Raw genomic sequence first — 72,089 nt, 5'->3', positions numbered from 1 at the left:
GATCCAAATAGAAATCCTGCACGGAAAAACTTACCGTTTCCAAGAATAACCATCTAATTTCCAATTAAAAAAAGAAAAATATAAGCCCTCCAACAATTACCACCAAAGAAATAGCAACTTCATGACCTCAAAAACCATTTTACGTACACACATGCATATATATATACGCAATAGAAAAATAATATAAAACATGACAGATTACCCTTAGAAGCCAAACAAAGATTGGGGAGAACTGCCCAAGTTCAGAGGCTGTAGTCCTTCCTCCAGCTGCTCTAACACGAATATGTTTTGTCATTCGAGTGACAAGAGAGAGACAATCAAGTGCAGCTTCATCATACCAACCATCTAAATAAGAGGAATAACATCAATAGACAGATGCAGTAATAAATCCAGTCCAAAAAATGATACCAAAAATCAGAAAAATAAATAAATAAATAAATAAAAAGTATTTTTTGTTTTTCATAGGTAAACAAGAAGTTTTATTCATAGAAGTAGACAAAGTCCAAGTACACATGGAGCATACATGAGATAAAAATGCTTTAATACCAATGCCCAGGTTGCTTTATTTACGGCATGAATTAAATGTTTTTATTGAATGATGCCCAAGTCATTTTGATGTACGAAACTGTGACATAACCATTTTTTGAAGCTGAGGTTTTAATATGCCAAGCAATGCATTCATATGCATGAGACACATTATTCATATGTATGATTATGGTTATTTCATGATGCATGATAAATGAAATGCTGATGAATAACAAAGAGTCTCAAGGAATGAATGAATGTGTGCCCAAACTTAAGGATGTTTACATGAAGCCGTGGTATATTTAAGAAAATGATGCACTGAGTGTACTTGAGTTAGGACGTTCAATGAAGCCCTAGGTACTCAAAGGAGTCAAGGTCACACTAAAAGATGCTCGTGTCAAGGTTTGATAAAGACCTGAATGAAAGGACTTTATATGCTAATGGTGAAGGACATTTACGTACATCTTAGCTACCAAGAGAATTAATCTTCGGGGTACTCTATTATGGGCTAGGTGTTCTCTTTTGTATACACCCAGTGTACTTGGTTACACCTGTTGATATTAATAAATTTTTACATATAAAAAAAAAAAATCTTTGGCCTGCACAACCCTGTCAGTGGTGCTAGAACACATGGCAACTCTAAACCTATGGAATGAAGAAAAGAATGCAACTAAGCTATACTCATGTATGTTTTTTCTTACAAGTGATTGAAGATTTTATAGGGGGGAAAAAAAGACAGCCAATTACACGAGTATCATACAAAAGAAACACCTAAAATTAAAACATAAAAGGAACTATTATTGGTAGTATTTTAAGTGATAAACTTCAGCTGTTATTGATATCCTATCACGCTAAGTTATGAATTTGATGTTACCTTAACCTTTTGGGTTTGGGGCATTACATAAAAGGAGCTTCAGAAGCAATGCAGTAAGAAATAGTTACGCAGTTCAATATCACTGCATTACTACTAGACAAAATAGATATGCAGTAATATAGAACCTCAGAGTCATTCAAATTAACATAAAAGATCTCACAATAAGTTAAAAGCAACAACATCAAGCAAAATAATCATTATTGGCCTTTGTACCATAAAATTGGAACAAGAAATAAAATTATCATAAACTAGTGTGTGTGAAGTAATGAAAGCTGACCGTTTGATCATAAGCATTTATTCCTTCACTATCTAACAGTAAGAGATTATACTCAGTTTCATCTCGAGCAATTCTCTTCAAGGGTGCACTCCACAACCAAAGCCCCTTTTTGCAGGGTCAACGAGTTGATGCTAATTGAAATCCACTACTCCTACCAAGAAGCTACAACGCTGAAAGTTGAAGCAAAAAACTTGGTTAAATTGTGACTCATAACATTTGATCAATGACAATAGAAATACACAAACAAAAATAGTTGTAACCAGCAAAAACTATGCGATCTGGATTGCAGCACTTAACATTTCAAATTATGGTTTGAGTTCCATATAGTTTCCCAGTCAGCACAATACGAGCAACAAGGAAAAAAAATGAAAACAAAAAGGGCATGGCAACAAAAAGAACATGACAAAACATATTAATTAATTGAAAGGAGAAATCCTTCTTGCTCATAATGAATCCAAAGACCTCTAGTTGTAACAGTGACTAGTTATAAACATCAAGGTCTGCAAGGTCTTCTCCCTCGGGGAAATGAAACATTCAATTCACCAGGTAATGTAAGCCTTTGGCAGCAGGGTGGCTGCAAAATATAAATTATAACAGCATTCGACTCTACAAGTTCGCTAGAAGCTACAGAGTAGTATAGTAATCTTCTCCTCCTAGAACTTTTACATTCTTAATGCAGCGTTACTCTTTCCCATTGAAAGTACTTGCTGGAAATGATAACTAACGAGTGCATTATCAAATTAGCATGCTGTAATCCCTTGCTTTGAAATGCAAGTCTCGACATCCCTAGAGAGGCAATGCTCTTTCAAATGCTTATGAAAATTGATCCCGAGTGGAATGATAGTAGGTCCACAAGGGGTGAGACTTACTTGAAATTTTAGTAAGTTAAACAATTAATGTGCACAAAGATAATATATGCATAATTAATGATAAACATGAGATGCATGCAATGTAGAAAATTAGTATTTCTCTCCCATCCAGATTCTTCAGTTTTTTTTCAGAAAAGCTTTGATGCACATTTTCTTACAAAAAATATTTTTCAATTCAACTTTCAAAAACATAACATTTCGTCGTTGTTAAGTATCATTAACAATCACATTAACATTAACATCATAATGTATAGTATCATCACAGTTCTCCATATTCACTGTGAGTACCTGTTGGTAACTGTAGCACAACTCATGTTGAAACTACATTGTCTGTAGATTCGTTCTCAATGCATTGGTAATATAACATAACATTATCATAACATCATAACATATACACCCACCAGCCTTAGGTGTCGTAAGATTTTGACTTCAATTTGGCGTTCTTTAGAAAGAACCCATTCGAAACTTGTTGACTGTTTTTCATTAACCCAGAGGTTACAGCTACATTTTAACTCACCCTAGAGTGGACAGAGGAGTTCCACTAGGATAAATATTGATGCTAGCCTTTGGGGTCGTGACAAAAATTAAGTTTCCAAAATTACCACCAAGGCCTTAAATTTTCACTATTTACAAATGAGCCCCAAAATTAACCAAATGTCATAAACCCCATATTTTCTATGTTATAAAACCATCTATGCCTTTAGAATTTTAAGAATCAAAGTGAAACTATGCTAATCACACCCAACCCGTGGCATGCATACCATAAATGCGTAAATGTGATTTTAACTAAGTAACCCCTATGGACACTTGTGTACCTCATTTCATTAAGTGCCATGAATACTAATAACCTTAATTCCAAATTAAAAACTTAAGTTCAGGTCATACAAGTTCATCTCAACACTTAAATATGGCTCAAGACCTTAATCACTATTAAATCATTCATTAAGCATGCATAATGTTTCTAGCTTTATCCACCAAGACATTTTTCAAAACTTAATCAAATCATGCATTTTCATTCTTATCCCAATCTAAAGATTTTTCTAAATGCACATTATTCAAGCCTAGGTAAATTAATCAAAACTTCCACAAGTTAAGCATAAACTAGTCAAAACCGATGCATGCTTAGATGATCAACACAAGATAAATTTAAAGCCTATCATGGCATGCTTCTAACTTCTAAATTAAACCTTCAAGATTAATTCTAAGACATTATTGAATCATATAAAATTATTCTAAGACATTCCATAGCTAAAATTCAAGTTAAAAACAATTCATGAAATCAATGATCCCAATTGACCAAATTTTGAACTAAACATGGTAATTCCTCAAATAAATCGAATCAAACCTCATTCTAATGCCATAATTGAAACTTAACATATCATTTTAACACTTAACAAAAGGATAAGCAAGAATACTTACAAAAGCCGTGGCCCTTAAAGCTCCCAAACACACTCACTTCAAGAACACTCAAATTCTCACTCGATTTCACTCTCATGCACACTAAGGGGAGCAATGCTCTCAAGACTCAAGAGAAGGCTTGGAGGAGAGGTGTGGAGAATTAAGGAAGTGAGGGAGGTATTTATAGGCTTCAAGAGGGGAGGGACGTTGGCCTTGTATGAAGAAAGGCTTGGTGATTGGTTGAGTGGGCGGTGGAGTGTGGAGTGTGGTGAGGGAAAATCAGCTTGTGTCATCACTTGTGCAGGTGAATAGTATTCAAATCTCCATCCTTTCTTCATTTTAAGGTGCTGCATTGAGTTATGTGGGTGAAGGTGCTGCCATGGTGCAGAAAATAAATAAATAAACAAAAAGTGAGGAAGTGAGGTCATGCTACATTGCTGTCGAGTAGGGTCTTCAAAATCTGTCCAGCTTTCATCACTTGCTTGCCTACCTTCTTGTCCTTTCTCCATGGTTGTGTTGTGCATGTATAGTGACACCTCTTGATGGTCTTTTCAAGTGGAGGAAGGTGGAGGGATTGGCTGCCAATTGATGATGTATGTGCAGCTCATGGAAGAGAGTGAAGTGAGGTGGTCGCCAAGTGACACCTAGTGCCAATGCCAATTGGTTTTGGCATTTCCTTGGGGAAAACATTGGTCAATATGCTTATGAGTGCTTGAGGGAACTCTTAGGGATTGGAGGGAAGGGGTGGTGGCATGTGGGAATGGCTCAAGGAAGAGTAGAAATTCGAACAAAAATACCATGCCACTTGGTTTAGCTTCAACTAGATTTTTACGGGAATCGGTTGGGTTTTGCGTTTGGTTACTTGGAGCCAATTCTTCCATCAATAGAACTAAACTATGAGGGATGAAATTTCCTTCGAAAAAATGGTGCAATTGGCGTGGGCTAGGGGCTGAATTGGTGAAATTCACATGAAGGGCATATGTGTGCCGATTGTAGTGATTTGGGCATTGACATGTCTATGCTTCTATTGACATGTGTTGGGTCAAGTCTAAAATTCTAATTTGATCTAAGAATGATGCCATTCAATACTAGAATCAACAAATTTTAGATAAAAAAATGTGGGAAATAACTAAAAGGAAAATTAAACTCAAAACATGGTTTAGAGGTCACTAATCATGTGTAAGTTGATTAATGCCCTTAACTCTAGCTAGAAGCTTAATTATGGTCAAGTGGGGACCTTAGGGACGTGGGGTGCTTCTTGAGTTTGAAGGAAACCAAAGGTATGGTGTATGTGAGATTCAATTAGAAGTGTACAAAATGACATTTTTGTAAGGTCTCAAAGGTCTACCAAGATTGTGTCAAAATGGCATTTTTTTCTAAGGTTGGGCTAAGGGCCTCTATTATCACCAAGTTAGGCCCAAAGGCCTCATGCCTTCCTCATGTTTGGGCCTAATTTCTAAGGCTTTTTAAGAAAGGCCTAAGCTTCTTAAATCCACATGGATCTTGGCTTATAGCATCTATCATTGGCCCATCACATCCTTAGTGATTGAGGGCCCTAAATAAAATACTATTGGGCTCACACCTAAATCCACCTATACTTAGCCCTTTTTACTTAGCCCACTAAGGATGCCAAGTGTCATTCCCCTATTGGCTTCTTGACAATTAATCCAAAATAAAACACTAGAGATCTTCCAACCATAAAAACTTACACTAACTAAGATTAAGGGAGCTAATGATTATGTCTTAATGGGCCTTTTAGGTGGGGTGTTACATTACGTCCCTCCTTGCCTTTGGCACTTAAAAAACTTCTTCTAATGGAAGAGTGTTTCTAGATGTTAGTTTGAGTTCAATTTTTCCTACGCTAAATACTTTTGCAGAAGTGGAGTTACCCATCATCACTTTCATGCCGCTTGTATCTTGTTACGTTGAAAAAATATTGCGGTTAGAAGTGACATGTACGTTGGTTATTGTGTCTACTATCCAATCAGTAACATTACAAGTTCGATAAACTTGGGGACTTATAGTTTACATATTGTTCATCCGTGATGACCCGAGCTTGACTAAGCATGGTTCATAGAATTAATTCTTAGTTGCCATAGCATTTTAAGGGCTTTAGTTTTTTTTTTTTTTTTTGCTTAGTTAAAGGAAAGGCCTTAGAATTTTTGGTTTAGCAACTCGAGCCCAAGAAAGGCGTAACCCTAGAATGCCATATATAATTTTGGCCTTATTTAGAAACCCAGGCCCAATGGCTTTAAGCCCATGACCCAAACCCTAGTCACTAGTGCCATGTGTCATGCATGTGTTGCACTATGAATCTGGACTTGATAGTGGACTAAGGGGAAGAGAGGAGTGTAGGAAAAACCAAAAGATGGCTTGCACGCCTACCCTAGAGGAATTGCCACTTGTCAAGCATGCTAGAAGCCTTCTAGAAGAAATAAGGGGCAAAATGAACCTAGGAAGACTAAGGGATTTTCAGCCAACCCTTTCCCACATGCCTAGGCCCATTGTTTTGGCCCAGTTTCAAGTTCCAAAGTAGATATTCTTGGAAAGGGGAGCCTAGGGAAGAGAAAGGTGGTCTTTTCTAGGAGATCTGCATGGGAAACCGAAGGGGGCACAAGGGATTTCGACATTGTCAGATTTTGCCATGTGTCAAACATGCAATAAGCTTCTAGAAAATTAGATGAAGGGACTTTTGCATCAAAGGACCAATATACCCTTAGGATTTTAACCACCACACTCCCAAGCACCCTTCACTTGCAACTTGTGACTTTGATTACAAAATAGACTAATGGGCACATTAGGAGTCACCTTGAGAAGGAGCAATGGAAGATGAAGCAACAAGAGGGAAGGAGAGGGCAGCAATGGACAAGGCACACGCCCATGCCACTTGTCACTCATGCCAAAGGCTATTTGTTGGGAAAAAGAATAGGCAAGAGATGTTTTACAAAAGTACCATTGAGGAAATATTCACTTGCTTAAGAAAAAGGAAGGGCATAAAGGGAAAAAATGAGGGGTTTCGGCCAAGGGAGAGGAAACCCTACATGCCACCCAAGTTGTCCCTTCCCAATGCAATCCCAAGTGGGATTCTAAGAGTCTTTTTGGCAAAAGAGAAGGGGGAAGAAGAAACACTTGCCACTTGTCCCCCATGCAAGAGTTTTGGTGGCAACCAAAGAGGAAAGTGATGAGACCACTATAAAAAGGAGGGAGTACACGCCTATGGGCTTTTTCCCTTGCCATTTTTCAGAATTTGCATGAACTCTCACTCTCTCCACACAACTCTCACATGCTCAATTGAAGATTCTCATACTTTGCATTTTCTTTCCAACCAAACAAGGAAGAGTCACTTTCAAGAGAAGATGTCGTTACCTTCAAGGATAGACAAGGTAAGGCTCAATTTTCTCTTAGTTCCTGCACACACATGTCACTTTTCCAACTCAAAATGAGATTTAAATCTCAAAGGATTTTGAGAGTGGTGAAACACACATGTTTTTTTACTTGTTTTTATGAAAAATGATTTAGGGTTTTCAAGAAACCCTTGAAGCCGAATATTGAGAGATTTTCATCCTCCATGTTTTCGATCACCACGTGTTCTTACCTTACTTTGAGTTTTGTATAATAACACGAGTGAAATGAAGGGGTTTTTGATTTAAAACCCTAAAAGCCAAATAGTTTAAGATCAAGTGATGCCCTAGAAACCCACACGCACCCAAGAACATGAAATAGGATTTTTAGACACTTTTTAATGTAATACATTTCCGATTATAGCTTGCTAGCTTTTCATTATGTGGATTTTTGTAAGTATACACTTAACTTGCTCTCGGTTAATACTTGTATATATTTGTGTAAATCTTTTTATTGTTATGGTTATTTTGATTACTATTTCTTGTTTGTTTGCTTGAATATGCTTATATGATCTTGGAATATGAATATGATATAAATTGTATGATTCGGTTTAAGATGAAAATGGCAAGAATGTCATTTGCATATTTCGGTTCTAAAGAAAACATTGTTGTTAATTTGTGATACTTGATGATTCGGTTATACCATGTCTTAGGAGTTTCAAATCTCAGCCATGCTTTGATTTCTAAGCAATATGTTTGAAGTTTGAAGCATGTTTAAGTGATGATTCTTCATGTTTTTGCACTTATATCTTTCGGCCAACGCACTTTTTCATAGTTCCAAGTATATGTTTTGATAGTTCATGTGATCTATGTTATCATGCCATGAATTGAACATATTATGCTTGGTTATTTCATATGTCATATGTCAAGTACAAGAACGTATGTATTAAGTCTCATGTCACATGCATTTGGGGAGAAGTGTTTTCAAAAGTGTTTTCCAAGGAAAGAGTTTAAAAATTTTATCACGACCCCAAGTGTTAGGGTGGGGGAATGTCCTAGTGGAACTCGTTTATCCACTCTGGAGTGCTTAAGAATGGAGTGGTAACCCCTGGGTCAATAAAGAACCGTCGACGAGCCTCAAATAGATTCTTTTTAAATAATGCCGGAGCGAGGAAGTGCCTAATGCTAGTGGGTGCATAGGCATATAACCGAAGAAGTATTGTCGAGTTAATATGAAATCTCTGTATATGACATATTCATCATGGTGCATGAACTGTTGATGGTGTTGTAACTAACACAAACATGCGGTGTAAAGGGGAACCATGTTGTGTCCACCTTCTGAACAAGAATAAGAGCTCACATGTTATGGATCACTTGATGAAAATCTCGTGATATGATAAGGATCACTCGATGAAAATCTTGTGATATATTTTGATAAGGCAAGTTCTGATTAAGATCAACATGAAAAAGAAAGTCAAAGAAGATTTTCTGAAAAGTTAAAGTCTCTGTTACAAGTCTTTTGAAAATGGTCAAATGCATAAGTTAAGTTCTAGTCAAGTACATGTCCATGCATACATTTCATGATATGTCTCTCGTATGCTTGTGTTAACTATTGTATGTTGCGTGTTTACTTGCTGAGATTTCTCGAAATCTCATTATGGTAGTTTCTACTACCATTCTCCAATCGAAATGGTAGAAGTTGTGACAGGTACCCCGAATTCCCGAGAACCATGAACCTAGATGGTTCCATGATAGAGAACGAGCTTACTATACATGCTCATCATAACTATATTAAGGACGCATTAAAACACACGGCCAAGCTTCTCAGGGAAATTCTAGCTAGTATTAGTGAGATCGAGATTGATGCTACGATCTACCAACCATCCAAGAATCTAAAGTTTTGGTAGAACATGGACCAGTTGCCTACTTTTCTTGAGTAAGCCTCGAAGGTCTCAGCTAACGCAAAGGCAACAGCAAAAGACTTAGGACTGACACCACCCGAGCCTCAGCAATCTCATGGGGTCTTCTGGTGTCTGACTCTTGATGGGATAGTAGTGATGAAGAAAACGGGAACTTAAGATTTTTTGTTGAAAGAAGAAAATAAAAGAAAAAGAAACTTATGACTTTAGGTCTCAACTTTTTGAGGATCTATATTTTGAAAAGATCCCGTGTTTTGGGAGTTTAAAAATATACTCTATGCTTTTGGGATACTATATCTTTTATGATGCATGCTTATGGAAATTGAGAATGTTCGGGTATTTTGTTAGTAACGGTACCATGTGCTTTGCAATTGCTTATTGCATTGCTTAGATTATCCGACTTTTATTATTATTCCGCTGCTATTTTATTGCATACTACTAGTATACTTAGGTGCATAACATATTATCTATCATGTATGAGGAGTGTGTAGCCATATGTTACATGTCCTGGCGTTTTAGTCATCGTCCAATCCCAAGCAGGGACTGGAGGCGCCACATTATCGGTTCCAACAGAATTAGTCTTGGAAGGCACCATATGAGCATGTGGGTTAGGCGATATTGGTTGTTCGTTGTCTTGGCTTTTTTTCTTCTTATAGGGACATTTTTTGGCCAAGTGACCCGATTTGTTATAGTTAAAACAAATAGGTCTCTTATCATCCTTGTTGATATAGGACTTTGATTTCAAATTGTGCTTTTATCATCCTAGTTTTACCTTTATTGAATTTTGACTTCTGGTGTAATGAATTCCTATGTGTTCTATAGCCTTCTACAATATTTGCTTTAAATTGAAAATTAGAAACCATTAGTGGGATATGATCATTTTCCAAGTGTTGTTCTTGAATCCTAATAGCGAAATCAAGGTTTCCATGGTCATATCTTCATTCTTATGTTTAAGAGATAGGCCAAAATTCTTCCATGAATGAGGTAACTTGTCTATTGTATAAGCAACTTGGAGATGCTCGGTAATACCCATTCCTTGTTGCCCCAATTCATGGTAAAGGATAGTTAACTCATGAGCTTGCTCTATCACATATTTGGAATCATCTCAAGCTAAGAGATTGACTTGCAGTGTACTTATCCATTCCGACAGCTTGTATACTATATATCTTATCAGGAGCATTCCAAATCTCTTTGGCAGATTTAATGTGTAGGTAAACATGAAAAAGTATATCACTTAAATTATTTAGAATCCTACATCTACACAAATTATCCTTTTCTTTGTAGGTTTGCAATTCAACAGTACATACACGCTCATGTAAATCATCAGAAGGAGGATCATTTTTAATAACAAAATATAATCCAAACATTGTAAGAGAGATTTTCATCATTTCTTGCCAGCACTTAATCGATTCCTCCAAGTTTCTTGGGTACAATAGGTTCATTAGAAGTCATGGCGGCAATCAATGAATTAAAACACACATTTAGTTTAACAAAACTACTCTAAGATTGATGGGAAAATTTGGATAATAAAACATATATGTGTAAATGCTTTGTAATTTAGAGAACATGTAGAAATAACAAGAACAAATTAGAAAGAGAGAACACAGTGGTGTTGAGACCATGTTGTGAAGGACACTTTCCTTAGAGTAGATTCCACCGCCTCCAAATTTAAACATGCACTACTCCCAAAAATATAACAACGTCGGTTCCCTTTAATCTTATTTTTGGTACACACCAAAGGAAATCCTCAAACCCAATATAGACTAGCCAAAGCCCAAAGAAAGAAAAAAAAAAAGGGAGTGTTTCTCTAATTTTGTAGAGAATTGGAGTGAGTAAATTTTTGGGTGGGGTTCCCTATTTATAGAGAATGAAAATATACTTGTGAAAAATCACAACTTATATAAATGAAAAAGTACTTTTAAAAATTCACAACTTATATAAATGAAATGGTACTTGTGAACAGTCATAACTTATATAAATGAAATGATACTTGTGAAAAGTTACAACTTATATGAAAGAGCACTTATGAGAAGTCACAAATTTTCAAATTGTAGAGAATACATTTAAAAGGTTTCTAATTCACCAAAGGGAACAACTTCTCCTTTGGTGGCCAAGCAATTAAGGTTCCTATCTCCAAGAGCCATGCATTGGTTCAAGTTACCATGACACATTTTCATTTAAATCTTGACAACCGAACTGACACATTGAACAATAACAATGGTTCACATTATTTTTTCCTTAATGGTAAATATTTTAATCATTTCTAAGTCTAAAAACCAACATGAACATCAGGTCAGGCAAGCTTGGCGAGTTATAAACACCAGGCCGAGTTGATATAAAGCAAACTAAAATTTAGGGGCAAGATACCAAGTTTGATAAATGGGGGCCAAAAGCTGATATATGTGATCTCAAGAGGTCATCTAGGGAGGATTTGTATAAAATTAATGATGAGATGATCATTGGAGTGAGTAGCATTAATTATTGAGAGGCCAACCAAATCCATCTAGGGTGTGCACGTCTTGATGGGAGTGTGGACAACACATAAAGGGTCAGTTGAACAAGAGAACACACCAGAGTCTTCTCCAGCAAACCACCAGGCATTAAATGTATAGGTATGGTACTCTCTATCCAGAGTCTTTCCTCACTCTCCAACAAACCCCCGCTCCTCTATGGAGTCTTCTCTTTATTGTTAAATACCAACATAGAACTCAATTGCAATCTACACCTAAATGGAAATGGACTCCCTCATATAAAAACTAAAGCTCTCTCATGGCAAGATCTCAAGTTAGAACCTGCAATGGAGGAAGAAAAGAAAAAACATCAGAGCAAGCATTAGTAGAGCGTCTAGTTGTTGCATGCCCCTTGAACAAATTTGCAATTCATGCAAGTATCAAAACTGCATGGAGTTTCATACAAAAATACTTGATAGCAGATCTGGAAGCAAATTTGTTCTTATTCATTTTCCAATCCCCTCAAGACAAACACAAAATCCTTAACCAAGCCCCATGGAACTTCAAAGGACACATGCTCATCCTTAAATAGTGGCCACCTGGTTCCACGTTGCAAGAAATTCGTCTGAACCACTTAGCTTTTTATGTGTAGATACATGGCCTCCCCCTGGACCACATGACTCATGACAATGTTACATACATTATAAAAGCTTTGGACAACTTACTAGAGGTAGAAGAAGATACTCAATTTGGAATTACATGTAGGAAATTTATCAGGATAAAAGTTGAGATCGACATCATCTTTCCACTGAAACAAGGGTTCACTCTCCCAAGAGCCTACAACTTAAACACTTGGGTGGGTTTCGTTCAAATACAAAAGATTGTTAGATTTTTGTTATGCTTGTGGAAGATTGGGTCATTCTCAAATTTTCTACACTTTCCTAAAATCTATTCCCATACATCTTTCATTTGGTCCATGGCTACGAGCTAAGAACCCCAATCCGCACTATCTCGGACAAACCTACAAATTCCAAGCCAAGCAGAAGAACCAGATCCGACCTTCTCCACTAACAATTCCTAGCAAACCTTCTTCAAAGCATTTCCCTTCCACATCATCACTCAGTCCCCTTAGCAAACTTCTCTAACCAGAAAAACCCAACAACTAGATCCAACAATTCTCAACACAAAATGCAAAGGAGAAAGGGAAAATGGTGGAAAACACACAAGGAATACTCGAAAAACATTTTTAGAGCTTCATTATGTGGAACTAACCAGCAGAACAAGCCAAGACAAAATCGGTTTGGACTTCATTAACCTCTCGCTGATCTAGCAATCAGAAAACTCTCAGCACTTGGCATTTCTGATGAACTTTCTAGCCATCCAAGGCAAGGAGCTACTATTGCTCATCATTTACTCATATGGATTTAATCCACTAGCCCCAACCATCTCCAACCCGATCTGAGAGGGGTTTGATTTTTTCATTGTACTCTCTAAGCAGCAGTCAAGGCAACCTCAAACCTCCCATCACAAGGGGCTATATGCCTTCCAAGCTCTAAGCAAATCAGTGCCTCAAGAAAGGATTTCATCTCCCTCAACTGTTATGAAGAAGCCTCCTTGGTGTTTATAATGGAGACAACTGCAGTTGGCAGTACAAGGCTATCAAGCACAGCAAGCAAGCACAAGGCCCACCTCATCTCAGTCCTTCAAAGTGAGCCCATTCTTGCTCTCTCAAATTTTATTCTACAGGGCCTTTACCTTAACAAGAAAGCCTAGTCAGCTAACCCGTCTAAATCAAGCAATCCAAATAAGTCAATCCCACGGGTTATTTCAGTAGTCACTACCACCAAAATTTCATTTGCTGTAATAGCCCAGTTACATCCACAAAGGTCTCACGCTCGTCCTCACTCAACTCTGAGAAAATTACAAAAAGGCAGAGCGCCCACCCCCCTACCCCCGCGGGCACCTCAGGTCACACTCAACTATGTTTGGAAAATCCAAAAAAATCTCCCTATCACTCTTGGCTTGTTACATTTGTATATGCTCTTGCTTAGTGTCACTTTAACACTATTTTTTGTAATTTGTTGGACTCAATATATAAAGTACTCTCGGGACCATGGTGTTGTATAGGCGATTTAAATGACTTTCTAAACCAATATGAAAATTCTTGGGGGTGCCCTTTCTTAACATGGTTAAAAGGCTTAGAACACCCCAAGCCCATCTCAAGGTCCAACCCACTAACAAGTACAATGAACTAACCAAACTCAAGCACTTCAGTTGACACTTAGGGTTCGTTTGGATACTTACAATCTCAATATATTTGTGAATAGTAGTGAAATAATTTTAATTAATATGTTTCATTGGATTTTAGAAAATGAAAAAGAAAAAGTTGAATAAAAATATTATAAAATTAAAAAATTGTTTGAATATTATTTTTGTTTTGAATTTTGAAAAAGTAGTATTGGTTTTTGTGTTTTGTTTGGGAGTTTGGAAAAGTTGTAATATTTAGATGAAAAAGTTGAAGATTTGAAATATTTAAAGTATTTTGTGTTTGTGTGATGTTTGGGAATGAAATATCTGAGAATATATGAGAATACTTGAGAAAGTTGTATTGCCAAATGGAGCCTTAAACATTTAAACAAAACAAAATATCCTCCACTTGCACTTAGGGTTTCATCACTTCTATCCCTTTTCAAACCATGATCTCCACAGCCACTCTCTTTCTCCAAACCCTAATGCTCATGGTAGGCTTGTTATAGGTCCTCTCCCTTCAAAACACCTTGCCTGCAAGGTGTGTAAGATCTTATTTAAACTTAGAATAGACCACCCACGTGGCGTCATCCACTCCTTGGCCCTGCCAACGTATGAATAACTCCACCATAGCTCGATTTTCAGCCTTCATCATACAGTGGCTCAATAGCTCCTCTGGCTCAAGTTGCATGATCCCTTGGTCATTGATCGGGGGCTAGAATCACTATCACTTTAGCCCTAATCTTTTGCTTAAGATGAGACATGTGGAAGGTGGGGTGGATCCATGAGGAAAAAGGTAGATCCAGCTTGTATGCAACCTTTCCAACCTTCTGTAATGCCTAAAATGGACCAAAAAAATATGGGGCTAGCTTGAGGTTGCATCGGGTTTTAGGTACATCATTGGGCGTAACCTGAATATGGTGTTAGCCGGATCTTAAATCCAACTTAGAAAAAATAACTAACCCTTATAACTCGTCCACCAACTCCTCTACCACGGGTATGGAAAATTTATCCTTGATGGTCACACTATTCAGCCCACTATAATCCACACAAAACCACCATGTTCCATCAGAATTTCAAGCCAACAACACCGAAGATGAATTTGGGCTTTAGCTAGGTTATGTAACTCCAATAGCTAGCAGCTCTTGCACTATCCTCTCAATTTCATCTTTTTCATAATACGGCATCTATAGGGCCTTATAGTTATGGTTTTTGTGTTGGGTATCAAGTTAATGGCATGGTCATGGGTTCGTGGTGGTGGTAGCCCCTTACATTTAGAAAATACATCTTCAAACTGCTCTAAAAGGATCTGTATAGCTGCTGGGATTTCCCTTCTAGCTTGTTGTTTAGTGTCAAGTTTGCTTTCCAATAATTGTAGAATTACCCCATTTTTCTCTAGTTTGTTGAACTTATCTAGGGAGCCTTCCTCAATCATCTGGGCAGCAACCAAGCCTTGCATTTTCATTTCTTTTTTCCATAGCAAACATGCATTGCCAGCCTTTCAAAGTTCCACAAGACTGATCCCAACTTCTAGAGCCACTTAATGCCCAACATTATATCACATCCAGCCAATACAAGCAGTTGCACCTCCGCAATGAAGGTAGTCCCTTGAATTAGGACCCTAGCCCCACTACAGTTTTCTTCACTAGGAATGAGTTTCCCACTAGCAATCCTCATCTTAACCCTTTTTGTGTTATCCAAGGGTAGTTTGGTTCTTTTCATTATGGCAGGCTACAAAAAATTGTGAGTAGACCCTGTGTCAATTAAGATGGTGACCCACTGTGTCCAATTCTCCTTTTTATCCTCATAGATCTCTAGTTGTCTGATCCTGTCAGAGCATGAAGGGAAATATGTGGGTTTCCTTGGTTTGTACACAACTCTAGGGTTGATAGCTCCTCTCCTTTGTCACAAACTTCTTCTTCCACCACCTCACCAAGTTCCTTTTCTAATAGCGCCTCTTCTAGCAAATAAAGTTTGGGGTTTTGACACTTATGCCCAGGGCTCTATTTTGCATCACAATAGTAACACAACCCTTTATCTCTCATCTCTTCCATTTGGTGTTGATTGATTTTCTGTATGGCTAAATTTGGTTTCTGGTTGGTTTTGCTAGATTCGATTTGGTCATTGTTGGATGTTTTAAGGATGCCTGGGTTAGGTAGGTAAGGCTAGATTTTTTGTAATAGCATGCTAGAAATTCAGTGATGGAATTTCTATTGACTTTAGGAACCTCGTGAAAATCCCATAAGTTTTTACGAATCGACCAATCGCATAGGTTTTAGTTTGTCAATATAATCAGTATTATCACTCACTATGTTGTCGAAGGTGAGATTTTAATTATTTGAGGTAGTTAGAAGTGTCAGAATGCGTTATGGTCTGCGCCATTAGACTCGGTTGATTATTTAGGATTTTATGGCGCAATAACTCATTTTCATATTTTCAAACGAAACGCTTGTTCGAAACTGTGTTTTTATTTTTAGGGGCACGTCGAAGTTGAATTTTGATAAATGATTTTTACTATAGGTTAATAAGAATATTTATGATTTTTTAGTACTAAATTTATTATTCACTTTTTTCGGAGTGAGTGGTAACCTCGATAAGTGCACCAAGTGCAGTGTTTTCTAAATCACAGTGTGGAATGTCCAAATTAGATGGGCTTTCTGTTTGTAAAACGTTTCTTCCGTCAGTGCCTTCATTTCTTAAAGTGCATCATGCATTCATGTGTTCATTCATTCATACATACATTCTTTCTTATCACTTTCATAGGCCGGTACACACTATTACGCCTCGTGTGTTGGGGTTAGCGGTCTTCCTTAGGACCCGAACTCCGCCCGTGGCCACAGGTTGGAAATCCCTTTTCAGTCAGGGGGCAGCACTGGGTGCACTACCAGTACTACTTACCCGGCATTGCAATCTGCCCATTCATTGGTACCATTTTCATTCATTAAAGCATTCATTCATTTAGTCCTTTCTTTGATTCATGTCAGTCCTTTCATTTTCAGTCCAGTCCATTTAACAGTTCGTTCATGGAAAACCATCTTTTAAGAGCATGGGCTTAAACGTCATCTTCCATGGCATCCATAAGCATCACCTCATTGCATCCATAAAAGTGTCGGTTCGTAGTATCCATAAAACCATCGGTTCACAGGGACATTTTAACACCAGTTCATAGCGACCATTTTAAAACACTTTATTTGCATCATTAGCGTAAAGCTCGAGGCACACGCCTCAACATTGATTTTCTTGAAAAATACGTACAATAGATATAACGTATAGTCATCCATTCATATGCGTACAATTAATAACTTTGGGTGCGTAAAAAGGGGCTGTCGAGGAAGGGCCGTACATACTTATATTTTTGAACGCTTAGCATTTTCTTTCGTAAGGCGTCTTAAAGAAAGAGTGTTTCCTTTTCATTTCATTATTTCTGGAAAACTCTAGAAGGGCATGAACATAATACTTACAGGGACTCCATGCTACTTTCATACCATGCAGTCCATTCATGCGCGTGTCAGATGGCAACCTACATGCATGCACATAACCTTAACGTCATTCTCTATCTAATGCATAAGTAGCTTAAACTATAAATAGTGCTACACTTCACTTGGACACTCTCCTTCTATCCCATGCTCTTACGTGCTCTTTACTATGTTAAAACTTTCAGGGACCACTTACGGTCACTATCTCTTCCAAACTCGACGTTTTACTTCGAGTGCTCATCCACTAAAGCGAACCCATGATTCGCCTTAGGATTAAGACACTAAGACTTTCGTCTTACTCTCCTTTTTGAACTCATCTCAATGTATGACTCAGACCGACTAAGTCACGCATCCCAATCCTAGACAGTACACCTGTCACTACCTCCATGCATCTTAGCCCATACTAAATCCTCATTCCCATCCATACAAGTCATACGGCTCTAACCCAACTCTGAGGCTTAAGCACCGTGTAATAATGCTTAGGACAAATTACCCATTACATATGGTGAATCCGTCCGGTATACATGTCTCACCAGATTACACATGTACCTTACCCCTTATCACCTAAGGTCAACATATGACACGTTGATCATTTGCTTATGTAAACAAGCACTAAACTCCGATACCAACCTTCTCTTAACCCGACTAGCATGACTCTTCATGCTACCCGTCCTTTCTTACAGTTCATTCCAACACTTAGCACGACAAGACTTCATTCACAACTACGTCTTATGTCACGTCATATAGCTCGAGACTACTCCCAAGCTACACCGTGACCTTGTCATGTCACCTAACATCCTGCTACGCTACTTCTACGCCAATTCCTAACTCATCACAAGTATGGTTCCTCACGTACTCCCGTCTCATCATGACATCTCGTTATGTTCCTACTAAGCCATTTCTACACTAACTCCTCACCCATCACAAGCACGACTGTCAATAGTCACGTCACTTGGTGACATTCCCCAGTCACGCTTCCGCTGCGCACTCTTACACTTGTTCTACTACTACACCCATACTGCCAGCCATAAGTCAATTACGGTGATACTTGTCACCTCAGACTACAGGCCACATCACAACTACTTCGGGACATTGTTCCACAGTTCCTAACACTACTCATCACGCTCTACGCCCATCAATCACACAACCGTCCTTATCTTTGTGACACGCCACACGATGTATCGCTGCACTTCTTGGAGTACACTCAGCGTATACTCCCTCAATCACATAACCGTCCTTATCTCTACGACACACCACATGATGTATCGCTGCACTTCTTGGAGTACACTCAGCGTATACTCCCTCTACATACGTCACGCCACATCACCACTACGGCATACCGGTCGTATGGTGCATCACTCCACTACATGGAGTACACTCCGCATGTACTCCCTTCATACACACTACGCCACACAGAGTACACTCAGCATATACTCTTCCCGTTCCACACAACGCCACGCCATCATTACAGTACATACTCCACAACCACACTACACAGCACACTTCCCAACTACGCCCAACACTTCTTTACATAGCACATCACAACACAACAAACTCCACAAATACTGACAACACACTCCACAACCTAATCAACTAATTAACATCTAACATAAATAACGAGGGATAGAGAGTTATACCATCAGCAGAATAACCCACACGTTAACCCACGTACGTCACGGTTGATGACGTCGAAAGGGTTGTATGTGGCGGCTAACCCATGTACGGTGGTTGTTTGGGCATTTGGATAGCTAAGTGTAGTTTTGGAAAGGCTCATGATGGCCCTGTGATGGCGGTAAGGACGTAGCACGGCGGATCTGGCCGTGTGCAGTGGCTGTCCATCACGTGTAGTGGTTACCCACTACACAAAGTGGTGGTTTGGACCTAGGGTTCGGCTAAGGGAGGTACGGTGGAACTCGTGGTGGCGTCGAGGTGGCACCACTGTGGCTCATGGCGGTGGATCTGGCCGCACGGTGGAGGAGAAGCCGTGGGAGAGTGAGAGAGAGTGTGCATGCATGGGTGGCAGATCGGCGCCATGGGTGGTTGGGATGGGACGGTGGTGGCTCGAGAATGCAGGAGAGGGTGGTCCCACGCCGTGGGTGGCGGCGTACGATGGTGGAGGGTGTGAAACCCGTGCGTGTGAGGGGGAAGAAGCCGTGGTGGAGGAAGGGGCTACTGGCCGTGGGTCACATGAAGGAGGAAGGGGGAGGGAAGGGGAGACTCATGGTGGTGCCTAGTGGCTGTGGAACCCGCGTACGGTGGCTTTAGAGGCTGCGCACGACGAAGCCGTGTGTGGGTCTCTTCATGGGTGCGACGAGAAAGGTGGCTACATGGAGGGGGCCAGCTTCAGTGGAGGATGATGGCCGGTGGGAGGGGAAGCTGCCGTGGAGGTGGTGGCGCCGTTGGGTGGCGCACTGCGGTGCAATGAGAACCAAGCCCATTCGGGCTTTGCAAGGCCAGTGGGGAGAGAGAGGGAGCGTGGGAGACAGAGGCTGGGATGGGAAAGCTCACCGGAGGGAGGTGGAGCTAGTGGTGGCAGTGGTGAGGTCTGTCAGCTCACGGCGATGCCGGGCTATGAGATGGAAGCATCGGCGAAAGGGAGAGAAGCAGCGTGCAACGTAAGGGAGAGGGAGGAGAGAGAGAGAGAGAGGGCTGGGGGAAAAGTGAGGGAGAAAGAGAGAGGGCACTAGGTTTTAATCAAGCCCTTTGTCTTGGGGTCTACGCAACGATATATCGACGGACCTCAAACACTGATTTAAAATGCATAAACATTAATCCAATTAAAAGCACTTAGAGGAATTAAAATAGAATATTATTTAAACTAAACTTTAGCTTATAAAATAATATTTCTACATCATTAATAAATGATGAAGTCTTATTTAATATGTTTAAGAGAATAAAACCATTAAATTAATTAAAGCTTTCAACATAATTTAAATCTCATAATATTTTAAATAACTGAAATCATTTTAATAATTAATATTAAAATGATTTCCGACAATTATAGTATTTTGGAGCTCTTCAAAATATTATAATTGTCTTATTTAAAAACAAGCTTAACTCAATAATACTGAAAATACCTCATATAAATATTTCCAGTACATTTAAAACAAGGGGCGTACTTAAAAATCACATAATATCTCAAGAGACACGCCATCGTGGTTCGGCACGCATGACGAGGCTCGCAGTCGCTAGAAAGGAGGGGCAGACTGTTGCACAATTTCGTCCCAGAATTTGCTTACGTTAGAAAGAAGGAATGTACGTCAGAAAGAAGCGTATGTCAGAAGAAAGGAGCGGGGTGTTACAGAATAGTATTAGACACTTGGCACCATGAGGAACGTTTGATAGATTTGAAGGAACAAAGGTGTGAGATCATGCCACCTAAGCAAAAACCCTGTTCCATCTGACCAATTAAATGGTGCCAAACCAAAGTGGATTTACACCCTAGTAAAATCCTATATGGGTGGAATCCAACTAAGAACCCAAAAGCATGGTGGAAACTGAAATCCTAAACGGTTTTATCCCAACCATAAAGTTGACCTCCAAAATCTAACTGAATCGGTTTCTAGCATTATGTTTAATCACTGGATTAAATTGCTTTCACATGCTATTAATCCTTCAAATTTATGTTAGAACATCATTATCCAACCTTGTTAATCTTGGATAATTGATTGAGCCAAGAGAAATTGGATTTGGGCTTGATAGCAACTCAAACCTTCTTAAAATCTGAAATTGAGGCCCATTCGGTTAAGGCCCATTAAAGCCCACGAATTTGGCCACATTAGCATTACTTCTTGGCTAAGTTTTGCACCCCCACTTGGCTGACCAGATCTTTCCAAAAGAGGGCCTAGAAGGTTCTTGAAGTAAAAAGCTAAAAGGTCACCTCACTCTTTCAATTCTACACTCCAACTAGAGGAAATATCTTGGGCTAATTTTTTTATATTGTATTGGGTAAGAAGGACCAACACTCAAGTTTTATTTCAGCCTTATCATCTTCCATAATTTGTGCAAGAAGCCCTCCAGCCCACTTCCCACAAAAATATCTCTTATTTACACTTTTCTTTAAAAGAACACAAAAGACACTCTCGAACAGCTTTTCTGAGCTCTTTTGCACGTCTAATTCTAAGTTTTTATAAGTGTTTTCTCACAAAGTTTCCTTCATGAAAGTTGTTCCTATTTTATTCTAGTTTACATGGATACCTTATTTGTTCCATTTGAAGATCTTTGGTCGGTCAAATGTTGTTTAAAACCTAGAAAGGTCATTTTGGGCGATAAACTAGAGAGTGTCATATTTTGGAGTTTTTGACCAAGCTAATGGACAGATCTTGGTTCAAAATTTTTATGGAGTATTTTTAACTTGTGTATATGATTATTGGTTGAGGATTTTTTGCATGATTAAAAGTTTTTGTGAAAGATCTTCTTAGATTTAGAAACTTAGAAATTGGAAGAGGAAAAACTGTTTCTGTTTTGAGAAAGTTTAAATCTTTTATGGTCTAATCTTATTCCAATGGATTTGATATTTTTGTTTCAGGATCCTAGGCCTCTTATTTACATGTTAGGATGTTGGTTTGAAAATATTTGATGTTAGTTTCAAATATATGAAATTTTATGCAAGGAGATATTCGGATAGGCCAAGTGTTTCATGTTTTGGTTGATTTTTAACCATGTGATCTTGAGTTTAAAGCTTAGATCTGTTTTAGGATACCTTTTTAAATCATGTGATGTTTTGGTTTGAAGATCACATCTTTTTGAGCCGTGGATCAAGAGGTTGGATCAAAAGGTTGATCAAAATAAGCTAGAAACAAAAATTTGTTTTTGAACTTGGAAGAAAAACGGAAAAGTTCAAGTATGGTTTTAGTGATTTTGATGACTTTTGTTCATGATTCAAAACATGATTATTCTTAGGAATATATTATGAGTATATTAGAAGAAAAATTTTGGTCTAATCATGAGTTTTAAAATTTGAAAAAATTGCAACAAGAATCAAGGGAAATACCCAAAGTAAATTTTGAGTTTAGGACAAAATTTACATTAGGTATGTAAATTTTGGTGATTTTTGGAGTTATGATGCAAAATCGTTTGGAGTAAAATGGTCATTTTCCCATATGTAGAGGGTAAAATGGTAATTTTGCTCTAAGTTAGTATTTTCCATGTTTATAATTATTAGTGATTAAGTTCTAACGTTTAGAATCACTATTTTCAATTCCTCGTGATTGCGCTTGAGTTTTCATAAGAAATACGGAGATGGAGGTAAGTTAGCTTTTAACTTACTATCAGTTTAATGTGTATGTGATGAGTAAAGGAACTATAGTTTATATATGTATGTTATCATATGTGCCATACCAAGTCATTACATAGTCATCTGTTACATAGAATTTATTCTGTCATGAATTACTCATTTGTTATGCAAGATATTCTGTCACGTATTGCTATACATTGCAAGTATGACATGTTATGTATGCCATCTGTTATATGTATGTCATGTCATGTAGTATTCACTGTTGCAAGTATGTCATGTTAAGTATGTTACCTGTTACATGTTATGCTATGTTACAAAATATTGTTTGTTACATATTATGCCATGTTACGAAATGTTTCTTCTCAAGTAAGTCATGTCTTTCGAGTTATGTTCAAGTCATGTTATGTTAGGTCAGGACTTCTGTCATTTCGTATTCCAATGACGTTTCGTCTCGAATACAGTTTGTGTATTTCGAGAACAGTCATGTCAAGTTCTTCATGTCAATCACGACCCTAAGTGCTAGGATGAGATAATATCCTAGTGAAACTTCTTTGTTTACACTGGAGTGTCTAAATAGGTGTGAAATTTCCTGAATTGACGAAATATTTTCAACGGATAGTGGGCAAGGCCTAACTAGCTAGTCACCGGAGTGTGCCAGGCACTAACGCCGATGGAGCCACATTTCAGTTCTCGTGGGGTCCACATTGAGTGTGGCACATGAGGTATGGGATTCACAGTAAGTGTGGCACATACAACACACTCACAGCTGATGTAGATACATGTGTTGTGATGCGGTAATCGGCAAGGACACATCGCTCTAGGGGACCCATGTAGCACCCACATGGTCACTTTATTAATCAGGCTTACTGAACAAGATTTCAAGTTCATGTATTTCACGTTCATGTCATGTTTCAAGTCATGTTATATTCAAGTTAAGTTCATGTTAACAGTGAAGTTGTACTACGGTCAAGGATGATACACGCTGCTTGGTATTGCGATCAAGGCTTTTGCGCTGCCGAGTACTACGGTGAAGGTGTATAATTTACCGTACTACAGAAAGATATATCAGTTAAATTATACTACGGTCAAGGGTGATACGCACTGCCTGGTAATGTGGTCAAGACCATGTGCTGCCGAGTACTATGGTGAAGGAGTAAAATCTCCCGTACTATAATCTTCATGTTAAGTAAAGAAGTCACTTCAAGTTCATGTTAAGTAAAGAATTTAAGTTCAAGTTCATGTTAAGTAAATAAGTTAGTTCAAGTTCATGTAAAGTTAAGTTTCGGTTCAAGTTCAAGTTCATATCAAGTTAAGTTTCAATTCAAGTTCAAGTTCATGTCAAGTTAAGTTTCAGTTCATGTGAACAAGTTTGTAAATTTCGATTGGGTTTCGGGCTTGTTCATCTTTGTTTGAACTATTGTGTTAATCCATAATGTTGATAATACTCTGAACCCGTGGCTTGTTCGATTGGATTTCTGGCTTGTTCAAGTTTATTCCTAATCAGTGCCCCCATGTAAAGAATAATCAGCTTCTTCCTAATTGATCAACCCTATCGGCCCTAAAGTGAACAATAATCAATCGATTAGTTTCTTCCCCAAAAATTATTTTCAAGTTTCTTCCCTTCGTGGGTGACGGAACTTTCAATGGGTTGGAACTTTCAACAGCGTTGTGCGGCGGTGCTAGAAGGGGTTCTGTGTAGAATTTTGGAGTCTTGATTTTATTCAAGATTCTTGATTTTATCAAATGTGCAGCATCTTACTATATCTGCATAGAATTTGCTGACGTGGTGTATTTTATTGGTGGCTGTTAAAGCCCCCGGAACAGACGACCATTCCGAAGGGGTTCTGTACATAATAATGACCTCAAGTTAGACATCCATCAAGATGAAGCTTGACCAATAAAAATAAACTTTTTATAAAATGGGTACGATAATATTACATTTCCAATTATAAACACAAACTGAATCACAAAATAGACGGACAATTATACGCTGAGTTTAAAGCATGGAACACAAACAATGAAGAGAAATTGCCGGGTGGAGTCCAAACGCATCAATGGTTACCTCGTACATTTATACAGTAAGGAGACGGATGAGCAGCTAAGCTCCCTTGTTGCTATTCCAAGGCTTGATCACGGCTACAACAATGATTGCAACAATGATAAGAAGGATGATAATTGCAATGCACATCCATTTCCTGGAGTTCTTCTGAACCGACTTGGCCTTTTGGAGGGCAGTATTCCCTTGATTCACATGATCTACCGCACTTGAAATCTGGAAAGAAGAGAGTGAAGACACATTGTTCAAGGGGTTATCTACCCAAACAAGGCTACTCAGGGATTGATAATCTACGTTATTTCATTCAATTATTCCCTAACAATGTCTAACTCTTCGAAGAAATTCAGAAGGTCAACCTTCAAGAGCGCAGTTCAATTACCTGTGATTCTATGTTGTTGAGCATGTCCCCCTGTGCATCCACCAAAACCGCCATATCCAAAAATATCTGAAATAGACATGGGATTTAATCAAAATACCATCCAAATGTGTCTCCCTCTCTCTCTCTCTCTCTCTCTAGACACATGCACACTCCTAGCATTCCTCCATTCGATTCATTTGTCTGTCGCATGTTCAATATAAATAGATATGTTAAAAGGAATAGAATGCAATTAGTCATTTTTGGTTTACATGTTCGTGTGTTTGCATAAAAGAAAGTATGAAAACAAAATGAATATGTTTTTTACAACTAAAACAAAATGAATATTTTCAAGCAAAATAGCTGCTCTTGTGTCCAAGACTTGCAATCTGTATTAAGTTCACATTGTCCAAGCATCAAACCCTGTTGATATAATGTTCCTTAAGTTACCCATGGTCAGGATCTTCCCTTAGGCTGTTGAAACAGAGAAAGCCACACTCAAGGGGGCCTTAGTCTGCCAAATACTCCTCCAAGGGAAGGAGTTACTATCCCAAAGTATAAGGAACGTGTAGAAAGACCGAATCATTAACTTCCCTTTCTTGAAAAAGGCCCAAAGAATCTTATCTATACCTCCAAAGCATACTCTAGTAGGTCAAGAGATTGAAGAACTCCGTGAAGGCATTACTCTCCTAGTCCTGAGCCACTTTAGAAAAGCTAATATTCCACTGAGGGGAGCCATTGGATAACTAACTAGATCAGCCATTAAGTTTGTTGTGCGCATTGCTATACACCATTGGGAAAGCTTCCTTGGGGGCTCTATCACCACACCAAAAGTCATGCTACAATCAAGTCCCAAAGCCATCACCCGCATCAAGTCTGTTATAAGTAGAAAATATCCGCCAATATTTTTTTTATATATATTTCTCCATATTTCCACCCCATGGGGGCCATGTACCACATTAGAAAACCATTCACACCAAGCACAACAAAATTTAGAATCCACTAGAACTTTCCAAAAAGTCTCCCTCTCACATTGGTGACACCAAAGCTACTTCTCTAGTAGAGCCTGATTGAACAAAAGCAAGTTGAAAACTCCTGATCAACCCTCAACATTTGAAGAGCACACCTCGGCTCAATTTACTAGGTGAAATTTGAACTATTCAACAAACCCACTCCATAAAAGTCTCCCGTTGCTCTGCAATTTGGTTGGCCATGCTATTGGGAAGCGGGAATAGGACAAAAAATATCAGAAATGATGCTCTTACTCAAATTGATCCTACAGTTACATCCTCATCCAACTAGCCAATCAGTGCTCAATCTTCTCAATCACTCCATCTCAAAGGAAGGTTAAGATATTTCATAGGCAAAGAGAATACCTTGCACTCCAATATGCTAACTAGACTATCCAGATTAGAAACATTACCCACAGCAACCAACTCTAACTTAACCAAATTCACTTTCAACCCGAAAAGAGCTTGAAAGTATTAAAAAGGAGCCCTCAAAGAGCGGAGGTTGTCCGGGTTCACTCCTAAATATACAGGTATCATTAGCAAACAAAAGGGAGGAAATGATAAGCACACCTTCATCAATAGTAGCTGAAAACATTTTATTGAAAGCCTCTATGACAACTTGAAAGAAGATTGAGAAGTGTAAAAAAAGGATGACAACTCCTAGACAAAGACAAAAGCTCTCAATCTATTACAGTGCAGAGTTCATCGCCAAAAAAACCCATGAAAGGAAGCAAGGCCTCAACCTCTACAATATGACTTTTGATGCCAAAACATGAATTAACTAGAGACCTTTTGTACTAATAAAAAAACTAAAGACCTTTAGCGCTATTGTTATGATCATTTTCCAACTGACCACTAAAGGCTTTCATGTATTGACACTTTGATACATTAACGGCATTCCTACATGTGCATTAATAGCCGTGAACTCCTAAAACCTTCCTTTTCAATGAGTGTAAATGAACTTCTCTTCCTCTTCCAATGGAGCTGTCTGGCTGGCACTTCCCTAAGAAGACTATATAACTGCTTTTCCCATCATGTTGGACTCTCAATGACACTATGGCAAGAAAAATGATCAAACACAGCTAATGAGCCATTTGACTAGACTCGGGCTTTTTTTTTTTTTTTTTTTTTTTTTTTTTTTTTTTATGTCGGGGGAACCACCCCACGGCAGAGCTCATAGGACTCACCCATGGAACCTAAACCCCCGGAGAGACCAGTACAGCAACTCACCGCCATGGCCTCCCACTTAAATCGCAGTTTGATCCCAGGAGGAATCGAACCTGTGACATGGGGCTCAAGCACACAAGTTCGCCCTTACCACTTGGGCTACCCACGGGTGGGTAAACTAAACTTGGCCTTGCATTAGCATAAGCCAAACTAATCATCAAATAAACTGTTTATATTTGATGAGCTGTTTCTACCTGTCGAGAAACCCATGAAGCAAAATTCAGAAAGCAGATTGCTATTTAGGTTAAAAAGTCTTCCCATTTAACTGTATAAGCATTGAAAATAGGGAGAAGCTTTCAGGAAAGTCCAGAAATCTAGGTTGCATAGGTTCATTGTACTATAAACTAACATCTTGATGCACATCAATGCAACCAACCAATAATAGTACCTGCTGTAAATCAAGAAGCTTCCTCTCTACTGCTCTAACCGCATCAAGGCGCTCGTGAATTTCTGCCACAGTGGCCATTATCTGCAAATACAACCAAAGAATAAATGATGTGAGCAATTTGAGCGAATGACTTTTATCTTCATGTAAATGTTGATGTAGCGACCTCTGACCCAGAACATCTTGAACCCCCCCTGCAACACCCCAACTATCCATACCTATAATTGGTAAAGTTAGAGTTCCCATTTTTGGAAGGTGCCCAATTAGGAAACCTTCGGTTTCCCATTTTGGAAAGCTACAATTTATATGCATAATGTGTTCTTAAGCCTAAAAATAGTGTAGATAAATGTTAGACATTGAAGTTTACAATAAGATAGAGGTTGGAATCGAGGATTTGATAAATAGGGTTAGAACTTGGTTTTCAAGGTGCACGGGATCAAGCACATATTTTTATTGCGCATAGAGTTGAATTTTCACAAATGACCTAGCAAGCCTCAATCATGGTAAGGAATCATGTATTTTAAAAGAAAGGATTTTGGCCACGCAGTTAAAGAATTTTGGCTAAAATGGAGAAGAGAAGAAACATAAAATTCAAGGAAGGAAATGTGGTTTAGTTTTATCAAGTTTTTCAGATCATAATAAAACATGAATTCTCGGGTTGATTCAGGGTAAAGTATAGGTTTTAGAGGGATTGAATTTGTACGAATATTTAATTTTTTTGTCAAAGAGATTAATAGGCCTTGTTATTTAATATGTTAGTTTGCTCTGTCACAATTTCGTCATTTGGAGGTGTCATTGAGATAGGTTTTCTATTTTTCACAGATATGGGGTCTCAGGTATGTTTCTCTAGAAATTATGGGTTTAATTACACCCAAGTTACGTTTTAATTTTTATAAAAAAAAACTACATGATCCGAAATTCTAATTTTCAGTTATGTTCTACTGAACATCCATATTGCATCATTGCTTTTTTTTTTATATTTTGATAAGTAAAAATCTATATTCGTATCATTGTTAAAATTTCAGCTTTATGTAAATTGAGACTCCAGTCTGCCAAATTTACTGTAAAATCTAGAAAAGTAATTTTGGTTTCTGTCTTGCCAAAATATTTGTATGTTGAATATGAGTCTAGAATAAATTTCATGGTTTTTTAATAAGTTTTCAATAGGATTTCACCATCATGATTTGTGGGTGTAACGCCCCAAACCCAGGTGGCTTGGAGAATTACTACCTGTGACTTATAAACACAAATTCCGACACAACTAAAATAAATCTCCATCAAAACTTTATTATCAAAACTCAAACTCAAGTCTTCCAAATAAACACCTTGAAAACTCCATAAAACGAATATTGCAACAGAACAAAAAAATAAACTAAGGAGTCCACAATCTCCCGGTAGTCATAACAAACCAAACTGATAACTTAACGAGTCTTACTAACCCAAGATAAAATTAAATCTAAGAGACATTAAATCTGAAGGACATCAGAATTCCTTCTCTTAACATCCCCTCCTCGGCATAATCATGCTCACCAAACTAAATCCGATCCTCAATTGGACTATCCACATCATCTGAAAATATTATGAAGATAGGGGTGAGTTATCAACAACTCAGTAAGCAAGAGACATATGCTAGCGTGCAAACATGAGCATTTACCAAGTGCAATATGTAGAACAAAATATTTTACAGAGTTATCTTGCAGAACAAAAAAAAAACATATTTTTCGAATGTAACAGAGCGATGGTTTTAAGACAAGTAAAATCGTAATACTTTGGCATAACATAAATTGAGTATCATTATTACATCAAAACAGAGGATCACACAGAGCAGAGACCATGTTTCACCCCCGTGGTAGGGTTGTGCTAACCCCGGTGGCCAAACCAGGCAGAGACAGAGGTGAATCTTTCCTTTATTCTTCTTGGAGCCTCGAGTGTGCACACAGGAAAAACCACAATAAAACCACTTTGTTTCCAAAGTGGGTGCACTCAGAGACAGAGAAGTTGGTACCAACCCAAAACAGAGTAGAGCATAACAGAGCAGAGCAGAGACAGAGTCAGATACAAAATCTAGTACACCATGCCAAAGGTTTTCAGATATTATATCAAAATAATACAGAATACCAAAACAGAATCAGCCAGTTTACACACACTGAAAACAAAAGCCAGAACATCTTTCTAAATAAATGCACAATTTTTCAGATTCTCAATATCGCTCATTTTTCAGATTTCCGAAACCACATGACAGAATTTAGCTCATGTCTACACAATGCATGTCAGAAAGTATTTTTCCTTTTTCACACAGATTTTTCATGAATAATGCAAATAAGCGACCGAGGTTGATCTTTGTTTTTCCAAGTTCTCATCTCATCACAAAATATGCAAGTTTTCAGAAGGTCAACCTCAGTCTTATTAACTTGTATAAAACCTAGCATAGGAACCCCGCTTACCTGACTCCTGCAGCGTATTATGTAAGCCTTGAAAACAATCTCTATCAATCTCGTCACCTATTCATAAAAAAATAATATAAATACACTGAGTATTAAACGACCATTGGCATAACTTCCATCTAATAATTAAAACATATAATCCAACCCATATTATAGCAAAAACAACTCACTAAGACAACCATATAGTAAATTGGATAGCCCGCATTTCAACCCAAAGTACTATATACTAATCTTTGATATTATCCTAAACACCCACCAAAGTCGACGTCAAACACAAAAAATAAAATATCAATCCCACTTTAATGGCCCCTAACTCCAAGCAATCACCTACAACTCAACCAAAACAACCATAATATTGCTCCAAATAATTTAACCTCCACTCCAACGGTCGTAAAAAAAAAAAAAAAAAAAAACCCGAACAGTACAAAAACAGCACCTACTCAACTCCGAGTATCCATTTGGTTTACTGCACATCCAACCCAAACACTTCAAAACTCAAAACATTCCAACACATGGTGTTCGCTTATACAAAAAAAATGCCCAAAGAAAAACCCACGGACTACACTAAATGAAAACATGACCCAGAAATTTCATTGGAGTGAAATAAATTAATTGAGGTGAATGTGTGTGTGCGGGCGAGAGAAACAGAGAAAAAGAATGGGTTACCGGCGAATAAAAGTGTCTCCAGTGGTGGCTTCGATGGTTACAAGGCTTCAGGGATTAACGAACAAGCAGCACAACAGTTACACAGCAAACAAAAGAAAAACTGCACTGGAGAGAAAGAGAGAATGCCGACAATGAGGGCCCCGAGTTTCGGAAACAAGGTGTAAAATGAGAGAGAGAGAGAGAGAGAGAGAGAGAGAGAGATATACCTGAAGACGAAACACTGCGCAAGATGGACAGAAGAGCCGAGTCTGAAGAGAGAACACCAACTGCAGAAATAGCAGAACGCGAGAGAGAGACGTCGACTATGGGAGAAAAACCGAAAGTGAGGGAAAAGGAAAATGGAGGAAATTTAGGGCATGGGATTCGGAACCACAAAACAAACTCAACAAAGAAAAGAGAGGGATTTGGGAAGGTGAGTGGGTTACGGGAAAGAGAGGGACACGGGGGCAAAATAGAGGAAAAAGAAACCGATAGAAGGGGGAAGAAGGGATCGGGGGAGGGAAAGGAAAAGGAAGAAGAAACTTACCCCTCCCAAAACGGCGTCGTTTCGCACTCCTCCAAAGAAAGGGGTCGGGCCCTTGTGCACGATCCGGGCTTCACAAAGAAGAGAAAAAAAAACTGGGCCTTACAGTGGTTATGGTATGGAACATAGCAAAATTCACAGAAACTAGGGCTCAAATGTGTTAAGGTTTTGAACGAACAAATGATCATCGACTTCCAGCAATTTCTAGATTCTACAGTTACGTCCCTGAGTTAAGAAAACTTTAGGACTGATGTTACATGATTTGGGAGTTATAATGAATTAGAACTGCTTTAATCCATTAGGATATAAACTTTAGTACTGATTTTACTTCACTTGGAGGTACGAATACTATGGGTAGATGTAAAAGCCACACTGAAGGAGGATAAGAAGGATTAACCAGTTAGGATGCTTACATACAGCCTGATGCAGTACCTACCCCCTGTGGCCAAGGTGCACAACCTTGCACACACAAGGGTTAATATATGCGTGGACCACTACGAATGTAAATTTTAAAGATTAATGTTTTATGATGTGTGCACAATGCTTAAATGTATTGAAGTGTGATTTCGTATGAAACCTGATTAAAAATATTTTACTCTATGATGTACTATTTACTGAGTATTCGAATCATTTTTATTTTTATGTTTTATATGTCCCAGATCATTGTGATGGGGATAAGTTGGCAGGCCAAAACCAGCTAGTAGTTGCGACCATGACTTAGTCAAGCATATAATAAGTTTTTCACACAGTTTGCTAGGATTTGGTTGGTGTTGACATGGTGACATTGAGTATATTTATTTAGTTTCAGTTTGTTTGATTTTGGTGCATTCAATACTATACTTTAATAGAATTTTCAGTTATGTTTTAAGGTAATAAATTTTTGGATTTTTATATCTAGTGGTATGACATGACATTCTTAACCCTATGAGGAGTGTTACGCCCACTCAAAAAAAAAAAAAAAAAAAAGAAGATAATCTAAAGAGATTTTCTGGTCCAGCCTAGCGTTTCAAGGGTAGAATGTAGGTTAGCCGAAATTGTTTCTAAAAATTATAGCTCCTTAAGTAGTTCGTGAGAAAATTACTGTCAAATTTGAACTAAAAAAAGGGAAATGACAAACCTGTCCTCGCCCTTGTTCCTGTATTGCCTTTTGGAAAATTTGTTCGCTATCTCCAGTGTCAATTAATCCCTCAATTGTCTGCGCATTGTTCACATAATCAGAACAATATCTTGAAAGTTACGTATTTACTCGGAAATTTTAAGAATGGAACAAACTTTACCTGTAACGCCCCGATCCCGCACGGGTCGGAGAGTTATTTCCTATCACTTACTCTCACATTTCAATAATATAATTGTAGACTCCAAATTCTCAATATCATAAAGAAATTTCGATTCAAACTAATTTTCTCGATATAACCAATTTTCCAAAATGCCAAGTCATCATAACACAATAAACTTTCTTAATAAAAATCACCAATTCTCAACGAAAACTTTTTATACTTAATCCACTACTCTTAAATCATCTCACCCAAATCTTCAAAATCTTGATCCCCAGCTGAAATATCCAAAATCATCTGAAAAAAATATTGTGGAGATAAAGAGTGAGTTATCAACAACCCAGCAAGCAGAGAGCATATACTAGCATGTAAACATGAGCAGTTATAAAGTCCGGTATGCAGAACAAAACATTTGCTTTTAGAATGCAGAAACAACATAGTTACTTTCGAAATGCATAAACAAACTTGGTACAAAGCAACAGAGCGAAATTTTCAGAAAAATAAACTTGTTCCTAAAAAGAAAATCCTTTGACATATCCAAACTGAAACATTATATTCATTTCATCTCATAGCATCACATCGGGACAAATACCATGTTTAACCCCCGTGGTAGGGTTATAAACCACCATTATACCCGTGGTTGGGCCGTATACCATGTTTCACCCCGTGGTAGAGTTATAAACCACCATATACCCGTGGCTGGGCCGTATACCATAACAGAACGAAGCATTATCGGAAACAGGTCACATTCAGATACAGAATCAGAACTTCATGCCAAAGTTTTCAGATGATACATCATATCAAAACAAAATACTGAATAGTTTCAGATCATTTTACATGTTTGAAATAAACAGAATCAAAACATCTTCATTTATTCATAGCAAAAACTTTTAGGTTTTCATATTCGCTCTTTTTGCATAGTTCAGAAACAGAATGCACAAATTTAGCTCATGTCTATACCAGTCATGACAGAAAATACATTCTCTTATACAGAATTTATGCATATGCAGAATAAACATCTGAGGTTGTTTTTAGAGTTCTTTTAAAAAACAAACAAGCTTATTTTCAAAATCAACCTCATTTCATTTCTTTTATACAAAACTAGTATATGAACTCCGCTTACCTGAACTTCTTAAGTATTATTCTGAAACTTTCCACAATCATGCTGAATGAATGTCAATCGTCACCTATACAAAGCATTAAGCGTTACTAAACTTCTAAAAGGACCTGCTAAAACTCTTCGTTTACTTAAATTCATTTTGAAAAAAATTAACTTAATTATATTTAAAACTCATCTTTCTATAAATTATTAAAACAATAATTTAATACTGCCAACAAACAAAGTATTAGGACATCATAAGCTTCTTAAGCAATAGTAATACATAAAATTAAGTTCCTTAAAAAATCATTAACGTAAAATACAACAAATCTAATTTAAACATCAAACTCATCAGAAGTAAGCTCATTTAAACAAATTTCAACAGTTTCTAAAATATAAAAGCCAATTTACACTTACAATTTACAACTTATTAAAATATTTACATGACTTACAAAAAAAACATCTAAAATAAATCAAACTCAATATCAATATAAACATCAAACGCCAAGAAAGCATACTAACTTATAAATTAGATGCAGTAATATAAATATACTTAAAACAATTTCTTTATAAATATCATGAAATCTTCTAAATGAGAAGGGCATTTTGGGAAAAACCATGAATAGAGCAAGGAAACAAAAGAAATCTGAGATTTCAACACATCCAGACTAAAACCGTGTGACAGACTGTAGAGGAGAGTCTCTACTCACCGAGAGAGAGGGAGAGGCACGACGGGCAGTGTGGTGGGCGGAGGTCGAAGTTGGTCGGCGCGGCAGCATGGCACTGAGAGAGAGAGAGAGAGAGCAGCGTGTGTGTGAGATAGAGAGAGGGTGATAAGCGAGAGAGCACGGGGAGTGAGAGAGAGCAACCGTGAGGGAACAAATATGGAGGAGAGTCAGTGGGCTCACCGATCGGCATGGGGTGACGAGGGTGCCACCGCCGGCGATTTCTGTTGCTATTACTGTGGTTTCCGACCCGCAAGATGGCGGTTTGCAGTGGCTCGCGGTGGAATAATGCTGAGAGAGAGAGAGAGTTGTACGCATCACGTGGCCTGCATGGGGCTTCAGACGGTGGCGTTGTACATCACTGGGCGATGGAGGCTTAAACTCCGACATTATCTGTTGCTGTTGACTGCGACGTCGTTGCCCAATTATGGCTAGGCATGGCTCTCGGTTTGGACGAGGATGCTCTGTCTCCATGACTTCAAACAGAGCAACTGCAGTTTCCACTTCCCACGGAAGTTGGTGATGGTGGCAACAGTTTGGGTTGTTTCCGAGAGTGGAGAGGTTGCTTCAGGTGTCGCAGCAAGGTTACCTCCGGTATAGTCTTGCAGTGGTGCGGGTCTGGGTAGAAGTCTACGTGGGGGTGGAGGCTGTGGAACACAGTTCTGGTGGCTGGTCTAGGCGGATGTTTACGACGGGTGGATGAACTGGACGGCAACTATGTGGAGGTACTAGGGTGACGCGGCAGTGCACGGTGAGGTCTTCGTGCAAGCATGGGTTGCGTCGATTCTGTATGGGGAGGCGGCACTCTAGTCTAGGTTAGAGATCACTTCCGTCTTTTACGTACGAGTTCTATCTATATATGGGGACGGTTGGCGTGAAAATAGAAATGAAAAATAGAAATGAAACATGCGTGAACTGAAGTTAACGTGTGAATACGTGGGTGACTGGAAACACAAAATATATATATATATATACATACTCATAATCCAACCATACAAATTTTGGATCCCAGTGCTACATTACCTCTTCATCAGCTCTTGTGCCAATTACTAACAAACATGATTCCAAATGATTCAAACAGGTTAACTCCTTTTCATGAAAAATCTAGCAAATCATAGTGCAGATATATACTCATTGATCAGTAACAAATGTCCAAACCTGTAAAGACACGCCTCTCAACAATCTCTCGATATTCTTGGTGGATGACTTCCCGTAGAGTCTGCAAAATTTTTTAACAAATTGTAGATGACATAAGAACAAATGAGAAAAATGAGATACTGTCATCCAAATACAAAGAAAATATTCATCTGACCACCAACCTGAAATTCAGCCATCTTGTCCTTTAACTTCTTTTTCAAGGAACTGCAACAAAATATCACAGGCAAGTAGTTATATTTGGTTGACTCTGAATAAAATCCATTGATATACGGAAATATTTCAAAGATGGCGATAAATAGATCTGATTCCATGAGTAAATCATAGAGGATTTAAACAATCAGGGAATTTAAACATTCAGTAAGTTCTCCTTGCAGGACAAAGGCAGGTTCAGAAACCTCAGAAGAGGACACTCATTTAGCCAAAAAAAAAACTTTGCAAAGAATCATGCAGACAGTTCCAATGGTACGATAAATCAACCGATCAAACGAAAAACAGCATAGCAAACAGATCAACAATGTATAATACTTATATACCAACTGCATTATACTTAATTGACAATTGCAACTATTTATTAATTAATAAATTCTAATGTAGAAAGTATATCTTTAATTAGTCCATATAGAGTAATAACTTAAGCTGTAACACCCCAAACCCGGGTGGCTTGGACAATTACTATCTGTCACTCATAAACACGTCTCCCAACACATCCAAAGAATAATCTCCAAAAACTTCATAAATGAAATCAATCTCATATCTTCTCGATAATCTCATTACAAACTCCACACAATCTTAAATGCAATAAATAAATAAAAAATATATCAAAGGGTCCACAATCTCTCGGTAATAGTAACATACCAAACTGATAAAACCATAGGTCCTACTAAACCTGAAAATATAATTAAAACTCAAAGACATTAAAAATTAAGAATATTAGAAGTCCTTCTTCTAACCACATTTCCTCAACTTAAACACGTTCACCAATCTAATCCAGGTCCTCATTTGGATTCTCCATATCATCTGAAAAATATTATCATGATAGGGGGTGAGTTATCACAACTCAGTAAGCAGAAATCATATGCTAGCGTGCAAACATGAGCATTTACAAAGAATAGCGTGCAGAACAAAATATTTTTCCAGAGTTATCATGCAGAACAGAATATATTTTTCAAGAGTAACAGAGCGATGGTTTTAAGACAAGTAAAAACCCATAGTGCTTTGGCATAACATAAACTGACTATCATCATTAGATCAAAACAGTGCATCAAACAGAGCAGAGACCATGTTTCACCCCCGTGGTAGGGTTGTGCTAACCCCGGTGGCCAAACCAGGCAGAGACAGAGGTGAAATATTTCCTTTATTCTTCTCGGAGTCCCGAGTGTGCACACAAGAAAGACCACAATAAAACCACTTTGTTTCCAAAGTGGGTGCACTCAGAGACAGAGAAGTTGGTACCAACCCAAACAGAGCAGAGCATAACAGAGCAGAGTAGAGCAAAGCAGAGACATAGTCAGATACGAAAACCAGTACACCATGCCAAAGGTTTTCAGATGTTATATCAAAATAATACAGAGTATCAAAACAGAATCAGACAGTTTACACACACTGAATACAAAAGCCAGAATATCTTTTCAAATAAATGCACAACTTTTCATATTCTCAATATCGCTCATTTTTCAGATTTCAGAAATCACATGACAGAATTTAGCTCATGTCTACACAATGGATGTCAGAACATATTTTTCTCTTTTTCGTACAGATTTCATGAGTATGCAAATAAACGACCGAGGTTGGTTTTTGTTTTTTTTTCCCAAGTTCTCATTTCACCACAAAAATATGCAAAGTTTTCAGAAAATCAACCTCAGTCTCAAATAATTCATGTAAGGCCTAGCATAGGAACTCCGCTTACCTGACTCCTGCAGCGTATTATCTATACCTTGAAATTGACCTCTATCAATCTCGTCGCCTATTCATAAAAAAAAAATATATAAACTAAGTATTAAAAGAAAATAACACAACCTCCATCTAAATAATTAAAACCCACAATTCCAAACCATATTATAGCAAAAAAATAGCTTACTAAGTCAACCAAGTAGTAATCTGGACAGCCCTAAATTCAATCCAAAATATCATATTCTAATCTTAATATTTACTAAAACACCCTCCAAAGTCAACGTCCAACATCAATAATCAAAAATTCTAAGACCATTCTAATACAAAGTGTTGGCTTACTCACTTAAAAGACCAAGAACTAGGAATCACAAGCCACGGAAGCCCAAGAACTGACGAAATGCAAACTCAACTCACGGCAACAACAAGCTGCAGAAATGAGGATAAAATCAAAATAAATTCAAAGAAGAAACTGCATGAGTACGCTACAGCAATAAGAAATTCCAGCAAAGGCTTCAATGCCTACCCGAAACACACCAACTCGAAATACTCCCACGCACAGCAACCAGAAACTCACAAAATGCTACTCAAACTCACGGCAAGGACCAAAAATTGCATAAACAAAATGGAGAGAGGATCGGCTGAGAGGATGCATTAAAATAGAGTCTTGTTGCAGAACAAAAAAAAAAATGGAAGGAGAAGAGGTTAAACCTGAAGACGAAATCTTGAACAAGAGGAAGAGAACCAAAGGAAAAGCTGGAGAGAAGCGAGAGGGAACCCCGTGCTCTGCTGCAAAGTGAGGGATTGATTTAAGTGAAAACTGAAATGGGGAGTTATGGGTATGAGTTTCGGAAGCCACAAAATAACGCCAACAACAAGGAATAAAAATGAAACCGAAAAAAAAAGAATGGAGAGACGTGCAAGAGAGAGAGGTGTGGAAGAAACTGAAATTGAAGCAGAGAAATGCGGAAAGAAAGGAGAGAAAGAAACGGAAGTTGAAGAAGAAACACTCACCTCCAAAAACGACGTCGTTCGGGACTCTTACTAAACACTAAAATGGCTGGGCCATTTTCACGCCATGATCCGGGCCTCGCAACGCCTGGGCTTTACATAAGGCATGTGGTAATGATGTTTTTAAGTATATTCATTGACAAAAACTTATGTACAAGTATGAAGACCGACAAAAAGAATGTTGCCCATGAAAAATAAATTGTAGAGAATTTAAACAATCAGTGAATTTTCCATTGACTTCTACAAATCGCAAATTCTATTATTTATATGATCTATAGGTTGTCCATATCAGGTTTAATCTAGTGATTTCAAACACTTTCTCTCCTATCTCCCTTGCATCCTAACTACAGAAAGTAAAATCAATACTTATCAAATTGACTGATCTAACTCTCATAATCTTCTTGTAACGGTTTCTTCTATTGATTCCTTACAAGAAAAAAAAATTATTTCCTGAAGAAAACTAAAGATTTTAACAAAAACATAAACCATCCACAAAAGAACAGGCAAAACCTACATTGCCTCACAGAAAGAATAGAAACTTGTATCGAAATTCAGATTGAGATCCCAGTAGGAAAAGGCATTCCAACGTCATGCATTGTTAAAGTGGGTGACCTTCAAGGGCTGGTTTATTTCTGACCCATTCCAGTCTCGGCAGGGACGAGAGTAGGATAGCCAAATGAGATGAGGCTGCTTGTGACATACCAGTTTTGGTTTTAGGGTATATAAGTAATTTTTCCTAGTAAACTTATATTTTTAGAATTTATATTTTTATGATTATAGTTTTATCAGAATTTATATGTACTTTATCTTTATATTTTCTATTATAGTTGCGATTTATGATTTGTTAGAGTTTTGTTTTAATAAGGATTTCTAAAGTGTATCAGATTTTGTTACTACGGTTTTGTTTTGAAATTTAAAGTTTAAATTTTTTCTTCTAGTCACCGAACCTCATCACTTTGTTAGCCTCTGTTGAGAACTTCAAACCACCCAACCCGTATGTTTCTCTTGGTGATTTTGTTTGTTTTGCTAACGTCCTAGTGGAACACCAACTCTATTGCCGTGTATTCCTCTACTCATGCACGTCTACACTCTTAGTCTCTGCACGTCTCTACTCCTCTAAGATTTTTCCTTTTTCATTTTCTCTATCTTCTACGCTTATAAATATTCGCTTACCTCGTACGAGAGGAGTATCTCATGAGCCACTCCAAAGCATCTGCTTCTGAAACACCCAGAGTACCAAAACACTGCCGTTTAAGCCTTAGATTCTTCCAACCGCCGCCGACCACCATAGGATGTCAGAGTACCACCCGTGGAACCAGAAACTGTCGACCAGCTCAGCCCCAGCACACCCACTCCATTCCGGTAAGATCTCGACCGCCGCAGCCTTTGTTTTTTATTTCGGTAGTTCTCGGCTCAGTATCTCTCTCTCTAAACTCTCTCTCTCTTTCTCTCACTCGGTGCCGCACCACCATAGGAACCCTCAGTCGTGCCGCCAGTCACTCCCAGCCACCAGCGCCGCCATCGCCTCAGCCCTCCCTCGGTGAGCCACCATCGCAGACCCTCTCTCTCTCTCTCAGCTCTCTGTTTTTTTTTCCTTTGTTGCCGTGTTTTCGGATTCTTGAATGAATCCGAATGAATCCGTAGGTCTTATTGGGCCATTGGGCCCTAAGCCCTTGTGCGTACATGTGTGAGCCTGTTCTTTTGTTTGGGCCCTTGTAGTATTATTATTATGGGCCAGAGTCCTTGACCTTTTTACAGACTATAATGATGTTTAATTGAATTTGATCTTATTTTATTTCAATAATTATTTTAGTGAATTTTATTGAGTTTAATATTACTAGTTGAGTTATTAAATAAATATAGTTAATTAAAGGTTCATTTTTTTAATAAAAATGTTTAAAGAATTAGAAATATGTTTTTAAAGAATAATGTTAAGTCTAATATTTGAGTTAAATTTCCTTTGTCAATTTAGTAAGATTTTAATAAAATTTCTATGTTAAGAAGTTAATGGAATTTATTAAGTTTCTTATAAGATTTAATAATTATGTTGAGAAATGAAACTTAGTTTAAGAATTTAAGTTTTTTTGTGAATTATTTTAAAATAGCTCGAGTATTTCTACTAAATTATAAATTAGTATTTTAAGTAATTTAAATACTATGAATTATTGATTTTAGTGTTAAACAAATATTGGTTTGACTATATTTTAGAATTTCGAAATTAGTTAAGTAAGATATTAGCATTTATTTATTTTCCAAACAATTTAGTGATAGTTATTTATTGAATATAGGTCTCAAGTTACGAAGTATTATTCAAGAAGACACGCAGCGAGGTAAGTAAATTTGATCATAAATTAGGTCATCACAGTTAGCTTATATGTATGTATTATTCAAGACAGTTCATTGATAGCCACTTTTTATGAACCGCTCATGTCATATGCAAGCATGTCATCTAGCATAGCATACGATCATGTCATTCCGCATCATGTTTAAATTCAGAATTTATGATTATGTATGTAGTATGTCATGCATCTCATGTGTATAAGACACGTAAGCCATCTTAAATTCAAGTGTAAGATAATATCATATCAGTTAATAAGATGGCCATTCAGATGCATGGTACCAATGCAGTTCAGTTCAGTTCAGGGTGGTGTGCAAGCCATGAACTTAGTCGTGGTCCACCATAGTATGCTAGAATACTATCAGCGGTTCCCCTTGCTGCAGCGGGATGTGGGGCCGGTGCACAATCTTGCACACAGGGTTAAGTGTGTTGGCCAGTCAGATAAATCAGTTAAATCAGATAAATCAGTCAGATCAGTCAGTTAAAACAGTCATACATAGCATAAGCATCAGTATGAACAGTCATGAATTTTTTTAAGCTCAGCATGAAAGTTGTTATGAAAATCTTATGTTTAATACGTTTACGTTGTGATAGATTTCTTACTGAGTCATCGACTCATTTTAGTTTGTTTTCATATTTTTAACCACCCAGGTGAAGATGATGATTACGAGCAGGCAGGCCAGGAGTAGAAGGAACATTTTTTTTTTTAGTTCAGACTTTCTAGAATAAACATGTTTTTATAACATGAATTTATTTCAGTTTATTTCATTTAATGTTTTGGAAGAAAATTTTATTAGACATTTTTCCGCATAATACAAGTTCAGTTTTTTTTTAAAATTATGAAATTATGGGATCTATTACCGGATTATTTTTATGGAAAATACGTGGCACTCCTAGCCTACGGGAAGGGGGTGTTACACTGCTTCAGCTCAAGAGAAAGAGAGGCCCTGAGTGTGCTCTGATTCAAACCGGCCAAGTGGATTGTCAAACCGGCAACTCAGCTTCTCATGCCAAGATTGAATCCTGGGCCGGCACTGTGCACAGTAAGTCTATCAATCCCAAACCCAATTCCAATTTTGAATATCAAAAGGGTACTAGGGAGACATCTTCTGATCATGAGCATGTGCCTTTTGATGAGGGCTTATGTCAGAGTGGATCAAAAAGGGTCTTGCATCAAAACCCAGCAACTTGTCTAGGTCGGGATGTTAACAAGGCCACTTTGATGACTGGGCTCACACTCTGTTTGCTACTCAGCCTTGGCCTGCTCAGGCTGGCCCATCGCAACATAAACCTAGGGCCATGCCTCTCTTTTCTGGTAGGTGCAAGCAATAGAAGGAATATCATTTCAATAATATCATTCCAATCACTAAAGGAATAATTTGTCCGTTAGCTAGGTGCGGCTCTTTCTAGCAATCAATCAATCTGCTTATCACTTCAAAATAAGTCATGTCCTGCTAAAAGTGGAGCTCTTTTGGGGGTGGACTACACGAGTCCTATGAAAGATAGCTGAGGACTCTTTAATAGCACTTAAATATAAGAATATAAATTTGTATTGTTTATCTGTGGAGATTTCACAGACCCCCAAGAGTAACCTACTAATTAGATGGTTTCAACAACCTTTGGGTGCTATATGGTTTCAAGACTTGGACGAAGCATAATACAATGACAAACAGAGAGCAAATTACATATAATCTGTCTCTAGCATGCATGTTTTGAAGCAAATTATTGATATGATCTCATACTAACACAACTCGTTTTTCCTTTTTGAAAATTCTCATCACAGCATAACTCAAAAACATAAAAAAACAAAAAAAACAAAAAAAGGTAAAAAGGGAGGGTAAGTATAACTAACATAGTTGTTGCCGTTCTAGTTCGGTCTACAGCTGTTCCTTTTCCACACCCAGGCTTCTGCCTATTTGCTAAATTCTGGACTACAGAGAAAAGAGGAGGTATGAGAGGGACTTTGCATGAGGAACCAAATTACCACGAAAAAAATGAGAAGCAGCAAAAAGGTCTAACCTCTTTGTCAAGTTCTTCCACTTTTGACTTAATCTATCGAGAAGTTAACTTTTCCAACTTCATCAATATCTTTCTCCATTCGCTGCTTGATTGCTGGAGATAATGACAGGATCCATCGCAATTATTGATTAAATATAAGGCTCTTTTGCCTTAGCGAATTGGAGATTGCATAAAAATGAGCAAAAAGTAGCTAAGACAAGTAACTTCAAGTATATATGAGTCCTTGGGCTATGCCTACTCTCATTCATAAAATGTCTTCTGTATTGATAAAAAATATATATGAATCCTCCATCAATTGGAATATATATGTTTACAGGATCTAGAACAATATGCAGTTATACTATAAGTTCTTTACAGTCTCACTGTTATATCTAATGCCATAAGAAAACATTAAAGCAATAATTTCAGATTTCGTTAAGAACTAAGAATCACTATCTTCATATAATGTTCTTTACCATCCAAATAAAACCGAATATATCAATCATTTGGTTCTACTAATTAACGCAAAATGTAAAATTAGATTCTCATCCGGATAATTTTGTAGATCTATTGAACGAGATGAATCGCTAAATTATCCTACCAAAATATGAGAAACATTGCCCTAACAATCTTAATGGGCAGCTCTATATCATAGTTTGTCCATGTGTGCACGAAATAAAGACTTAGATTGACACATGTAGCTAAATCTTATGTAATATTGTTAGATTAACACCCGCTATATGATCTTTTTTTTTTTTTTTTTTTATGTCCGGAAACCTCTTTAAGACAGAGCCCTTCGGACTCAGCCCTACAGAATAAACTCCAGTCCCGTGCACCGTACCCTTAAAAATTTCCTTACATAGAACTAGTTAAACACTGGCCATATGATCTAATTTGATCATATCTGGTGTTACAAATCTATTTTTATCCAATATACTTTCTGAATCATTTATTATTCTAGTTATTTCTTCACATACATTGTCACCCTCAAACATTGGATTCTAAGTTTGGGTTGAACTTCAACTAGACCTATGGGCCAGATTTGTCTTCACTGGATTGAGATTCTATGATTTAATTTTTATGTAATGTTCTTGTTTGATTATTTGAATTTTGGGCTCTTCATTTTACATGGTAGTGAGTGGATTATGATAGTGGGCTTGCTGTCCAGTCCACTGGACAGCTTGTGGAGTTAACTTGGTGCCCAATTTAATTTAGAACAGTTGACTTTTAGATATGGAATGTTTTCCCCACACAATAGTCGTGCGTTTGTGCATATCATAGTGCTGCTAACAGCCATAAGCTTCCAAGAATTTTTTTTTATTGAAATAGGGAAGTTTTTATGTGGTTTTATTACCGAAAAAGAACTTGGGACAGATTAGGAAGTTTTCCCAAACTGCGGGCAGCAGAATTTCGAGTTTTCTAAGCTTATTAGGCAAGTATTTGACTTATTAACCCACAGGAATAAATTAGGGAAGTTTGACTGATCTGGGAGTCGGAATCTGGAAATTTTCCTTTATATGAGGGTTACAAGATCGTAGGATTAAATTAGTAAAATATTCCTTTTATGGAAGAGTTTGACTAGGGTTTTCAAGCCGTCACAACAGTGTTAGTCTGGGAGAGACCCTATATGTTTTAGGAAAGTTGTTAAACAAAATCAAGGAGGAACCTTCCTAGAATCATGTTGAAAATCCAATATTTTGTTAAAAACCCAACCATTGGTCCAAAAGCTCTAGGAGATACTAATTTGGTTAAACCTTTAACCAGAATCATAACTTATTCTTCTCCCACAAGAGCTGCCGCCCATCAGCTTTAACTCCCATTAAAATTTCAAGATTTCCTCCTAACTTCAAATCTGTGTCTCCTCTATCAAAATCATGGGATTATTTGACTCTCTATAATGCAAATCAAGGCTGCCACCTGTGTGCCTGAGAGACTCGAGTATATTTCTAATAAAATTCCAAAATAAGGTGCTACCAGGATTATACCAGCAGTCCCTATGCTCATATGTCAACCCTTAGGTCCAGAAACCCTAAAGTTCTTTTCTACCCAAGTGAAACCCAAGCTGCCACCCTATAGATGAGCCCTAGCTGCCTTTTAAGCCCATCAACCTACAAGGCAGCAAGCAATAGAGAAACCACATGCCCTAACTGTGTTACCCGGTAGCCAAGAACGACCCCTACACCTTGATTCTCATAAGTCGCCAAGAGAAGAGACCACAACCCCTCCTCCATTGTGCTGCCTCTCTCTTCATGTCTACACAAAGATTTCTGCTGCAAACCATTCACTGCCACCCTAGGTAAAATGCAGCCCCACGAGCACTTAGAATCTATTGTAGGCTGCTTGAAACTTGCACAAAGTACAACCAAGTCTAATCAACTTTGCCACTGTGAAAGCAGCTCCAAGTGAGTTCTCTACTCTCTCTATATGTGCTTCGAATCATGTCCTGCCATCCTACAACCCTCTTCCTTGAGTTCTATCCACCAAAACCACTAGATGGAATCTCCTAAACTCTGCTGCAATAGTAAAGCCCAGGCCCATGGCCCAGCCAGCAGAAGCCCAGCCCGAAGACTCTCGAAACGGTACCGTTTTAGTAGGTTAGTCATCCCCTTTTTGTTCCCCCCCCCGACGGTTTCCCCCCATTTTCTTTTCCCCTCCTCTGTTTTTACCGAAAACTGCTCCTCTAATCTCATTCTCTCAACTTGACAGTTCTGTTTTTCCCTTGTTGGTTGTTCCTCAAAGCTTTAGCTCTCTCAACAGACCCATCTCCTCTTCCTCTCTCGCTTGGTGATCTTTTTATCTTCAGGTATCTCTCTCTCTCTCTCATGTTACACCTTGATGCTAAAACACGAGGCCTTCATTGTCGGCACTCTCTCTTTCTCTCCAGTGCAGATTATTTTTGTTGGTTGTGTGATTTTTGTGCTGCATTTTCGTTAATCCCTGAAGCCTTGTAACCATTGAAGCCTCCACTGGTGGCACTATCATTCGCCGGTAACCCACTTCTCTGTTTCTCTCGCCCGCACACACACGTTCACTTCAATTATTTTTTTATTCACTCCAATGAAATTTCTGGTTCATGTTTTCATGCAGTCCGTGGGTTTTTCTTTGGACATTTTTCTTTGTATAAGCGAGCACCATGTGTTGGAATATTTTCTGAGTTTGGATTATTTGGGTGGGATGTGTAGTGAATTTAATGGATACTCGGGGTTGTGTAGTGGTTATTTTTATACTTTTCAGGTTTTGTACGACTGATGGAATGGAGTGTAAATTATTTGGAGATACATTATTGATGGATTGATTGAGTTGTTGGTAATGGCTTGGAGTTAAGGGCCATTGGAGGGGGTTGATATTTTGATTATTTGAGTTTTGATGTTGGTTTCGGTGATATTGAATTTGGTATATGGTACTTTGGGTTGAAGTATGGGTTGTCCAAGTGATTATATAGTTGTTTGAGTTGAGTTAATTTTACTGAAATATGGTTTAGAATTTGGGTCTTATTTTTTAGATCGAATTTGTGTTGTTGGTCTTTAATACTTAGATTATATATATTATTGTTTATGAATAGGTGACGAGGCTGATAGAGGTCGTTTTCAAGGAGGCATAGATAATACGCTGCAGGAGTCATGTAAGCGGGGTTCCTATGCTAGCTTTGCATAAAAAGAAATGAATTGAGGTTGGTTTGTAAAAATGTGCATGTTATTTTAAAAGGAAATGTGAAAACAACTTCAGTAAATATATTTTGCATTTACTCATGAGATATGTATGAAAGAGAAAAGAAATACTTTTGACATGAAATGTGTAGATATGAGAAATATTTGACATGATTCTGAAATATGCAAAAGAGCGATTGTGATATCTATAAATTTTTGTATGTATGATATAAAATGATTTGAGTTTGTTTATGATCAAATGGAAATGATATGAATATGTCCAACACGTGGTTTGATACGATATGAATATGAAAAACCTTTAGCATACTTATCTGTTTTAATCTGATTCTGAATATGTTTCTGATATGAAGATACTGGTTCACGTGATATGGTTGGTACCAACATGATATGACATGATATGAGTGCACCCACTTTGGAAACAAAGTGGTCTTTTATATGTTCTTTCCTATATGCACACTCGGGGCTCCGAGATTGAAAAATATGAAGTTTCACAATATGATACTGCCTGGTTTGGCCACCGGGGATAGCACAACCCTACCACGGGAGTTAAACATGGTATATGATATGATACGATATGATACGATAAGATAAAAAATTTCAGTTATGTTATGTCAAAGTGTTCTTAAATATGAAAATGATTTATGAATGTGAAAAGATTGAAGTGTCGTTCTGATTTTTCTGGTAATACGTTTTGAGATGTGCATATGAGAAATGAAATGTTTTGCTTCTGCATACCAAACTTTCTAAAAAAAATGGCTCATGTTTACACACTAGTATAGGTTTTCTGCTTACTGAGTTGTTGATAACTCACCCCTTAATTTCAACATTTTTACAGATGATATTGATGATCCAGCTGGGGGTCAAGAATAGAAATTGGAGCTTGGCTAGATATGGATAGAGGGGCGGGTACCTATGGGTACCATTGTTAGTAGGAGGATTTAAATTTGAATTTTTTTGAAGTTCTTTGGGTTAATTAGATCTATTGATACTTAAGGATGTATCAGTTTATTTTGTTGAGGTTATTGGGATATTGTGGACCTCTTTTGGTTTAAGTTACTTTGATATGATGATTTTTGGGAGTTTATATCATGGTTTTTGGGAAAATATGAGATCGTGTACTATTTATGAGATCTTTGGAGTTTTTAGATGCTTTGGAAGACATGTTTGTAAGTGACATATAGTAATTCTCCAACCCATCCGGGTACGGGGCGTTACAGCAATATAGGTTAGGATTTCTCTTCCATACATCAAAACTTCATATCCTAGCATTACAAAATCTCCTATGGTATATTATGGGAGTTAGACATAGAACTCACATCTTACTGACCTGCAGGGCAAAGCTACTGTTGAAGCAGCCAAGGATTTCCTATAACTCAACCTTGGGTTGGAAAAGGTTAGAAAACCACCCAACTTCTAGAAGTACTAAGAATATAGGTTGCTGCCAGCAACCTAGACAGAACCTAGAACCCTACCCCTACCAAGTATTGCACGTAAAAGGGCTTAGAAACATGCATAACAGACTCCTATACATGCTAGTATGACGTCACAGGCAGGACACACAAAACGCATTCTTTCAGGAGCCAAACAACATTCCAGCAACATCATACAGCTAGTAGAATCTATGGTGTTTGAAATGTCTATAGTAAGGGATACACTGCAGATGCATGCATACCACCCACTTACAATATGTAAAATGTTTTACGTATGATTTTGTACGTCAAAACCTGATTTTTCTAAAAGGTGGACTTTTCAGGATATAGAGCATGAGCATCAACAAACATTCATTAATGCACGTTAGAAAAATGATTAGTTTTATTACCAAAAATGTTAATTAATTTGTGATAAAACCTTTCTGATTCTTTGTTATAAAACTTCCAGTTTTTCAACCAAACAGAAAACTACAATTATCACAAGTCTCGCAGTTTGATATCAACCACAACCAAAAAATAACCAATATTACAAGATCTAACCAGATTACAATTATTGAACAGTATAGAACAATATGACGCATGAACCTTATCAAGAATCATAAACAGCAAACAAGAAAGACAAGAAAATATAACATGTAAAAGGAAATAATCAAAATAACGGAAATAAAGGAAAGAACACACCGATATACGTGGTTCGATCCTAATGGTCTACATCCACAATAGGAATGGCCTCAGAGATCTTTATTGATGAATAATATATCACAGAGAAGGCCTCAGTACTTTAGAGCTACAAATCTCTCTCACTCTCTACCTGAAATCGCATTGATTTCTTTTCTAAGAGCAAAACCCTAGAAATCCTAAAATCGCCCCTTTCTCTGCTCTCTCTCTCCGTTGCCGTCAAAATACAGAATGGGAAATCGAATTAGGTTTAGAATGAATAGCAACGAATATATATGGTACAACAAATGCAGATACGTGGAGCAATCCAGCGGTTCAGCAATTTAATCCTCAGATGCAGTCACGGATCTCCCATGTGATTTAAGTAGCTAAGCTTTAATTGCTTCAAGGTTCCAGATTGTGCCACATCAGATCCATTTATTTACACGAGAATAAAACACATTAGTAAGTAAAACAGCAGATAGATAAATGTATTGACATACATATTACAATGCATATTTGACATGTCAAGTTTGATTAATTCACAAACACAACAGCTAGTGTCTAGGAAGGAAAATGTTATTAAACCATGTGCATATCCAAAACATATCATGCAAACTTATTCGAAACATTTATCAGAACTCTCTCCAAAGTTTTAAAATGGGTTGTTGTTAACAACCACAAATGACCCGAGAAGACAAAGTTGAGCATGTTAGCATTTGTTTTACCAAAAGTTCATGAATTCCTTAAACTACATCCAAAAGGGGTTGCTGTCAGCAACCTTTATGTGTGCTGTAATTATTTTGTTTTGCATGAAAAAGTGTTGTTTAACTATGCAATGTACGTTCAGCCCCTTTCATGAATCTTCCTTGAATTATGACAATGTTGCTTGTGGATGCAAATTATGATATGCTGAGCAGTCCTTTGTCTAGAATAAATGGATGCCATGTCAAGATAACCATGCTTATGTTAATATGCCATGTTTAGTGCTAATGCCATGCATATATATATATGAATATGACATTTCATGAACATCCTGAAGTTAAAAAAAAAATGAACATCATTATAAAATCACCACTTGTATCAAAATTTTAAGCTAATGGGAAAATATAGATTTTTTATCATTTACATTATATCTTAACACTCACTCTCACTTGTGGATCACAATATCCCTTAATAATTGGGCCCAACACTTGGAATATTTAATTAAATTGGTATAGTATGAAGTTAGGGTTCAGACTCAGAACCTTTACTTTGGTACCATGTGAAATCATTACTTGTCCCAAAAGCTTAACTTGATGGGAAGTGGTAGATTTTAGTTATTTATATTATATCTTAACAATCATGAAGTCAACATTTTCACATGCACCATGATAAGATAAGAAAAAGCCATATGAACAATAAGAAAGCTAATTTGATGCTTGGCCTTACGTCAAGGATGAATGTGCAAGCTACATACCTAAGCGTGGTCAACCATATGTGATGATGGCCACGATGCAAGTGAAAGACAAATTAACAAGTCATCAATGAAGCCAGATTAGATGCATAGAGTCAATCATTCATTCATCCATGTCACGTGATTTGCCATGATTACTTCTTAAATTCCGGATATATTGCAGTTGAATGATCCACATGCTAAATATAAGTCTAATTAGGCATGAACGTCTCCAAGGTTATGCTATGCTTACAGTATAATATATTGCTTACTAATTCTTCGACTCACTTTTTTTATGCTTAAATGTCCCAGGAGGGCAAGGAGTACGTTTTACTTTACCAAAATCTTGGACCTTACAAATAAGTGTTATTGCCTGGACTAGTTTCTATTTTACGTCGTTATATTATTATGTTCAGTTTTATTAAACATTTTCATGTCAAGCTATTTTATGATTTAATAAGATGATCAAAATTTTTGGCGTAGGATCTCTTACTGAGTGCAAGTTACGTATGGGTGTTACATACTTGCAATACTCATAACTAGTTTAATCAAAATCATTAATACTGCACAGTAAGAATCATACATAAGATCATAAAATAAAAATATGAGCGTTTTGTCAAGTGAATTCAAGAAAAACAAAAGTATATTAGTGTGGGCTTGCACATTCCAAAACAAAAGTATCAAAAATAGTTTATTCCAAGCCTAAATGTCAATAGGTAACAGCAATGTTCCAATCAAATGTGACATGATGAAAAAGTCTTGCACAAATCTCGCTTCATAGAATCTATAGCGGTCACTAAGAAGCGTACTCAAGCATGTTTCCTGAATTTCAGCTTTTGGCCTACACACAAAGTCTTATTAAGAAATAAATTCTCTTTTGGTTTTCTTGATTATATTTAAAAGATAGAATGCATCAAGCCATAGAGTACACACTAATGTTGGCTCTGTATGAGAAAGAATGGAGACATTCCAATCCCCCAAAATATATCAAAGTCAATTGTTTGGTGTCACAGAAAAATAAGTTGAACACAAAATGGGAAATTTGCAGTGTAATTGTGATCATAAGGGGGACAGTGTTAGATTAGCAACTAAATCCATGCAGTCATAATTTATACACAGACACACACTTGTGGATATAAATTCAGGATGATATTTATATAGGGTAGACAACAATGCATATGTCAACTAATCAACACAGTTACCTTGACCATGATTGGCTAATACAATAATAGCTATTATAACCATGAAATCATAAACCATTTTGTACTCCTGTCAGTAAAAAAAGTGAAGCATCTATGCTAGTGAAGGTAAACAGAGCATATTCTTTTCCTTTATGAGATACGTCCAATTGCTTTGAACATAACCAGAACTAGGTCTGGGTGGCGGGCTCCCAGGATCCGGCCCACCTACCTAATCTGCCCAGCCTGCAAGGGTAACTGGTGGAACTCTTGGCAGGTGGGCAGATCGTTTAAGAAATAACAGATGAATGGGTGAAAAAGTGTTGGAAAAAAATCCACCTGTAAAACTCCTGCCCACCCGCCTATATAGCCTACCCATCAAAACATTAAGGGGTTGTTTGGGAGATGGGATGGTCATCTCATCTTATCTCATCTCATTTCTTTCTCAAACATCACTCAAACACAAACAATCTCAAATCTTTAACTTTTTCATTTAACCATTACCTAATTATTACAACTTTCTCAAACTTACAAACAAAACACATAAAACAATTCAATTTTTTCAAATCTCAAAATAAAAATTATATTAAAAAACTAATATTCTAACAGTATTTTAACTTTATAATATTTTTATTCAATTTTTTCTCTCTCCTTTCCCAAAACTCCATAAAACATCATAACTCAAACTATTTCACTACTATTCATAAACCATTTCACTATTATTCACAGATTTCTCATTTCATTTCATTCTCCAAGCATCCCCTAATTTACCTTAGTTTTCTCCTCTTTCTTTCACCCTCCCTCCCTCTCTCAACCATGATGTGTACCAAAGATTATGACTTAAGGAATACAGCTACACCCATGGTCCAGCCACACCAATCCTCCACACCTCGCGGTCCAATCATCCAAGTAATACTCTCTCTTTGTTTGGTTGTGAACTTGCGATTTTGTAAATTCTCTATATTTATGTTTGATTGGTTGATGTGAGTTTGTGATTGGTTGTTAGCGTTTGCATGGTAGGTTTTTGGTTTGTGAACCTGTCGGGCAAGTTCAACCCCTCACCCATCCGTCCATAGGACAAGTATGGGAGGATTCACAGTGGTTGCGGGGTAATACAGGCCCCCAGCCCCAAAGGTCTGGGGGATTGATATTTTGATCATGTTTTAATTCCTTCTCCCATAATGTGCCTTCCACAGTGATGAAAACTCGATTCTAATTTTGCAGTTACAAACTTCTGGTTCTTGTCTTGCATTCTATTATGATGTGTTAAGTTCATCTAAGCATGAACTTGTTTCTAGCTTTTTAAAGTTTAAGGTTTACAAACTTCCACACTAAAGTTTAAGGTTTTGTTAAATTTATATAAAATAAAATAAAAAAGATTTAGGGTTCATTTGGACACTTAAAATATCTCATAATATCTATGAATAGTAGTAAAATTATTTGTGAATAATAATGAAATGGTTTGAATTAAGATGTTTTTATTGGGTTTTGAGAAATGAGAGAGAAAAAGGTGAAAAAAAATATTATAAAGTTAAAAACTTGTTTGAATATAATTTTTTAATAATATATTTTTTTTAAAATTTGAAAAAGTTGTATTGTTTGTTTTTTATAATAAAAGTTATATTGTTTTTTGTGTTTTGTTTGGGAGTTTGAAAAAGTTGTAATGATTAGATAAAAATGTTGAAAATTTAAAATTGAAAAGTGTTTTTATTGAGTGATGTTTGGAAAGGAAATAGCTGAGAACACAAACTAGCCCTTACTCAGGAGATTGCATGATTTGTGCTTTAGGGGTTGTTTGGGAAACCAAATTCATCTCATCTTAAAATTTCACATAATTTCATTCCCAAACATCACTCAACACAAACATTTTTCAATTTTAAATTTTCAACTTTTTTATCTAATCGTTACCTAATCATTACCTAATCGTCAACTTTTTTAAATTTCAAAACAAAAATAATATTAAAATAATAATTTAAGTTTATAATAATTTTATTCATTTATTTCTCTCTCATTTCCCAAAACCCAATAAAGCATCTTAATTCAAACCACTTCACTACTATTCATATAATTCTCATCCAATCTCATTCCTCAAGCATCCCCCTCACTAAAAAAACCAATCAATTTATCTTGTTAACCAACATGAAACAATATATTTTATGATACATACCATTTCCTTCTCTTTTTTTCTTTTTTATTTTTTATTTTTTGAGGAGATACACTACACAGCACTACATGATATTGAACCATCACAATGGCCATGGCCCACCACTTACCACTACATCCAAGGGGCACAAACCATTGGCAACAAAATTCTACTCAAGGAATGGTAATGGGCTTTTATAACATCAACATTCAAAGCCTGAAACATGCCATGAACATGAGAACAATATGTGCAGTTGATATTACAAGAGCCCCCACATGCCCCCCCCCCCCCAAAACACCCATACTATAATTTCTATTGCATAGGCAGCTTTTTATCTATCTATTCAGCAGACCAATGAGAATAAAGAGATCAAATCTGGTTCAAACCCTCTCAAATACTACATTACCAAACACCCATACTATAATTTCTATTGCATAGGCAGCTTTTTATCTATCTATTCAGCAGACCAATGAGAATAAAGAGATCAAATCTGGTTCAAACCCTCTCAAATACTACATTAACATTTTACTTTTACTTTGGGAAAATTAACATTGAGAAATAGGATAGATTAAAGCAGAGTGCACTTACACATGAAACTTGCAAACTTTGTATAAATATTAACAGAAATGAAATATGTAGAGGTTACCTTTCATGGCAGGAACCTTAGTCACAACCTTGGACTCTTCGTGCGCATCCTGCATGCAAGATTTCAAAGAATTTTATCAAGTACTTTAGATCAAGCAAGAAACCAGCTCCAAATGCAGCAGTCTCTAATCATCTGTGCTCATCAGATATCAAAACTCTAGCTGACTCAAATTCACTCATTACTGACTAGCATAACATTATCATGCACTAGAAGTACAAGAACACTTCATGATTTTTCGCATTAGGTTGAGGTAAACTGCATACAATTTTCTGCTGTGTAGATTGAAAAATCACAACAGGCTTACTTGCTTTTGATGGACCTTTATGTTTTCTGGCAGGCTGGATAAATTTTCTTCCCAAAAGAGTAGCTGCTCTATTTATACTACAAGAAATCAGTTTCCATTGCTGGTTTCACCACATAACAGGCCTATACTTGGATCTTTTCACAAATTCAGTTATACTCCAACCTACCACTTCATCATTTTCCTTATCCGTATTTTCACATCCTTGGACGACGCCACATCTTAGACTCCATTTGTTTGGAAGGAAAATGTATGTTTTCAGTATGAGAAAAGTATTAATTCAGCAAGAACGATCCTCACTCTAATGACCCACACCTTCCACAGCAAGAAAGATTCTGAAAACGATTTTATATGCTCCAACGGCAAAACCTTCAGCCACAACAAGAAGTCATTGAGACAAATTGATTTGGACATCTTGGCTCATTTCCAAACGTTTAGGGTCGTTACCCACTGCTCACATCCTTAACAAATTCGTCATATTGTTTTCCAGCAAATTGAGAGATCTCGCTGTTGGAACCCGTGTCCATCCCAAGTATTATCAAGAGTTCCAATTCAAATGCTATATATCCAGTGCTCTTGTTGATGCATGCTAAATGCCGAGCAATTTATGGCACTCAACAATTGTTTCATGAAATGCCTCAGAAAAATGCAGTCACTAATCATTCCTTGATTTCGGGTTATTTGCATTTTAAATGCCGGGGAATTTTAATTCATTCATTTTTGGAAGCGTTACTCGACTGCGACCGGGATTTTGTTCCAATTGGCAGCCGAAGGGCTTGGAACTCAGGGTCACCATCTCAGTTCAAAGTAGGGTTTCGCAGTAAAATTGTTGAGAAGATTGATTGATATGGTCAAAGTACTAGAGTGTCACTATAAGAAAAACAGATTTTTGTGGCCATTTAATTGCGGCGAAAAGATCATTTGTGATTAAAACATACTCATTTTAGTTGTAAATAGTCATTTCGCTGAAATTAACTAGCCACAAATAAACAGTTTTCTTGTAGTGTGTGGATGATTCCAGGTAGATTTTCGATAAAATGTTGAATCAAAGTGTCGTGATAAAGAGTTCCGTGGTTGTTGATTAATGCACAGATTCAAGAACCAGAAGGGGAGATAGTGATAGCAAAACAAATTATGTGTTTGGATCTCAAATCAAATTATGCAAGTATAATTGTTTGCTAGGTAAATTTTCTAGTCCAAGTTACTTGGATCACTGCCATCAAATTCATTACCATATAATGCAGCACCGTTTGGAGACTAACACAGACTATAGGAACTACTAAAAATAATAAAATTTGTTAGGTTGCTCATCAGTGGCTCTGCATCGTGTGGATTATTCCTCTTTTTTTGGGAGGATTATTCCTCTTTTAAGTTTTGAGAGTGACATCCCTCTATATATTAAACAAAGATAAAGTACCTTCGCATCACTCCTACGTTTTTTCGTATCACAATCTAAGAGGTTGTTTGGGTATTAGAAATATCTCAATTAAGATTGTAAAAATAAATTGGAGAATCGGAAAATTGACCCGAATTGATTGGTTCAGTTCGATTTTGGACCGGTTCAATCCGAGACCTGTTCCTCCATTTTAAAAAACAGTCATAACCGGACTGGTCTCGATTTTATATTTTCTAAGATTGAACCAGGCAGGTTCGCATATTTATATATTTTTAATTAATTTTTAATATTATATATAATATTTTTTATATTATAAATTATAAAATTTATAAATTATATAATAAATAACATAAAACTATAATTATAAATTATAATTATATATGAAATAATGTTATATTATAATTTATAACATAAAATCTTAATCTTAAACATGAACATTTATTTCATCATATGTTTTAAATATAAAATATATATTAATTACATTTTATGGGTTAATAAATTCTCAACATATTCCTTTTGATAAATATATTAGTAATACTATATACATTAGTATATTAATTACTATATTATCACTAACATATAGTAATAGTACTATACCAATAGTATTACTATATACTAATAGTATTAGTGTATTACCAATATTTATATATATTAATATATATATATATAAGTATAAGAGATTAGAGATTTAATATATATTAAAAACTAGAAAATCGGATCGAGCTAGGCCGGAACCGATAAAACCGGAAGTGTAACGCCTCGTCCCCCCAGGATCCGGAGAGTTAACTCATATCACTTAAAATCATTTCCAAATAATACTTTTAAAATAAACCAGAATCTCCATAACATATTAACCTATTTGTTCAACACAGATATTCATGTTCCTACATAAGGGCACATCAGAAGTGTCTCATTAATATACATAAACTTTTCCACAAAGACTAGAAATATCCATTACTCAAAATACCTAGGCCACATAAAATATCAACACTATCAAAAGATTCTCCAAAAATCCTTGTACCCCAAGGCACTTAGACTTCTATGATCAACAAAACTTCCAAGTACTCTCTATTCCTGATTTCTAGCTGTTGTATAAAAAATTATCTGAAACATATTATGGAGATAGGGGTGAGTTATCAACAACTCAGTAAGCAGGGAACATATACTAATATGCAAACATGAGCATTTACAGATTTCAGAATGCAGAACAAAACACTTTTTATTTTCAAAATGCAGAGTCAGAACATGTTTTTAAAAAAATATTAGAGCGAAAGTTCATAATATTCTTATTCAAAATTCCTTGGCACAGCATAACTGAAACATCATATCAGAACAGAATTCCATGTTTAACCCTCGTGGTAGGGTTGTGCAAACCCCGGCGGCCAACGGAGCAGAAACAGAATGTGAATCTTCCCCTTATCATTCTCAAAGCCCCGAGTCTGCACATAGAAAAGACCACGCAGAAAACCACTTTATTTCCAAAGTAGGTGCATCAGAAACAGAAAAGTTGGTACCAACTCAAACAGAGGCCACAGTTTTTGTGGCGCCCTCGACCCCCACGTGTTATTTTGTGGAGTTTGTGACACCGGGATGACGACCGCACGGATCACACACCCCAACGACCAATGCTCAAAGTGTGTACAACATACAATAAATATACAGTATATATATTATTCACAGCGGAGAAAAAATAAAATGGTCTTTCTTTATTAAGTACCAGAATTGTTCAAAAGACAGTAAAATAACTTTACAAAAATTTTACAGTCTTCCGTCAGATAATTTAAAGAAAGCAAATAACATAAGGGAAACAAGTCCCAAAATGCTGAACAACATAACAATGACTTAAGCTTCTGGCGATGTCGGTCCTTCAGGTTCATACTCGGGCTCTGCGTCAAACTCTACGGCACTATAAAACGGAACCGTAGGGTAAACACCACTATGAGATTATGACATCTCAACAAGTAATTAACCAAACAATATCCAAGAGATTTAAAACACATTTATACAAACACGTGTTCCCATATAGACAGAATAACAACCCACATTCATTTTTTCCAAAAAATACCATTTTTATACTTACACCAAAAATCTCATTTTTGTCCCAATCATATTTATTATGAAATTTACGCATGCTCCACGGTCTCCCCTATGGACCGTCCGCACACCCTGGCTCTCTTCGTCACATCACGGGTAACGTCCGTGCATGAGACTTCGTAACGAGATGCCCAGTTCCGCGCCCAGCGCGTACATGGCCAAGCATCCTCTAACCTCGCCAGCCAAAGGTCACGGAATTGGTACGAGAGCGTTACCGTCTCGTCCGTTCCCGACGTTGCCCTGCGACAACTCAGAGGACGTCACGTCAGTCTGTTACGCTTCCGAGTGACCAGAGGAGCTCCACCGAGATAATGCCCCATCTCAGCTTGGGGTCGTGATACACACGCACCCACGCCATTAATAACAATAGTCTCAATTTCAACAGACAACATGACATCACAGCACAATTTATTATAAACGATAAATATGCATTGCAACAGTTTATTGGAATAAATATTAAATATTTCATTTACAAAAAATAAACCTCCATTTACAATTATACAGTTTCACAAATACACGCGTATTCCCGTTCATCAATCCGGCCCAAGGCCCAAATCTAACAACTCCAATTTAAACATACCCAACACTTCAATGGCTCAAGGCCCAATTTCCAACAAACCAACAGTTCAATAATTTACAATGAACAACAGTTATAAAGTCAATTTAAATCACTTGAATTTTCAATGGAAAATTACATACACACGATGAAGGGTATTTCTGAAAGATCACTCAAGGACGATGCTCAAGGCGGCGGCTCAACGGAACAGTGCCCAAAAATTGGGTTTTATTACACGGCAACAATAACCCAACAGATAATTTTTCCCTTAATTAAACAAAACCAAGTACAACAAAAATTTGAAGCTTTCGGATTAAATCACCCAAACTTATGAATCACCTGAATCACCCAAACTCACAAATTTCAGATGTGCAACTCTCGGATTGAATTACCCAAACTCACGAATTCCTGATTTGCAGCTCTCGGATTCAATCCAAACAACACTCGGGTTCATCCCCAAAATTCACAAATCAACACACAATTAGAAAGAGGTGAAATGGCTTGAAAGAGGATGAGGATCTCCAAAATAAATCTGAGGAAATCCGTGGACTATAAATAGACCAACAATGGCAGTTTTGAAGAGCTATGTGTCGCACGGGTAGAGAAAAATGAAAACGGCATCAAGCCGTGGAGGACTGAGATGCATTCGCGCTGACGTGTGGAGCGGCGGCGACGACAGCTCATTCGGAGCCCATGCCTAACGCCACCGAGATGCTATGGAAGAATGAGGTGGTGGTGTGGGGATCAACAGCTCGACAGCAAGGTTCGGAGTCACTACCGAAAGACACGGAGTGAAAGAAGCAAGGTGGAGGTGGCGGCTCACGGCTGACTTGCGGATTGAAATCCCGAAATGGCGTCGGCAGCAGCTGCGTGGAGAGTAAGTTGCAAGAAGAAGAAGGAAGAAGAAGAAAAAAGAAGAAGGAAGAAGTCGAGCGGCGCAAGGGAGAAACGATGGAGCCCTAGCCCCTGACCAAAAACGGCGTCGTTTCGGAAAGTGAGAGCTAAGTCTCACTGGCCGCACGGCTGGGCCGCATTTCGTACATGGTCTGGGCCCCTTGCTGGGCTGGGCTGGAACCGGGTCACCAACACACACACACCCACTGCCCACAGCAAAAAAATACACATACTCACACATAGCCCAAAATAATAATACTTCAATAAAATTACACAAAAATTACTAACACATAAATAAACAATAAATAAAGAAATTAAAATCCCAACTTACAAAAATAATTAAAAATAATAAAATAACCCAATAATAATTTAAATAATTTAAAACCCATAAAAAATAGGGATCTCACAGTTTTACACCCGTGGTAAGGTCAGAACAGCAACAGAATGTCATGCCAGAGGTTTCAGAAATCACATAATATCACATCAAAGTACAAAACACTTTCATAACAGAACAGAATCAGTTCACAAAATATAATTTATGCACAAAATTTCATATTCGATCTCTTTTGCACAGTTCGGAAATAAAATGTCAAAATAAGCTTATGTATACACCAGTCATGATAGAAAGTACTTTATTCTTAAACAGAATTTCGTGAGTCATGCATAACAAATAACTGAGGTCATTTCAAATTTCTTTTCATAACAAAACATGCATATTTTTTTCAAAAAATAACCTCAGCCCATTTTATTTATTTTTTTATGCAAAGTCTAGCATAGGAACCCCGCTTACTTGGACTTCTTAGCTTTTCCCAAAAATTTCCTCCCAATGCCGAACAATTATCAATCGTCACCTATAAGGTAATCACGTAATTCTCATAAATTTCAATTGAACATGTATTTCAATATTTAAGCCTAACATTCTAGAATAACTTATTTTAATTCCTTAAAACTTAAAATCCTCATAACCTCAGAATATATCATCATTTTCTAAAATCATCGATGTCCCTTTAATACTTCGACTAAACATAACAAAAAAAAAAAAAATCTAACTTACTCACTATTGAAGTGTAACTATAAAATCTCCTACTAGATAATATAATTATAAAAAGAATTCGAGTCCAACTACTCATATCTATAACAGTGAAATTTTAACTTGCTAAAAAAAATCTCAGTCCAATAAAATTACTAAAATAGTTTATCAAACATATTGAAATAACGTCTAATAAAAATATACGGGTTTATCAAAATGATGTATATCAAATAAATCTTAAGCCCAGACCACTAATAAATAACTCACTAAATTTAAATACTAATCAAATAAAACTGAGCTTACAGTATAAGTTGTAGTTCATTAAAAGCCTCTTCAGAAATTAAAGTATGCTTTTAATAAAAAGGGGTAGAAAGGTCAAAACTCAAAACACTCTTCTTCCTACTGATTCACCGATATAATTATATATATATATATATATATATATATATATATATATATACCATATTTCCTTATTACATAACTAATAACAACTACCAAAATAACAACATGCAGAGGCTCAAACGGGAGTGGCGACAGAAGCTCACCCACGCAAAATAGAGCCAGTGGCAACGTGCGACGGAAGCTGGCTGGAGGAGCTGTGGTGGTGCGGCAGGAGAGCAGGAGCGTGGCGGAGCTTCCAGCGAGCAGCGTTGAGCACGAGAGAACATGAGGGAGAGGTGAGCGAGAGAGAGGGCTGAAAGAAGCATATGCTCATCGTGAGGGGTTGCTACGGGCTGGGGTGGTCTGTGGGTGTCCGGCGTCCTCTTCCGTGCAGGTGGTGACAGCTTGTAGCGGGTTGCGTGGTGTGGTGCAATGCGGTGCAGTGCAGTGGTTTGGTGGATGGATATCTATTTGGGTGGTTAAAAATAGGGGAGTTCCGTGGCTTACAGTGGTGGCGTTTACACGGAGAGGTGGTGGCGCACGGCTTGGGTGATGGACTAAGAGAGGCGGAGGCATCGGCACGAACTGTGTTTGGTGGAGTTACGACTCGTGGACTGGCTTTGGGTGTGGCGGTTTACTGGATGCAAGCCGAGCTCTTCGGTTGGTGTTTTACGTAGAAGGTGGTTCTTCAGTGGTTGGCTGTGGTCTGTACTGAGGTTGGGGGAAGCTCAGATGAGTTTAAATGGCTGAAAGCATGAAGAGAGGGTAGCGGCGCTGAGGATGCTTAACACATATATATATAAGACATATAAATAGTAAAGAGATAAGAAACCTAGAGGAGAGGATGGGAACACTGCATGAAAAAGGAAAAATGGACACAAACCGAGTGATGGTGTCTGGAACACGATTCCACGGACCGGTTTCTTATGTCTAAAAGAAAACAAAAGAAGATAAAATAAAATAACATAACCTAACATAAAGTAAATATACTTAGGCGCACGCCTTGGACCCTTAACGAGATTATTGCATGGCTTTTATCTAAAGTTTTGGATCTCTACTCAATCTAAAATAAATACACTTATTCCATAAATTTTCTGATGAACATCCACTTAATTCATTAAAGACTTTAAAAACCTAATTATCAAACCTATTAAAAACTTTATATACCGTCAACAATATCTTAGGTCCAAACTCTCTTCTAAAAATTTTACTCGTAATCTCAAACGATTTTTCATAACTGTAACCCAATTTTTTTTTTTTTTTAAAGCACCCTGACTGGACTCGGATACTACAGAAAGTACTAGTTTAGAAGGGTAATCGGTACGGTATCGATTCTTGAAAATGCAAAATAGGTATATACTGGTTCAGTCCCAAAGTTTGTCTAGAATCGGACCAAACCGGACCCGTTACACCCTATTTTATTATATAAAACGTGTCATGTTTATTATCCTCATATCATATTTTTAATTTTTAATGGAAAATTCAATTGTTATTGAAGAATACCACCTCTTCACAGTAGAATTAGAGTTGAATGAGAGAGTAAAATGTAGTATTTTCCCACCAATAAAATTTCAATGATCATCGGTATTTATAAATATAAAAATAAGAGTATGCTATATGCAGTTATGGAGTGCGTAAGCGTCGTACAGTCACTTTGAAAAAGTATAGAATCTACAATTAAAAAATTAATTTTTTTTATAAGTCTCGTATTTATTCATTTTTTTAAAGTGATTGTACAGTGTTTGCGCATTCACGATTGAAACTATCATTTCTCTAAAATTAATAGGAAAAAAACGTAATTTATGGATGAGGCATGATAAGATATTAAGCTCCACTTGCTAACTAAGTAGCCACGAAATTGTTTTTTTAAAAAAAAAAAATAGCCACGTAATTTATTGATCGATAGCTAATCTAAAGAGGGATTAAACATGTTCTTCAAATTCTAACTTCTTTTATTTTAGTTTGTACTTAAGTAGAAAATTAATTATAATGTGTCTCACTAATTAAAATGATGACCATAGATGATAAATATAGAATGAAACAAATGTTTATCTTTTCTAGGAGTAGAAAGAATGCTTTGAACTTTGGCGTTTAAATGATTTTAAGGTCATTAGCTTTTGTTATTAAATAATTAAAAAATTATTTATTAATAATTAACTATTTATACTTTATTAAATACTATATAAAAAAGAGTAGTTCGATATAGTCTTAAGTTATATAAGTCTCGTACATCTATTTTGAAAGAATGTAAAATCTATTATTATAAAATAATTTTTTTTATGTAAATTTTATATTTAATTTTTTTAAACAAAACGTGCGAAACTTATATAATTACAAATATCAAACTTTTAATAAAATAAAAAAACGATGGCAATCGGAATCAAACGGCATTTCTGAATCATTTATAGATTAGACAGAAAACCAGAGAATAATAAAAAATTAAGACAGAAAAAGTTATAAAAACGTCTTTTAAGAGTTGTTGAAATCAAACGTGACCGTGACACGGACGGAAGGACAATACGTAGCACCGCAACCCTTTCGTCTCCAGACGCTTTCCTGTTTTCACGCACTATCTGATGCCAAAGCTTCATGATAAGTTTCCTTAAATGCAAGACAAACACAAAACATCTATGAACCCTCTCAACATCAAACTGTCGGAAATGGCTAGGCCTGCTGGCTGTTGGCGAGCCCTTATCAGACAAAAAGAGAAAATTTAACAATTAACAAATAATATATATTGAAAATCTTATTTGCATGCATGACAAGTTTATCCCACTACATTGAAATGTCATAGCCTATCAGTTTAGAGTTTTGTTTTAAAAACGTAACATATAATTTAAGAGTGATGAAAGTGTCACACTTATAAAATATGATTAAAATAAAAGAGTAAAATTTTAGTTTTATTATATAAAGTAAATCTACTGTATCACATGTAATAACATTAATGTATAAACTTTATTTTTAATTCCTTTTGTGAACTTTGATATTTCTCTTTATATAGGAAAACGAATAAATAATCGAAATTATTTTATTTACAAGTTGGTACAAAAAATACATCATTTATATTATTAATGTAACACAATTTCATTTATAATATTAAAATCTGTAAATTTTTTTACAAGTTAAATCTTGTTACATCATCTATATATAATTTACTTCATATCCGTTTATGAATAAATATGATTGAATTGGGATTGGAAATAAATAATTTAACTTTATTTATTGAATGAGTGCTGCTACACTCACCGCTCGCAACTCCCGTTGGGATCCACCGCTAGTCTTAGGTTTGTGTTTTTTTTTTTCATATATGTATTTTTTAATATTTAAAAAAAATAAAAAAAAAATGATAATATTATTAAAAAATACATAATCATTAAATGAAAAAAATTAAAAAAAAAATAAAAAACTGGGAGCAGGAGCTACCAACGGTAGCCCAACGGGCATATCATTATCCTTATTGAATACTCTCGACTGGCCGCTGGCCCGCTAGTCCACTAGATGGTCATGGATCCCAACATCAACAGCTGTCAAAAGTGGAAAGGAGGACGCTGGCCTCCGGCTTTGATTGTTTGGTTCTTTTTTATTGCGATCCTGCGAATAAGGCTGGTTTCATCCAATCAAATGGATTCAAAATTTCAACAAGTCCACTCTTCTAGAAGAGTAGAAAAGGTTCAGAGAAGATAATAAAGTTCGGCTAACCATTCCAATTTATAAAAGCTTTAGTACATGTGAAGACTAGCTGCGGGTATGTAATTGACAAATTTTTTTTTTTTTTGAAATAACCTCATGAATCCTTTTCATTTAAGAATTTGTGTGATTACAATGTTTATCAAAAATAACTTTCTGAGCACTATCAGGTGGGACACATTCCATCCACACCCTTTCTGTATCTATAGTCAGTCCTAACTTGGCAAGGCTATGTGCAACTTCATTACATTCTCTGTGAACAAAACTTAGTTTCCATCCTTTACAGCTTCGGAGCTCCTTCTGCAGATCCCCCACCACCTGTCCCACCCAAGAATCATCCTCCTCCTCCTTATTCACCCCATCCACAACCCCTTTTGCATCTCCTTCAAACCATGCATTGTAGAAACCCAAATCTTTACATAATTCTAAAGCCTTACTCAGGACTTTACATTCTGCCATGAATGGGGAATTCACCCACTGGATTTGTGCACTCAAAGACATTGACACATCCCCCATAGAGTCTCTTATTACCACCCCTACACCCATTCTTTTTTCTTTATGATTCACTGTTGCATCAAAATTGACTTTAACACTCGGATCCTCCGGTTTCTGCCATTCTCCTCTTTGCTTGACCTACCCAGTCTTCCTTACTTTAGTTCTGCCATCCCTCAATGCTTTTTGATAATCATCCAACCTGACTAGGGCTTTTTTAATGACACTTTTGGGACTAGAGAAACTACATTCAAATACCCATGCATTTCTTCTGTACCATATCGAGTGCATTATAGCCACCACTCTTTCTAACTCTGATTGAGGTAGTTTTCTCACCATTTCCTGCCACAACTCCTCAAATCCACCTCCATTTGAGTTCCATTTCTGCACTGGACTACCCCTTTCTGCCCACACATCTGTAGAGGCTGGACAGGACCACAAGACATGGACTACTGACTCCTTATTTTGTAAGCATATCGGGCATCTTGGATCTCCCAGTACATTCTTTCTGAATAGACTCTGCTTAGTAGGTAAAATGTTGTGCATAGCTTTCCATACCATGTGGTTCCATCCCCTTGTACTTGCATTTGCCAGAAATTCTTCTTTTCCCTTTCTAAATTTGAGGCTTGCCCTTTCATTTCTTTACACCTTTGATTCTCAGTATAGTAGGCACTCCTGACAGAGTATTTCCCATCCTTAATCAAGCCCCAGATTAGTTTATTTGCTCCTCCCCTTTGACTAAGAGGGATAGTGCAGATTATAGCTGCCTCTTCCTTACTGAAAATATCTCTGATCAAGTCAGTTTTCCAGTCATTTTTCTCCTCATCAATCAATTCACAGACTCTTCCATAAGGACATAGGATCTTAACTGGGGATTGAACTGAAAAAGAGGTTTCCACAGGCAACCATTTTTTATCCCAGATCCTAATTTCCTTCCCATCACCTACCCTCCATCTCTCTCCATTTTTCACTACCTCTTATACAGACCACAGGCTTCTCTAGATGTAAGAAGGCATCATGCCTAGTTTAGCTTCAGTAAACTTTACATTCTTGTAGTATTTTTCTTTAAAGATTTTTGCAACTAGGGAATCCTCCATTTTCATATGTCTCCATCCCTGTTTTGCCAACATGGCTTTGTTAAAATTTTCCATATCCCAAAGCCAAGACCTCCCACTGCTTTTGACCTCCCTAAATCATGGGTTTGTTCTATTTGCATTTGTAGCTAAATAATACTAGGTATAAATCTTTGTATAAAAAATTGAGTTTCGCTACTCATCATTTACATATACTATACATTATAATTATTTTTTTTAATTTTATTCTTCCAAAATTAATTGAATTCCTATACTCATCATCCAGACATTTCATATTTGATAAGAGAAAAAAAAATAAAGTTAAAAAGTTATGTGTAGTGTGTAACATGAACATGATAAATATAATTTTTCTAAAAAAATTAAGCACATCTTGTATAAGTTATTTTTTGGAGTGGCACTACAGCTACCAAAAAAGTGTTTCGAAGAAATGTCCTGATAACTGCATTTCATTTTTTTATTCTTTTTTATATTTTCATCTATTTTTTTAATCATCATAAACATTTTTTTAAAAAAATAAAAAATTCACAATATTATTAAAAAATATTTTCTTAATCACTAAGTAAAAAAAAAATACAAAAATTTGTCTGAGGATACACTTTGGGTACCCAACTTCGATGGGTCAAGCATTTCTGCATTTTTTGGAGCCAAGTTACTGTATTAAAAATTTTTGGAGTCAAATCAAAGTTCCTTTCATCATGAAACACGGAATAAATGATAAGATTGGCTAAGGATAATGAACTCTTTAGTCAAATGAGACTTTCATTCATCGTGTTAATGGGATAAAAGGATTGTGGATTTAAAAAATACACTTTCTCGTAAATGAAAAAATAAAAGCTTTGTAATCCTCCTCGGATAAGTTCTTGAAACATTGCTTTTAGTTTGTGTTGGAGACGTGTCCCACTGCTGACCATAATGCCCTCCTTGCAACCAATAAAAGTAGTGATCCGGTGTGCTTGATGCACCTCTAATGTCTAAGTCAGCGATATACAGAATAAGCTATCACCAAAATAGTAATCAAGATGAGTTGTGTTACCTAAACATGTTGACCGCTTCTTGTATATATAGTTGTAGGTGGTTATTGTTAGGCACTAATGATGATCATCCCGTTGGGTCTTGTCTTCATGTTCTATTGACTTTATGCTCAACCCGAGAATGTTGGATTCATCCCAAGTTCCTGGATCAATTATCCATTCTACCCTATTTGACAATTACAAGATGGGGTCGTATAAATCTTTAAGACTCCATCGACTTGATCCTTATCATCTGTTGGGTTGAGCCTCTAAACTGGGCCCACTCCTTATTAAGGGCTAAACGAGTTCCTCCAGTTACCTCGTTAATTCCCTTTGCGTGGATGCGAGGGAATTAAATTGTTGACGATGTTACCCCGCTTGCCTGTTAACCAACTTCAGACATGGGCTATAATGGCTACATCTGGACAAACTCGGCGATCATCTAGTGGGCATTTGACCGACGTCCTTTCTGGACAGGAATCTAGTAAACACCTCGCTTGACGATTCATTTTCCCTGGCCTTGGAGGTTTCAAATGTCAGTGACTTTTTCGTGACACGTGTCACTCTTATTTAGCCAACCTCTCATTTCCATTACATCACCAGATCATGCAATGATGATGCTGTCAGCCCCTTCTGATTTCCTTTACTCGATTGTGTAACCGTCACCCCCTACTCATTCATAACCTTCATTTTCCCTCATTCATAACCTTCATTTTCCCTTCTTCCCGTTTACCTGCATTAGCATTCTTCCTCTCTCCCTTTATCCTTGCTATCTTTGCACTTTATCTCGCGTCTCTTCTTTCCCCTTCGCTACGAAACCCTTGCTTCCATCGACTCACAATGGCCCAACATAACTCTTCACGAGCTCTCACTCAGGACACCCCTTCATCAGTCCCGGAATTGTAACATCCCGCTAGAAATTCACTGGTGGAATTTCTATAAGCTTTAGGAATCTCGTAAAAACTCTATAAGTTTTCACAAATCGACTAATCGCGTAGGTTTTAGTCTGTTAGCATAGTCAGTGTTACAACTCACAATGGTGCTAGAAGTGTGATTTTATTTACTTGAAATAGTTAGGAGTTTTAGAATGCGATATGGTTTACGCCATTAGACTCAGAGGGTTATTTAGGATTTATGGCACAATAAATTCATTTTCAGTTTTCAGACGAAACACTTGTTGAAAACACATTTTGTTTATTTCGAGACACTTCAGAGTTGAATTTTGATAAACGAATTGCACAGTTAGGTGTGTATATATTTATGATTTTGGAGTGCAAAGTTTAATTTCACTTTTTCCTGAGTGAATAGTAACCTCGATAGTAGCATCAAGTGCAGTGTTTTTAAAATTACAGTGTGGAATGTCTAAATTAAGTTAGAGAAGTTTTATGTGGACACTTGGCAACATCTTAGCCACAGTTGGTGAATAATATTGGACACTTGACACCAAGAGAAACCATGAGATGGAAATGTGAAGAAAATCAAGGTGTGAGATCATGTCACCTAAGCAAACTCCTATTCCATCTAATGATCCAATTTGTGTAAAACCAAAGAGGGTTTCAACCCTAGTGAAACCTTAAACATTTGGAATCTAATTGAAACTCCAAAAAGCTTGGAGGAAATTGAAACACTAAACGGTTACCCCAAACCCGAAATTGATTTCAAAACTGTATTGGATTTGATTTCTAGTATTGTGTTTAATCACTTGATTAAATCACTTTCACATGCTATTAATCCATAAAATTCATGTTATGCCATTATTATTCAACCCTTTAAAACATGAAAATTTGATTGGGTTAAAAAAAATTGGATTTGGACTTGATAGCATCTCAAACCCTAACCAAACACTTTTTAAACCCCAAAATGAAGCCCACTTGTTTAAGGCCCATTAGGCCCACAAATCTTGGCCACCTTGGCAAAGATTTTTGAGAAGTTTCCACCCTCTCAAGGCTGACCATCCACTGCTCATGACAACCCTCAAATAGTCCTTGATGGGAAGGGAAGGCCACCTCACCACCACCTCCAACACGCCACCTCTAAACAGCCTATGCCTTGGGCAGTTTGTCCCTCACTTTGACCAAGACTTTCATCATTCAAGTGTCATTCAAAAACCTCACTTCACTCTTCAGAATGTGTCAGAGGCGTGCAGGCCATTTCCTCACTCATTCATCCCTTTCATTTTTGTTCTTGGAGAGAACACAGTGTTTTCTCTTTGGCAGTTTTATGAGCTTTATTGCCTTCAGTTTTCAAAGCCCTTGTAACTATTAACTCACTAAGATTCCTTCATGAAACTTGTTCCTTTTTTAGTCTAGTTTCTGTGATTACGTTTTTTGTTTGATTTCATGGTTTTTTATTTATAAAAAGTTATTTTAACCATGAAAAGGTCAATCTAGGTGATAAATTGGATAATATGTTGTATTTTTGAGTTTTGAACAAACTAATGGATAGATCTTGGTCCGAACTTTTTATAGAGTGTTGCTAACATGTTTATATGAATGTTTGTTAAGGATTATTTGCATGATAAAAGTTTTTGATGAAATATTTTCTCAGATCTAGAAACTTAGAATCTGGAAGGAGAAAAACAGTTTCTGTTATAAGAAAGTTTGGATCTTTTATGATTTAATCTTACTCCAATGGCTTTGATATTTTTATTTGATGATTTTCAGCCCTTGATCTACATATTAGGATGTTAGTTTGAATCTTTTTTATGTTAGTTTCAAAGATATGAATTTTTATGCCAGAGAATACTCGATTGGGTCAAAAGTTTGATGATTTTGGGGGTTTGGTAGGAAACATCTACAGTTTTCTCATGCGCTCTAGGCGCCTGGTGTGATTTGAGTACTGCCAAAGACGGAATGAAATGATATGGTACCAACGATTGAGAAGATTGCAATGTCAGATCGGTCCCATTCATAATGCATCCAATGACGACTTCCTAAGGAATGGGTTCCCAACTTGCAGCCATAGGCAAAATTAGCTCCAAAAGACCACAAAATCTAACACACTGGGTGTCACAGTGTGTATTGGTCAATGAAAGTGAAAAATAGATAAGTATAGTTCAATTGTGTGTCTTAGGATTGCATGGCCTTTAAAAAGAAAAGAACTATGTGAACTATTATTTTTAATTAATGTATGATATAACTATTTATTGAGTATTAGACTCATTTTTGCATTAAATGTTTTACGTGTGCCATGTATTGCAGATGATGAGGTTGCAGGGCGAGACATGACTCCAAGAGAAGAGACAGATGCTTAGAATTGAAGGGAGTTGGGTTGATTTGCCTAAAAGTCATTTGCTTTTCTGTTTTTTTTTTTTTTTTTTAATTTTTTTGTAAATATAAAGGACTTTGATACAATGTAGACATTTGTGGACGCTTCTTGCACATGATAGTTCTTTTGTTAAGCAATGTATTTTGGAGTTTGAAAGTCATGATTAATCAGAAAGTTTCCTTTTATAAAAATGTTAAATTTCATATTTCTTGAGTGTTCATGAGAAAATGTTTGAAATGTAGCAACTTAGTCCTTTCCTAGGAAGTGGTTGTTATACACAGACTAATATCTGTATTTAGCCCTATTTAAAATAGAAAATTTTATTGTAGAAGTAAAACTTGACCAAATGCCAAACAACAGAAGGCACTTTCAAACAAGTATTCTCATATGACGACCAAATGCCAGACAAGTATTTCAAACCCTGAGTTATGTGAAAAGTATGCATGGAACTGAGTATATAGAAAAAAGATACCTCCAAACTAATTCAACATGCGCGTTACCTTGCAGAAAGACCAAAAGTGCCACAATTCATACATCATTATGCAATAGTTACTTCCTATAACAATTCATGGATATTTTTTAAATGAAAGCAATTATGCTTGCAACGGTCTTGAATTTGCACGTTATAAGATGACATTGCTGTGATGATTCTTTCCATACTGGTAATGATATTTTTACCCCTAACTAATTTTGATGGTGCATGTATAGATCCTCGCCAAAGAATTTCTTGTAAGTACACGTCGTGTAATTTAAGAAAAATATTTCCAATCCAATGACCTCAAGATTAATATGAATGGTGAGTTTCATCTTATCTCATCTCATTTCATTTCATCTAATCATTATAACTTTTTTAAATTCTCATACAAAATCAAATAAATAATTTAATTTTTTCAAATTCTAAAATAAAAGTAATATTAAAAAAATATATTTTAATAATATTTGATTCAACTTTCACATTTTATCTCAATTTAATTCAACTCATTTCATCTCATCTATAAAAACAAACGATCAATAAGACTTGATGATGAATACTATGCCACTCCTTGGGGTTTAGGCCAATACGATTCTAATGCTCATATCAATTAAACTTTTTCTTGGCAGGTTTAAACAAAACGTGTAGAATAAAGCAAATAAAAAAGGGTCAAATTTCGACGCATATTCATGCTAAGTACCTGACCTGCTGCTTCAATGTATTAACATGGGATTGAGACAAGAGTTTCCCTCGAAGAACAGCCGAGTCCTTCGTTAATTTCCTTTACTAATTTGCCCAATAACACGTCCATTGGGAACATCAATAATTCAAGTACGAGATAATATTAAAACTTCAGAACAGCATGCCAAGGCTCTGTATGCCGATTGGGCTATTGTCCCACTCCCAATATAACTTTTGAAGAAACCTCGAATATTATTTATGTATATAATAATTTATTATTATTATTATTATTATTATTATTATTTTTATTTTTATATTAAAATAAAAAGATCTCGTTTTAAATTTATGTCTTTAAGCCTCATTTTATATTGGGCTTCCCTTGATATACAAGTAGTTTCTGTTTGTAAGATTAGTCGATAATCAAAGTTCCATTGAATGAAACTTATTTTCTTGTCACTATAACACTTGCATTTCTGTACTGGAATTACAGGAAAGTCCTCGCAATCGTATCCTAATTGGTTTTAGCAGGTTTTGTAGTGAGACCAAATCCAAATGGGAAGAGAGGGTCATAATGCGGATCCCCCACATTCATTGGAAGCTGATGAACAGTCTTGAACCATGTCCGCGGAAGCTTGCCTGTGAAACCATAGTCACCAAATAAAACATCGGCAACTCCTTGGCCTTCAGATCCTGGAAGCCATGCAGCAACCAGTGCGTCGATTGAGGAAATATATGGCTGGATCACAACAGGGCGGCCGGAGATAATGATAACAACACACTTCACAGCCCCGCAGACGTTCGTGATGGTG

General features: G+C 36.8%; 2 protein-coding genes, 1 long non-coding RNA gene and 1 pseudogene across 3 annotated transcripts in view; all 4 read right to left on the bottom strand.

Annotated features, from left to right (window-relative positions):
* Positions 1-24,573: 24,573 nt before the first annotated feature.
* Positions 24,574-54,073, bottom strand: LOC121266743 (annotated as a pseudogene).
* On the bottom strand, positions 36,268-37,838 carry LOC121266744. Its single transcript, XR_005940908.1, has 3 exons — positions 37,768-37,838; positions 37,441-37,497; positions 36,268-36,551 (listed from the first exon to the last, which is right to left on the bottom strand). It is a non-coding gene; the product is annotated as an uncharacterized LOC121266744 (long non-coding RNA).
* A 10,305-nt stretch (positions 54,074-64,378) lies between the features above and the next one.
* LOC121267225 lies at positions 64,379-64,780 on the bottom strand. The gene has a single exon (XM_041171073.1). It carries the CDS (start codon positions 64,778-64,780, stop codon positions 64,379-64,381), a length of 402 nt encoding a protein of 133 aa, XP_041027007.1.
* A 6,984-nt stretch (positions 64,781-71,764) lies between these two features.
* Positions 71,765-72,089, bottom strand: part of LOC121266893 (beta-glucosidase BoGH3B-like) — a 4,001-nt gene continuing 3,676 nt past the window's right edge. The window contains exon 10 of the mRNA XM_041170739.1: positions 71,765-72,089. This exon is cut by the window's right edge and continues 190 nt beyond it. Coding sequence (XP_041026673.1) covers positions 71,792-72,089 — 298 coding nt within the window. The 3' untranslated portion in view covers positions 71,765-71,791.

Source organism: Juglans microcarpa x Juglans regia, chromosome 5S (genome assembly GCF_004785595.1).
Source record: "Juglans microcarpa x Juglans regia isolate MS1-56 chromosome 5S, Jm3101_v1.0, whole genome shotgun sequence".
NCBI classification, from domain to species: Eukaryota; Viridiplantae; Streptophyta; class Magnoliopsida; order Fagales; family Juglandaceae; genus Juglans; species Juglans microcarpa x Juglans regia.
Note: the sequence above shows the minus strand (reverse complement) of the source record. Positions and strands in the feature narration are given on the sequence as shown.

Bases quoted from the DNA above. Each gene is read 5' to 3' on its own strand.
- LOC121267225 (XM_041171073.1), bottom strand. From the start codon at position 64,780: ATGGGGGATGTGTCAATGTCTTTGAGTGCACAAATCCAGTGGGTGAAT.